This window comes from Echiichthys vipera, assembly GCF_963691815.1.
Source record: "Echiichthys vipera genome assembly, chromosome: 7".
Classification (NCBI taxonomy): domain Eukaryota; kingdom Metazoa; phylum Chordata; class Actinopteri; order Perciformes; family Trachinidae; genus Echiichthys; species Echiichthys vipera.
Window position 1 is genome coordinate 32,957,102 of NC_139832.1, and position 72,089 is coordinate 33,029,190.

The following is a 72,089-nucleotide window of genomic DNA, read 5'->3' on the forward strand; positions in this document are numbered from 1 at the left end:
CTTTTTCCACTAGAGTTTTAGAGTCTATGGCATTAGGGCTTGCCATCATTGCTGTGTTAAATTTGGCCTAAACGGGGTGGTGATCGATTTTTTTTTTTGAGATATTGATGGCATGTCTGATGCCTTCAATTTTATCAGTATAAAATAATGCAAACTCATTGCATTTCTGTGTGGAATGGAGTTCGGCTGGTATTTGTGTTGGGCGGTCGGTCAGTCTGCCGACAGATGCAAAAGGGTTTTGGCCTTATTAGTGTTGCTGTTTATGATATTGGAGAAGAATGTTTCTCTAGCACTTTTTAAGGCTAAATTGTAGGCCTGGAGCCTCTCTTTATAGATGTCATGGTGAATATGAGGTTTTGTATTTCGCCAGATTCGTTCAGCCTTCCTGCACTCTCTTCTCTGGGCTGTTACAACAGCAGCTTTTCACTAGGGTGCCTTTTGCTTACCAGAAATCGTTTAAACTGTAAAAGGTGCAATTACATCTATGATATTCACAATTTTGGAATTAAAGTTGTTTACAAGATCATCAGCATGGCATGGGTTTAGAGGTGGTAGCGAGGAGATGGCATTTTTAAAGAGTATATTAGCATGTTCATTGATGTAGCGCTTTTTGACATTCTTTGATTCTGTTTGTGTCTCAGGAATTAAAGAAATATTAAAGAAAACACAGAAGTGATCAGACAATGAAAGATCAGTCACAAGAACATCAGAAAAATTGAGACCTTTTGTGATAATCAGGTCCAGGGTGTGTCCTTTACAATGAGTAGCCTCTTTCACATGTTGAGACAGTTCAAATGTATCTAAATAGTAAAAAGTTCCTTTGCACCCTTGTCATTCAAATTGCCTATATGAAAATTAAAGTCTCCAGTTATAACTAGGCAGTCAAAGTCAGTGGAGATGCTAGACAATAATTCGGTAAAATCATCGAAATAATTTGCTGAGTATTTCCCAGATCTGCATACATCAATAAAGTTATAGTTGGGGGGTGCTGTCTCGATCAGAATGCTTGCACTGTTATTTTGCTCCAGCCATGTTTCCGTTAAAAACATAGAATCAAGTTTGGAAGTGGTAATAAAATCATTGACTAAAAATTATTTGTTATTCAGAGACCTAACATTGAGCAGACCCATCCTGATGGTGTTATTGACAGGCTTCCATGTTGACTTTGATTTGGAGAGAATAGGAATGAGATTCTTTAGGTTAGAAGGGTGTCTAAGTTTCCCAATGTTCACTCTCTTGGTAGTCACAACAGGAATGTAGAAGGTGCCAAGCTTTGACGTAGGCAGCCTTGGGCCCAGCTGATAATGTGGTCTACTGCTGAACCCTTTTCTGTATCAGTAATATTCAGGATTGCTGTCAGGGCGGGGCGGGGGTGGCAATGAGGGGGAGGAGGAGTGAGCAGAGTCAGAGCTGGAACAAACTACTGAAGGTGGACGTTGAGGGCGTAGAGGGGGTTGACGTGAGAGGGGCGAAGTAGGGCTGAGGGTTTGTGAAGCACGCCTTCGTGGAGGGCTCAGAAGGGGTCACCACTGAGATGAAGCTGAGGGGGGGATAGCTGAGGTTGGTCAAGGGGGTTAAAAATAGAAGTAGCGCGGGGAGTGAATGGGGGTAGCTCCCGGAACTCCAAGGGGGAGAAAGGCTTACTTGAGGAAGGGATAAGGATGGAGACCTGGATAGGCTGTGGGGGAGGGATCTTCACGCGCATTCGAAATGAGGGGGGCGGTAGAGGGGGATGGACACCTCTCCTCTTTGCTCTGGTGTCTCTCATGGTCAGCGCTCTCCTTTTGCAATGGCGGTCCTCCTTCGACGTTCATGATAAACTGTGTTGTGCCTTCCTTTTTCGCTGGTTCCTCTTGTCTCTTGTCCTTGGCAGTGATGATAGATGGATGACGCAGAAAGTAAGACATGTTGGTCATGAAAAGCTTTGTTCCCAGCTTATTTAGACAAAGTCCGTCTGCCTTAAAAAGATAAAGAATTTCTAAATAAATAAATAAAGAATTTCTTTATTTTATTTCAGAATTTTGTTTCATTCGGTTTCAGTTGTTTTTTGTAGGAGTGAATCGTCTTCTCAAACTAAATAATAAAGGATCTCTGATTTGTGGTTTGGGTTTTGTTTTTTCCATTAGTAGTTGAGCCTCTTCCTAAACAATTTAACAAACGATCTCTAAACATGTGAATCTCCAATGCTTTCTGAGAGTTGTAAACAGGCAACTATGTAGAGACAGAATTTACATGCCGTCGTGCAAATGAAATTAATAACATGCTGGCTGTTTAGTTTGTTTACTAAAAGGACAAGGTATAGAAATGCTCTAAAGGAAAGGGCTCCTTAAATTACCTCTGTTGGGATCTGACACTAATCAGAAAATACAATTAACTTGACTTTCAAGGGAAGGGGGCGGGGAGCCCCCTTAATATAATGGTAGGGGAAACACTGTTGCAGAAATTGACAATAAACTTGACTTGAAATACTCAGTGGCTGACTCAGTAACAGACTAGTGTTTATAGGGTTGCCCTCGCATTGCCGGAGCCCAGACAAAAATAAGACTTAGCAGCCAAAACAGAAATTACTGTAAGGTTGGTGTGGTTGGTACATCATTTTTTACTTTTCGTAACTTATATATAAATTATTCACTACATTAATATGGATATTTATCTCTGCCCACCTATGGCTTTATTCACTATGCCCTGTCTGTAAGCCAGTGATAGCACATGGACGCTTCATAACCCCCACATTTTCTCGAATTCCTCTGCTACTGCTGCTCTCCTGATGTTCAGATAGCTGTTCTCCTGATGTTCAGATTGGGCAGCTCTTATCTGCTCAGCAGTTGGCTGGCTGGTTGCCTGGTAATCAGCAAGTGGGGATTTCAGGACTCGTTTTGTCTGGAGATTTATTTAAGCTGAGAAAGTTCTGAGGGGAGAGAGAGGCTTTGTCTCTTTCACTCGGTTTGATCCTGGTGAAGTGTTTTAAGATGATCACTAATACCCCTACTGTGAACAGTTGCTCCACCTTGCTGAGAATTCAACTGTTGTACTGTATTTTTCAAGGTACTGCATGTGGGTGGGAAGGCATTGTGCCGAGCACTGTTAGAAATGGCTTTGGGACTGAGAATGGAACACCAAAAATCAATCGAAGCATTAATTTTGATTCAATTCAATTCTATTCAATTTTATTCATAGTGCCAAATCATAACAAAAGTTATCTCAGGATACTTTGCAGAGTAGGTAAAGACCACACTATGACTTATTTATGATTTACATAGACACAACAATTCCTCCATAGAGTGGGTGGCAACAAAAACCTTCCCTATAACAGGCATGAACGTCGGACAGACCCAGCTTTATGGAGGGCGGACATCTGTCTTGACAAAATCAGCTTAAAATAACAACATATTTCAGGGCTCATAAGCCCTAGCTAGGAAAATTTTGAGTATACTCTCAAATATGGGGACAGTGTCTGCCTCCTGAATAACACTTGGGAGTCGGTTCCATAGGAGAGGAGCTTGGTAGCTGAAGGCTCAGCCTACCATTCTACTTATGGAGACTCTATAGGAACGACAAGTAGCCCTGCAATTTCAGAGCACAGCGATCTAGTCGGGTAATACGGTACTTTGAGCTCTTTAAGATACAACGGAGCCTGACCAATAAGAGCTTTGTAGGTAAGGAGAAGGATTTTAAATTCTGTTCTAGATTTTACAGCTAGCCAGTGCAAAGAGGCTAATACAGGAGAAAGACGTTCTCTTCGATTTGTTTTAGTTAGTACACGAGTTGCAGCATTTTGGACCAACTGGAGACTTCTTAACAGACTTATTAGAGCAGCCTGATAATAAGGAGTTGCAATAGTCCAGCCTAGAAGTAACAAATGCATGGACTAGTTTTCTGCATCTTACTGAAACACAATGTTCCTAGTTTTCCCAATATTATGCAGGTGAAAATAAGCAGTTCTTGTCCTTAGTTTTATGTGAGAATCGAAGGACATATCATGATAAAAAATAACACCCAGATTCCTTACTGTGGTGCTGGAGGACAACATAACATCATCCAGAGTAACAATGTCTTTAGCTATTGAGTTTCAGAGGCCTTTTGGGCCAAGTACAATAACTTCAGTTTAATCTGAGTTTAACTTCAGAAAATTGCAGGTCATCCAGCTTTTTATTTCCTTAATGCACACTTGAAGTTTATCTAACTGATCCGTTTCTTCTGGTTTGATAGACAAATATATTTGTATATCATCAGCATAACAATGAAAATGTATGAAGTGCGTCCTTATAATATTTCCTAAGGGAAGCATATATAAGGTGAATAGAATCGGTCCAAGGACAGAACCCTGTCGGTCTCTGTGACTGACTTTAGTGTATATGGTATGTGTATGATGCTTTTGTAACCTGGACGTCTGTCCCTCTCTCTTATAAAAGAGATCTATACTGCTAATCCTAAGTACAATATCTACAATATCTGGTTCGAGGCTTGTATCAAAAAATCTTAGACCTAGGTCTATTCAGTTCAGGATTATCACAGGTTTACTCAGATTCACACTCACTGATCTACTAGGTTTGGGAAGGAGATTGGCAGTAGCAGGCTTTAAGAGAGATTAAGGGCGCACTCACACTGTCCTTCCGCACCGCGCCCCGGGTTTTAGGGTACTTGTCCCCCCTCCCTCTCCCCCCGCGCCCCAGCCCCGTTTGTACTCACACTGCCTGGGCCTCGCGCAAATGCTTCTCGCTGTCCATACGTCATCATGCCGTAACACGTCACACGCATTGACTGACGTCATCGCGATGCGTCTCTTTGTTTACAAATCTTTCCATAGACCTCAGAGTTTTTGTGCGTCTTGTCCGACTGTTTTTGAATATTTTCATCCGACCAAATCTGCAGTAAACACTCCACCTCCGCATCACACCAACGTGAACCTTTCGCCGCCATTGTTGTTGTTGTTGTTAAATGTCCGCGCATGGTCCCTCCTTCTAATTTCTATGTCCGAACAGGCGCACATAAATGAAGTCAGAACCGCCGTAGGCATCGTGCTCGTACATGTGCAAACGGGCTCTACAAAAGCCCACCCCTCTCAGGCGGGCCGTGGACGGCCCGCTGTCCGCAGTTATGCGCGGAGCGGGTGCACTCACACTGCTCAAACGCACTAGGCTTTAGCTGAAAAAACGGTTTTGGCCCGGTGCGGAAGGACAGTGTGAGTGCGCCCTTATAAGACCTCCAACCCACACAACACAACGGACCACAGGTTTATGAAACAAAAGAATATATTTCAAGTGAATAACTGTTCAGTTCCATTTACCTCATTTTACCTCCTTTAATGTAGGAATACCTTTAAGGAAAAAAATAAACAACTCAAACATACCAAAAAAATAATTGAAACAACCAAAAGGGATGTAAAAGAAATAAATAAAATTAAATAAAATATTTCAATAACTAAAAAATTAGGAAAGAAAAAAGAAAAGGAATGTGGTACCACTTAGTGTTTACTAGTTGTCAACCTTCATTTCTTTATGTCCGTTCAGTTATTGTGTATCCTCGGCCCAAGAACAAAAAACAACCTGAGTCTCAGGTGGAGAAAAGTAGCAAAATAATTAAGGTGGCTCTCAGTTAGATTTCCTTTTGGTTTTTTGTTCCTACCGCCCTCCTGGTACGGCAAACATCCACATGTCGGCGTCCTGACATGCAGAAGGCATCCACGAATAGCAACGAAGTCCTGGTTCACGATGGAGCAGTTCCTTACACGGCAAAGACAGAATCGTCCCTCAAAAAAAAAACAGTCTGCACACAAGTATGCAGAACAATTAGACTTTCACACTTCTTAAATATATATTTCCCTACTGTCCTTGATTTTAAAATAAATAAATAAATTTGTGTTTTAACTAGTTAGCCCATAAATTAATTAAATAATTCCCCCTTCATTTTACAGAATGGAATGAAAATATGTAATGAATTGAATTAACATTTTAGCTTTAATTATAAACTTCAAACATAAGAAATATATAGCATATAGCACTGTGGCAAAGAATTAAATGCGTTCAGGGCAAGCTCCAAAAATTCTATTACAAGACGAAAAACAACAACACGTGAAAACTATGATGCTTTCAAGGAAACCGGTATTTCTGAGTGCTGTAAATCTAACCAGGGTTACACTTTTGTTCATCTGGTATTCTCTGATCTGTAAGAGGTAAGCATATAAAACATATATCCGAAAATCCCTTATAGCCACAAATGAATTGTATTGAAACTACTCTTTAACACTCATATTCTTATCTTAACACTGTGTTATGAATTGTATTGTGTGTGTGTGTGTGTGTGTGTGTGTGTGTGTGTGTGTGTGTGTGTGTGTGTGTGTGTGTGTGTGTGTGTGTGTGTGTGTGTGTGTGTGTGTGTGTGTGTGTAAACATAACATTACAGGTGCTGCTGTAGCAGATTGCACCACTGATCATGTATTGTAAATCTATTTTCGGTTGAAGTGATAATTCAGGATTTGTGAAGTGGGGTTGTATGAGGGACTACGCACAGAAAATGGAGGTCAACACACTCACAATACAGAGAAGCAGAGAGGCTACCAGCACATGATTTAGGCTTTACATTGTTGTGGACGGGGTAAGCAGCTAAACCTATTTGAGCCACTTAAAGACTTAATAAAATCGATGTCAGTTTAAGTGTAAGCCATATCAAGAGTATTTTCATTACTTTACCTTGCCACCAAGGCAACCCATTCTGTCGAGAAACTGAGTTATATTGCTTGTTAATTAGCGATCTCCAGCCTACCAAAATTTTTACTTTGCAGCACGTGGACCAGCAACTCCTGTCACTTGCTGTTTTTGTCAACACACTGTGTTTTGCTGGAGAATGAGATAAACGAGCAGTACAACTTTATGAATGAGTCCTTACCCCAAGTGAAGGAGTTCAAGTAACTCGGGATCATATTCACGAGTGAGGGGACGATGGAGTGTGAGTTTGGCCGGAGAATCGGAGCAGCGGGGGCGGAGTTGCATTCGCTCTACCGCACCGGTGTGACGAAAAGAGAGCTGAGGAAGGCAAAGCTCTCGATCTACTGGTCAATCTGCGTTCCTACCCTCACCTATGGTCATGAAAGCTGGGTCATGACCGAAAGAACAAGGTCGCAGGTACAAGCGGCCAAAATGGGTTTTCTCAGGAGGGTGGCTGGAGTCTCCCTTAGAGATAGGGTAGAAGTTCAGCCATCCGTGAGGAACTCGGAGTAGAGCCGCTGCTCCTTAGCGTTGAAAGGAGCCAGTTGAGGTGGTTCGGGCATCTAGTAAGGATGCCCCCTGGGCGCCTCCCTAGGGAGGTGTTCCAGGCACGTCCAGCAGGGAGGAGGCCTCAGGACCCAGGACTAGGCGGAGAGATTATATCTCCACACTGGCCTGGGAATGCCTCGGGATCCCCCAGTTAGAGCTGGTTAATGTGGCCCAGGAAAGGGAAGTTTGGGGTCCCCTGCTAAAGCTGCTTCCCCCGCGACCCGACCCCGGATAAGCGGATGAAGATGAGATGAGATGAGATAAGATGGAAAAGTCAGCCTGACAGCAAGCTAAAATGGTACAAATATTCTTAATATAGTGTACATTTAAACCGACCTTGACTTTATTAGGTTTGTCTTTTTGTAGGTGGCTAAAATACGTGTTGCTGACCACCATCTACTGTGTGTGATACATTGACTAACGTTATGTATAAGTACCTCAGAAACCCTGTTTAAAACTATGAATAAGGGAGCAAATTCATGTTTGCAACATTAACACTGAGTTTACAGCAGCATTGATTTAACTACACAGCACAGAAAAGCTAGTTAGCCAATACACGTTAGCTTAAATTCAAAACTTACCGTTCTTTGTGCGTAGTGTTGCTTTCGTCAACAAGAATTATGACAAAATTTTGTCGTCAACGAACCTTTATCACGTGAGGAAAACTAGACGAGACGCAACGTAAATGTTGGTCATGCGACGATATCTATAATTAAATATATAAAGCAATGTTGTTGACGAATAAAAACGAGACTTAATGTGGTTTTCAAAATAAAAACTATGCTAAAATTTCTCTTCATTATCGTTGACCAAAACAAGGCAAAATAACGTTGTTTTGTCTCGTTTAGTCACTTTATTATTATTATTATTTTGCAGTTTTTCTGTTTCCTGTTTCTCGCGTCTGGGTGATGTCACTTCCTCAATCAACCACACGCGGCATTATTTAGATTTAGAAGATGCAGCTGCTGTTAACGACAACTAAGAAAGAATAATGAGAACAAAGTCTGACACTGATTAAGGGACAGATTGACGGCCAGCCGGGGGTCGTTTTTGGGACAAATAGAAGAAACGACATTTGGACCCACTTTCATTACATAGACATAGAAAAGAAAACGGAATGTGTTGTGGAAAAAGATGGATAGATGCATGCCAACTCATGAGGCTACGGTTAATGTGTCGGATTTTAACGCTAGCTTTAGACGTTAGCCACTGGAGCTAAGAACAAATGTGTGTGACTACCGTGTTTAAGCTATGTATATTTGTTTGTGAAGGAATGTAACGTGGGTTAACGTGTGTGAGAGTGGAAAGTGGGTTTTTAGTTCCTACCTGACTGACTCACTCTATAAGTGCACTAAGCATCCCTTGTTGGCCAAAAACTTTCACTAGTTTTGTTGTTCAACTGAACTGAATTTGGCATCAACATGACTTTGAATAACTTATGCTAACCCGTATATGCATGTAAACAAAAGATATTTGCTTGGGTTTGGCTAAAAGAAAATGTTGGTTTCGTCAATACTACTAGGTAATTGTATTATATTGATTAAATATAATTGCATTACTAAAAAGAGACTAATATACAATTTTCTTTGACTAAAACTAGACTAAAATGTCATGGACAATTCTAACTAAAATAAGACTAAAATGCTCAGACTTTTAGTCGACTGAAACTTGACTAGACTAAAAAGAATATTACCGTGACTAAAACTAATAAAAACTAAAATGACAGCTTGACACAAAGACTAGAATAAAACTAAAAGTAAAACAGGCCGTCAAACGAAGTGTGAAGTTGTTGCATCTCCGTCTGTAATCTTCGACCCGCATGTTTTGCATACTGCAGTTTGTTTTTTGTTGACCACTTCGTAATTTTTATACCTGAACGAAACCATCTTTGGTATAATTTTTTCCACCTGGCACGTTTCTTGACAGTTCCACTTCAGTGGTTATCCTGCAATTTGATTGGATGGGTACTGTCAGATCAAAACAACATGGGTCTAATTTGATTGGATGTTGTGCCAACAGCACGTACATGCACAGACAGACACACACACATACAAACAATGAAAGATACAGAGTGGCCCATAATAAATTACTTTAATCTTTGGGTTTTGGGGAAAGTAGCAAGTCTTGTCAAGTCAAAAGTCTAAGTGAAGTCACGAGTCATTCATGTTAATGTCTAAGTCGAGTTGTAAGTCTCTTTCTATTTTGTCGAGTCTAAAGTCATAAAATTCATGACTCGAGTCTGACTCGAGTCCAAGTCATGTGACTCGAGTCCACACCTCTGGTATGTAGTATGTCCAGATGCCAGTAATTTTACTTGCTTGCAATGGCCTAATGTTTAATAGTGTTTTCCTGTCATAAAATATGTTAGTAGGACGTTTCACACTCAAACACTCAAGAGGGGCCACTGCGTCTGTGCGCACCACCAATGCTTCTTGTTACTACTGTATACAGTATATACCCAGTTGCCCATAAAGTTGGAATAATTTCGTTTTTAGTCACATTCCTCTTTTATTTTATTTATACGTGGTTTATTTTTCACTGTGATATGTTTTGAAGAGATTGATCAATAAAGTTTTGAGAATATATACACTTAAACAAGTCACATTTTTGCAATCATTCCATGAGAAGAGGTAATCAATATTTTATGTGCAATAATCTATTCTCAATATTTTCTTCAATTATAGCCCGTCTCCTGCAGCTCATCACTAAAGTCTCACTGTTCTGACTGCTCCTTCTTGTTCCACTACTCCCTGTAATCAGCAGATGAAAATGCTGGAAATTACCTTTGTCATATTTGTCAGGGGGCAACATGGTGGTGTGGTGGTTAGCACTGTCGCCTCGCAAGGGTTCCTTCTGTGTGGAGTTTGCATGTCCGCGTGGGTTTTCTCCGGGTTCTCCGGTTTCCTCCCACAGTCCAAAGACGTGCAGGTGTTCGGTTAATTGATGACTCTAAAATTGCCCGTAGGTGTGTCTCTGTTTGTCTCTATGTGCCCTGCGATAGAGTGGCGTCCTGTCCAGGGTGTTCCCCGCCTTGCGTCCGTTGTCAGCTGGGATAGGCTCCAGCCCTCCGCGACCCCGACAGGGACAAGCGGTTGAAGATGAATGAATATTTGTCAGGCTTTATCCCAGCACTGTACGGCTAGTATAACGATACTAGATAAAGCAGAAGTAACAGCACTCAAAGCAATAAGTAACATTCCAAACAGGGTATGACTGTCTATCAGCAAACGTGTTTTATTGAAGTCAAAATACTGAAAGAAAACCACTGTACTGCACTTGCATGCTAGGAAATCACAGCCAATCACCAGAGCGCATTGCATATTATTTATAACAATAAAACATCATCTTGCTGCATCACTACAGATAAAGCCACTTTAAAAGTCTGAACATCTTTGATCAACATTTAAAACTCAATAAACCAGCAGCTCTCCAGGGCTAAATAAGAACGGAATCACAAACACACACACACACACACACACACACACACACACACACACACACACACTGTCCAAGGGAATTGTAGACCGCTACTATCCACACATTGTGATAATCCAAAATTGAAAACAAAGTATAATATCCAAAGACATGTATTTTCATGCACACAGTGCAGAAATGACAAATGAGCACTATGTTTATGGAGAACTGAACCTGCTAAAATTAAAAATAAATAAATGCCTTGATAAATAAATGAATATGTCATTAAATGTACCAGAAATAATTCAAAATATTATTATTTATAGCCAACCAACACTTGTATGTGTTAATACAGGGTGTATATAAAATGGAAATAAGCTTAATTGGATTATATTCACATAGGAAGTATAAAACATGTTATCAGTGTCCCTTATGAAGTATATCTCTGTGCTAGCTTAGCACAGACCATTGCTAGCTCTTCTGTCAGCTCGTTCTGGGCTGTTTGATGACATTTACCATGAATGTCAGTATGTGGATGCACTATAGTTTTAACGTCATCTGATTTGACCATAGAGATGCAAGTGTCAGCTGGCTACACCATTGTGCTAAGCACCTCAGTGCCCTAGTGATCTCCTGACAGGAGGTAGCATGTAGTTAGACTGTCATGTGGAAGCAGTGTAGTAGTCAATATGATGTCAATCAACTAAGAGGTGAGAGGCTGTTGACCCCATAGCACACAATGACAGCACCCTCATTTGCATAAGAAGAAATGCAATATATAAGCTAAATATTAAACTAAGTGTATGAAGCAAAGTATGAAGAAAATAATACATGAATAGATAAATACATAAATCAATTAAACCAAATACATTTAAAAAATAATAAAATACATGCTAAATAAATAAGTAATTTAAAATAAATAAAATGAAAAATGCAATATTATTTTTAACATTTTACAAGTAAATACAGGCCTTCCACTGTTGTTCATTTTTGTTTCTGTTAGACTTCATACACCGTAAAGGAAATTTTACTTTTACCCGGCAGTACTTGAATTGCATTTCCCTTTCCGTATGTACTCTCCCTGCAAGCGATGTATGCACATGCCCACACATCCAGACATGTAGAAACTTCGTAAATACACAATTCATTACCAAGTTAGTTAAATACCATTAATCTTTTGGAATTAAGTTATTTCAGTCTAAAAATAACAAAATATTCTTTACGCACCACAGATTTATCCATATAAAGAAGCAAACAAACAGACGTCTCCATGTCTAACAGCCAACAAGAGATCATCAGGTTAAATCAGTAGACAATCCTTTGACTGTTATGAGACTATGTACAGGAATGTGGATACATGATTGTGTAATGCTGTAGTACTGAATGATGATTCGTATTCCTACTGTTTCAACTACTTAGAATATTATCAGCCGATTGAATGGGCTTGTCACTACTTCCATATGAGGCTGTATGGCCCTACTCTACTTCCTAGTCTGTTCAGTTATTAAACGGTTATCATTTATTGGTAGGCTGGATCACCCATCCACAGCTTAGACTGCTAGATTACTTTTAGATGGTGTAGTATGAAGAGTGACAATTATAGCAAGTAGTATTTACATGGGAGATCAATGTTCGTTCTTTACGTAACATTCTAACTAACCACAAACGTTAGTTTTTTAACCCAAACCACAATCTTTTCCTGAACCTAACCAAGTAGCTTTGTTGCCTAACTATATAACTGGTAATATAACGGGTAATGTTATTTTTGTTTGAATTTATAATAGGACTCCCAAAGCCTTAAAAATGAGTTACTCCAAGGTTGCTTACGTCAACCGGTACCATGTGAATAGATGAACAGCCTGAGGTGTAGCAGGCTCCTTCTAACCCTTTGGTACAGGCCGTTTGGTGCGGTGTCAGCAGTGATGCAGGTGTTGTACTGGACTGTTGTGGTGAAAAGAGAGCTGCACAAAGGCAAAGCTCTGGATTTATCACTCCATCTACGTCCCACCCCTCACCTTTGGTCATGAGCTTTGGGTAGTGATAGAAAGAACAACACTGCAGACACGAAAGGGACCAGTTGAGGTAGTTGGGGCATCTGACTTGGATGCCTCATGGGCTCCGTAGAGGTTTTTCGGGCATGTCCAATTAGACAAAGGCCCAGGAGGATCCAGAACCAAGGAGAGATTATATATTTCTGTGGCGTCCCCCAGGAGGAGCTTGAAAGCATCACTCAGAAGCGTCACTCAGAAGAAGAGCTCTTCCGACCCAGCCTCTGATAAGCAGACGAAATTGGATGGATAGATGGATGGATAATGGATGTATTGATTACCTGATATACTTTTTTAAATAAAATTAATTCAGCAGATCTGTATTGTAGAATTTGAAGTCCCACTGTCAGATTTGTTATAAGTTATCGTGCATATTACATCCCCTAAGGTGAGCTAGGGGTGAGGAGGAGGAAGAAGTCCCCAGAAGATCCTGTCATGTCCCTCTCAATGGATTCAAACTTCACCTACTTAGGTGCTTGGTAAGTAATTTGTAAGAAAAAAGCAGATATTCATCATCAAAGATCAAATGTGCTAATTTGGCAATGAAAACTATTGACAGGATTACCAAAAATAAGCAGTGTCTGGTTTGGGATTTTTAGCATAGTCCCACGCAGTCATGGTTGATATGTCATGCTCCTGCTTTAATTAGTGATGGCAATGTTAAACAGATCATCACGCAGGCCTTTTTTTTCATACACAAAGGTGTGTCATGTCAATTTTTTCTGTACAAGGTATTGGGTAGGGCAAATTTTTTAAATTGCAGTATATGCAGTTGAAAAAGCAAAATTAATCGTAAAGCTTAGATCACTAGGTGAAATCGATTGTAGGAATTAATTATGGTTTTGGTTCATGATGTATTTTTGGCTGGCAAAAACTGCTTTAAATGAACCATATGAACCTCTCTTCTACAAACTCCAAATTATTTAGGAGCATAGTTTTGACATGCCATTTTGAACAGATTTTGTGGCCCAAGTAATAATTTTATTTACTTTACATGTGACTTCAGTAGTCAAGGCAAAATAAAAACTTTTAAATCCCGGGTTTCTCTCTGTTTTGTCTTTACCTAAAATGGATCCTGTTCAGGAGTAATCCAGGGCTCTCTTGTCACTGGATGTGCACATCGACACTGAATTCTCAACTGAATACTTTTGCCGTTTCAATTCTTTTTGAATTTAAGTGGTACTTACAAATTCATATACTGTATTTCTTACAACATAGTGATGTGAACAGTTGCAAGCTTTCCTGCTGATTGTTTGTTGTATGTGTGTCTGCTAAATTAACTATAGTATTATTCATTGAAGGCTAAACCAACTAATCATCACCAGATGGCATTGTCTCAACTAGACTCACATCAGAGCTAAAAGTAGCTAGTCTGCTGTTGATGGGACCATCCGTTTTCTTGCCAGTGACTGTTGCGGTCTCCTGATAACCGCTTCCATTCTGCTTTGTAGTGACATCAGTGGCAGTATTCAGGAGGTCTTTCTTGGCCTTTTCATTGGTTTTATTGTCATTGGCCTGGGAGGCTCGGGGGTCTCTGACAGTGCCGAAGCCGGTCTGGATCATCAACAGTGTCCTCTGATTTTCCTCTTGCCGCTGGCACCGGTAAAGCCCTCGAAATGCTGAGCGAAACTTCTTTGACATGGCATTGTATATCACAGGGTTAATAGCGCTGTTGGCATAGATGCATGTCCGACAAAACAAGAGGAACCAGGCATCCAGATAGGGTGTGGACACAAAAGAGTTGATCAAAACTAAAGTCCGGTAGGGCATCCACAGCAGAGCAAATAGGATCACTACTACTGCCAGCATCTTTGTAACCTGTAGGGAAGAAGAGAAACAGTTAATTACAGTAAGACACAAATAAGCAGTTGTGATTGGAATTTTCAGTTGATAAAGCCTCAATAAGTCAAAAAGCCTGTGGGACAAATCTACCTATCCAGCAAAAAGTTTGGTATCTAATGAAAGCTGAAATCTTCACCTTCATAGTTTACATCAGAACTTTTACATGATTTCTCCTAAGTCTTGTAAATCCTAATAAACATGACCTTGTAACTAATTCTAATACTGACACCATATGAAGAGAGACATCCTTGTTTTTCACCAGATTATTGGAACACAAAGGAAAAACACGAAGAGAACTGATACAAACTGATACGATGAATGGACACAAGAGGACAGGTACACAGGGAGACATCAGGGTATGTTAAGGGTATGATCTGGCACCGAGTGAGAATCAGGACCGGCTTAATATACAGAGTGGCAGGTGATCAATGCTAACAAGGATCACCTGCCAGGAAAACAAACTCAAAACGAGAGAAACGAAAGAGAGCACATACAGAAAAACACTGACAGAGGGAGACAACGATTAGAAAGGAGCGAGAGAGACTATCCAGAACCAATCATGACAGTATTACTGTTAAACTTCTTAAGAATTGTGTAAATTACATAAAAATACTGTAATATTTATAAGAGCCAAAACGGGGTTTTTGCGGGGGGTTTTTGTAAATAAAAATCCATTTTATTAGTGTTAATTACTGTTAATTATTAAATATTGTGTTAATTACGTAAAAATACCGCAATATTTATTAGAGCAAAAACTGTAATTAACGTGTAAATGTTTTGCAAGAAATATTAAATAAGAGGACATTTAAGAACTGTATTAGTAGAATTTAAGAAATGTAAGAAATGTGTCACTCTTAAACTTATTAACCAATCAGGTGATGCTCCACACTGGTGTCTTCTATGTGGCAGAGGACCCCCCCATCTCCTTCAGATTATATGATCCAGCATCTATCTGGGCTCACCTGGACCCCATCCTCAAGTACCCAGTACCCTGCAGTGCACCACTTTCACTGATGGACTTACCTCGCAATATAAACAGAAGGGAAACTTTAACATGGTTGGCATCTAGCCCTACAAGAAGGGCTTCCGGAGCACTACGTGGAACCTTTTTAGGCTACACATGGTAAGGGCACTCTAGATGGTGTAGGGGGCTCGCTTAGGGGGTCAGCTGCCCTTTTGGTCCATCACAGGAGAGACATAACAGATGCGTCTTTCAACAAGGAGTTGAAGAACTCTGGTAGTCCAATACAGTTGCATTATGGCAGCGAGGACAGGCGGAAAGAAAGGCACAGGATATGTCTGAGGTACCTCTGGTAACTTATAAAGGACCAGGTATTAAGCACCACACCTGGCATCCTTAAATACAGACACATAAGTTGTGTCTGTCAAAGAGCTTAAAGGACTGCCATCTCACCTTCCATCAACCAGATGTTACCAACCCGGATAGTTCAACTCCACTTCGACCAGATGTAGTTTAGTCTCAGCACAGTGGACAGTGAGCTACGACAAATAAACATACCCTGACATTATACTAGATGACTTTACTATACTGTTGTGTAAAATAAATAAATAAAAAATACTAAAAACACATACGAATATTCACACACTACAAATGTTCTATTTTATATGTTCACTTTTGTGGGTGTATCATCATTGGGTGCGACCCATGTTCCAACATTTTGTTTAATTTAATTATTTGTTCAGTCAGTCATCTATTTCATACTCATTCCCAAGCTCCTAAGTTCATGACTGAATTTATTTTATATTTCCATATTCTGTTATAAAATACATATTTTTAGGCTACATCACAGCATATTTTAATAAAACAATTAATTAAATGTGAAATTATTTTGGGCTAAATACTAATACATTGATAACATTGGTTTGAAACCTCTTCCTTTGTGCCAAAAATATTAAAATACATGCTGTAATTTATGTTAATTTATAATGGTAAGTGGTTAATGTTAACTGTAATGTGACCATGTTTTAGTTGTTTAAAAAGAATACAAATGAAACATGAAATTGCTGTTCAAAAAGCATTATACAATGACCCTACTGTACTTTCCACAGTTAAATACCACGTTAAATACTGAAAGCACAACAAATAACGTTAACGCACTGCATTGTGGGAAGTCACGCAACGTCTAACCGTCAACGGACAGATGCCCCCATTCGGCACGAAGTGAAGACAGTGGAGGAAGAAGTTTCACTGATAAGATAAGTCTCTCTCAGTTTTAACATTAATAAGTGGTTCATCTTAAACTCAGACGGTGAAATGTTTTTGCAACAAGTCTGAAAATACATTTTCCATGATTTTAATGTTTTAATAAAAACGGTGTCTAAAGCCTAAAATATGGTATTATTACAAATATTGTTGACTTGATGTACTGTTGATTTTGTCTGTAAATAAACCAACATTCATTTGGATGACGTCGTTATTTTAGCTCGATTTGCTTGGATTAATAATGTCACATTGGTTGGCTAACGTTAGTTTGCTAACGTCCTCAGCTTTCCCACCCACCAAGGAGCATAAGTCTGCTATACTATTGCATCCACCTGCCAGACCTCAGTGTTGTCTGTCATTCTGGCCAAAATACAACAAAGATAAATGTTACTGACTGCAAGTCATCAGCCGAATACATATAGTTGCAGTGTAAAATGCACAACTGTTGCATTTGTGGGGTATCTATTCAGACTCTGAAGGCGTATGTTGTGCACTGCAAGCTGCATTGCAATGAAACACGTTGTATTTTCAAGTGCGTTGAAATTGATTGCGAGGAGGTTTTTTCTCAGTATGCTACATTTATGTCTCATTTCTATCGTCACCATAATGGTGCGTCATCGTCGATGCAGGATGTAACTTTAACAACATTAAAATGCACAGTTTCACCATGTGAAACCCAGTGTGATGGGGTCAAAGAGTTGGTTTATCACTTGAAGGAACACATGGTAGAGGGATGTCCTGTGAGAGGATGCAAAACTGTGTTCACTGTAAAGTCTTCCTTTACTTCCCATATGTTCAGAAAACACAGACAATGTTCTGTAAAGATGATTTGGGGCCCATTGCAAGATACAAATATGAAGTGTCCTACAAGTGTCCTACAAGTAAGCAAAGCATCACTTACTCACTTACATCAAATTTCAATGACTTGTGTCTCAAAAATGTGTGTATGTTTTACATAAAATTACAAGGACAAAATCTACCCGCATCTACTATTCAGAACATTGTTGAAGAGATTCAAAATATATACGAGTTGGGACAGACATATACTTTGAACAAGAGAGGTCACGATACCAAAAATTCAGTAGTCACTGCCAGTACCAGTAAAATTACACAACTCTCGATGCTAATTTGATACCACGGTAAAAAAAAGAAGAAGAATTTTCTAAGATCCCATTCACTTAAACATGAACTTCTTTATTAGCAAATTTGCAAAAAAATTAAATGACTATAATGTTCTATGACAGACATACAGAATATAACAGAATTAAGATTCATACACAGAAGATACATACATTGTCACCCAACCCCCCCCCCCCCCCCCACACACACACACACACACACACACACACACACACACACACTACCAACAGTAGATGATGCAGTCAGCCTGTGAATGTTCTCATTTTTCCAGGTCATTGTTATCCCCAAAGCAATTTCAGTTAAAAGCAACTGGACTTGGTTATTTGTCTAGGAAGACGTTTCACCTCTCATCCAAGAGGCTTCATCAGTTAATTTACGCATCTGACCAGGCTGGGACTGGTCCATATATCTGGTGTGGAGATCCAGGTATTTCACCTTTCACATGGCTGATGATGTCACTGGAACCCTTTGTGCTCCAAGTGCCAACGACCGCCGTTGGAGTGACAGTTGTTGGTGGGAAGTTGGTTTCGACTTTATTAGTGCTCTACTGGATTATAACGACAAGTCGTTGGAGTCACAGGAGGCCATTTGTGAACAGTTGTTCTTTGAGGTTAGATTGTTGAATCTCCTGGGAAGGGATAAAAAGGGCAGTATTTTGAATTGGAGGTAAGTGGTGTCTTAAATCCCCACCTCTGTTTAGTGATGGTTTCTCCACTTTTACATTGATGGCTTCTTTTACTCCTCTTTCAAACCATCTGTCCTCTCTGTCCAGGATGTGGACATTGTTGTCATCAAAGGAGTGGGCTTTCTCGTTGAGATGTAAATGGACAGCAGAGTCCAGGCCTGAGGAGTTAGCTCTCCTGTGTTGGGCCATGTATTTATGCAGTGGTTGTTTTGTTTCTAGAATCTAGAGATCTTTGCATTCCTCGTTGCATTGAACAGCATAAACCAGATTGCTTTTGTGGGTGTGTGGTGTTCTGTCCTTGGGATGTACTAGTCTCTGTCTGAGTGTGTTACAAGGTTTGAAATACACAGGGATGCAGTGAGTGTTGAAGATCCTCCTGAGTTTCTCTGATACCCCAGCCACATACGGAATGACTATGTTGTTTCTGTTGTTTTCTTTTTCTTTTTCAACCACTTTGGTTGTCTTTCTGGAAGCAGCTGCCATTTTCACAAAGGTCCAGCTGGGGTAACCCAGGATGTGGACATTTTTGTCATCAAAGGAGTGGGCTTTCTCCTTTAGATGTAAGTGGACAGCAGATTCTAGGCCTGAGGAGTTAGCTCTCCTGTGTTGGGCCATGTGTTTATGTAGTGGTTGTTTTGTTTCTCCAATGTAGAGATCTTTGCATTCCTTGTTGCAGTGGACAGCTCTTCCCCTTGGGCCTTTGATTTGGTGGGTATGTCATCAGCTCTGTGTTTCAGGGCTCTGTTAACTCCAAGCTTGTGTTCCAGGGGGTGGTGGGAGTCAAACAGTAGATATTGATCTGTGTGAGTGGGTTCTCTGCATACCCCAATGTGGACGCTCTTTTGTTTGCACCTCTGTGGATTTGATTTTAACCCATGTGTCATTCACATATCCGAACCAATAGATCAGTGTTATTCCTTTGAAGGAGTTCAAAGCCTTGTCCTCTACCTCCTCCATGTATAGATTTGCCCAAATAGGGGATACTGGTGAACCCATGGCACAGCAGTGTTTTTGTCTGTATAAAGTGCCATTACACTAGAAATATGTGGTGTTCAGGCAGAAATCCAGAAGTTGGCAAATGTGGTCTGGTTTGAGATTTGTTTGCCTTTGTAAGGAGTTGTCCTGTGTGAGCGTACTATCTTACTGTGGCCAGAGCCTCCATGGTTGGAATACAGGTGAACAAGGAAGTCACATCGTAGGATCTGGGGTGAGTTGAAAATGTTTAATGACCTAACACACCAAAGATATTATAACGCAAAGCAGTATCAGATGAATATGACACAGAAGAAATTCCTGCTGAGAAAAAAAAACAAGTGTTCAAGACACATATGACTGTGTAAACTGGGAGCCAAAATACTTGCCGCTCCCTGACACTGTGGAGAGTGAACAAGAAAAAAAAAAAGATGAAGAAGATGTTTGAAGAGATGAGCTACAATAGAGACGATGTGAAAAAGTTAGTTCAGTTCACCGATTATACCCAAGGTAAAGATATCAACAGAGGGAAATACGAAATACTCAGTCAAGAGTGGCCCTTTTTGTTCCAAGAAGCTGGTATGACAGCGCACTTCCAGGAGCTCACTGGTGTAGGTCTTATAGAGTCCTTTGCTGCCACTATGGACAAAAAGGGGGGGCGCCTTCTAAACTTCCTCAAAACGGATGCAAAAAAAACCAAACAAACCCAGACTGAGAGATCAGGCTCACTTTGGTGGGAAGGAAGAAAACCTGTTCCATTACGTTGAGGAGACATGCCTGGCCCAAGAGGTTCAGACAGGGAGCTTGCCGGCAACACCCTGCATTATCAGAAAAGAATAATTAAAGAATTTACCCTTGGGGATGAATAAAGTATAATTGATTGATTGATTGATTATTGTATGTGGTAAGTGTAACCAAATCATCTGCCTAAATCTACAAATGTAATGACATTGGGTTTTATAATTGGCTTATGTTTTGATTGTTGTAGGTTATGTTGCAGTTAAGTCAACTGCTGACACAGAAGCCCTTGTTATTAAACAAAAAAAAAATGTTTAGCATTGACCAACAGATTGTCAACTTCCTTCATGTTTGCCCTCTGCCTGTTGTTTGTGTTTACTACTGCTTTAACATACACTACCCAGTGGAACTACGGTCAACACTAGATTTTCTCCAAAGGTGCAATTTCTTGTTACAATATCACTTATTAATGCAAGTGCTTTGATTTTGTCCCTCAATTGTTGTTCAGTTATTATTACAATTTTTTTCTTTCTTTGTTAAGGTGTTTCTACTCAATAAATCCGGAGCGTGGCACCGAAGTCGAGTTGAAGAACAAAGTCCTTTCAGTTAATCCAAGAGTTCTAACTCTCATTGCAGATCACGAGTGGATATAGACCTACACCACTAACACTAACCCTTAAGGAATGGGGGTTTGGGACAATGTGTTTTGCAGTTATTTTGTTAAAATTATCCCAAAAAGTTTGTTGAAAGCCAATGTTAAGTTCTCATCACTGGAGGAGTCTTTACAAAGAAAGTAATCATTTTATTCCACCCTGTAAAAGTAGGTAAAGTAAAACACTGTTTTATTTCTACAATATTCTGAGAGAATTTATACAAAATAAAGTAGTATTTTATATTAGACTGTTTATTTCACAGTAATATACCGTTTTATGGAATAGCAAGACTTTTATTTCTATGATATTTTGAGAGAAATTATGCAGAAAAGGGCAGTATTTTATATTCATACAGACTGTTTATTAAACAGTAAAATACAGTTTTATTTCATGGCAAAAACCTTTAGTTATACTAAGTCTGTGAATGTTCTCTTTTGTCCAGGTCATCGTTATCCCAAAAGCAATTTCAGTCAAAAGCAACTGGACTAGGTTATTTTTCTAGGAAGACATTTCACCTCTCATCAAAGAGGCTTCATCAGTTCATGTACGCATCTGACCAGGCTGGGACTGGTGTGGAGAACCAGGTATTTGGGGATGAAAGGGCAGCATTGTAAATTGGAGATAAGTGGTGTCTCAGACCTCCTTTTCTGTTTAGCGATGGTTTCTCTACTTTTGCATAGTTGGCTTCTTTTACTCCTCTTTCAAACCATCTGTCCTCTCTGTCCAGGATGTGGACATTGTTGTCATCAAAGGTGTGGGCTTTCTCCTTGAGATGTAAGTGAACAGCAGAGTCCAGGCCTGAGGAGTTAGCTCTCCTGCGTTGGGCCATGCGTTTATGCGGTGGTTGTTTTGTTTCTCCAATGTAGAGATCTTTGCATTCCTCGTTGCATTTGACAGCATAAACCAGATTGCTTTTGTGGGTGTGTGGTGGTCTGTCCTTGGGATGTAATTGTCTCTGTCTGAGTGTTTTGCTGGGTTTGAAATACACAGGGATGCAGTGTTTGTTGAAAATCCTACTGAGTGTCTCTGATACCCCATTTCACGGGTCCAAGGGGAAGATCGCAAGCACCTGAGAGGTGCCCTCACAACTTGTGGTTACGCCAGCTGGACCTTTGTGAAAACGGCAGCTGCTTCCAGGAAGAAAACCAAAGTGGGTGAAAAAGAAAAAGAAAACAAGAAAACAACATAATCATCCCGTATGTGGCTGCCAGTGAAAATCATTCTGACCAATGGACTAGTTAGCTAATTCTTGTTTGTTGTGGAGTGATAAACAAATTAATCAAATTCAGTTCCTCCTATCAGTTAGGTGCTGTAACAACTCGATTTTCAGCCAGTGCATGACCCAGCAACAGGGGTTACAGTCAGCTGGTGGCCATCTTCCTGTGTAGCCTGTTCTGGCGGGGAGTCAGGTAGTCCGGGATCAGACCCACATCTTCTTCTTGTCATGTTTCTACAGTGTAAGAATGTTGTGCAACAATAATAATCATCTCTGTGAAACAGTGTGTTGTATACTTATATGGATTCAACAAATTTTCATTGATAATTTTAATAATTGAGTTATTCAAGTTTCTTGAGGAATCGCTTTAGCCGTAGACACAACGCAAACAATGGCAACCAACCAACAGAACTAAATGGACAACAAGGTATTCAAGCTCAAATGGCAAAGCACTTTAGTGTCCCAGAGAGGTGTGCCCACATGTTTTTCTTTGTGTGTACTACAACACCCTCAGCATGCCTTGACCCTTTTCCTCACCTCACCACTGGCTAGTGACCATGGAAACGGATCAGACATTTCTGAACCCCTGAGAGACAGAGAAGGGGCACTGAGCCAGTCAGCCTGTAGACCCGAGTGATTAGTCTTATCAGTCGCCAATAACACACCTACCACCTGCCTCACCATGTATTCAAGTCCTCAACCGCCTTCAGTGTGCCAGGTTGATACCAAATATCCTGGATCCAGTTACAGCCACCTCAGCAGGTAGTTAAAAAGGTAAAACAACAACAAAGCGTTTAATTGAACACGAAGGAGAAGGTTCTAGTTATCTATCTGCTGCCATAATGATACAGAAAGCACCTGGGTGTCATAAATATGAATTAAATATAACTTTAGTTATGTGGTTGCAACTCCGGTATTACACACAAATCAGATTTTCTTTTAACAACAGCATCCTCTCAGACTTAATCCAGAATCCAGTAAATGCGCAGTTCAGCCCATTGAACCACAGAATTTGTATGTAGCCGCAGATGCTATCGGCTCACCCAGGGCAACAATGACCAAGCTTCCCCATCTCTTCCTCTCAACATGCACTTGAGGAGATCACAGACATGAAGAAACTCTCAGAGATTAAAACTATACTATCTCACACCACACTGTATTAATCTCCAATCATAAAAGTGCCATTATTTGGTACACACTATCAGATTGAGTTGGTCTATCAAATGATGAATGGAAGAGCTTCAAGTGCCTACTGAAGAACTTAGCGTAAAAGCATCTGCGGTATTAAGCATACTTCGATGTAAATCCCAAATCACATTATGCAAATCCTCTGAGCCTCTTGAACACATGAGATTAGGATCATCTCTCTGCTCTTACATGAGAGTTCAGTCTCACCGAAGCCTGTGTTCATGCAGAGAAAGGATACACTGACACAGAACCAGATGCAAAAAGGCATACTTCACGGGTGGAAATATTAATCTGTATTGAGAGTGGGCCATAGTATATGTAACATACATTTCTAATTTGGTGCCTTCTTGACCGAGTAAAAAACAGAAAGTGACTATATGGCACTTGTGGCTTGAAATCAGCAACTCCCACAATGCACCCCGTCCTCAGGTATTGTTCTGCCTCGGGTCGACAGTAGCAGCCGCAGTAGACGCCTCCTGTTCCCCCCATGAGCTTCAGCTGCCTGACGCTTTATTGCAGCTCTTACGGGTATACATGAAATATCTGATTAAAAACAGCAGATCTTCGAAATCCCCTTCTTTCATATCAAACTGAGTACGTTCCGCCATTGTCCTTACTTCACCATCTTTCTCCACGGCTGCGACTGGCTCCAACATCCAGGTGGTCCAAATCTCAATAGGGTCCAACGAAAAAAACCTGACCTACAATAAGTAGGATCAGAGCATTCATTTTAATTTTCTCAGCTGTCAATGAATTATAGAACATAAATCATATTAAATCTAGACAAACTATTTCCATCGAGAATAACTATTTTTTACTGAATTACTGTTGTAATATCACATCACAATTCTCAGTAATAAAATAAACAGCATTCAAATAATCATATTTTATTGAAATAACTTCTCAAAATCAACAGTATCAAAATATTCTGTGCTCTTAATATAGTAATAAGCACACAAACAACATCAGCCAGCAGCTTCAGAGGAAGTGAACCCGGTCCGATCAGGTCAATGGGCGGGAGCTTCTCTCCGATTGGATGAAGGAACATCTCCAAACCAGCTCTTACAAATTAAAACTCTAAATAGCTTATTTTATTACAGTTCTAGTTCTCTTTTTTTAAGCGAACATCTGTTTTTCTATCATAAACAAAACATATTTCATGAAATGATTTTTCCACTATGAAATCTTAGTGTTTTTATTTCAAACATCTTGGTTTTTAATATGCAATAATTATTATTAATAGAGATTTTTAAGCTGGATTACACCTATGCCATATAAGTCTGATTTCCTGTGCCAGTAGATGGTGATGTGTCTCATTTTGAGGCCTTGACTCTTACCATCTCTGGGAAATGATTGAGTGAAACGCATGATTATTCAAAACTGGGCTAAGGACCAAAGCCCTTTGCAAGCCGTATTGCTTCCTGAACTGGACCGAAAAATTTAATGGCATTAACGATAACCGGATTAGATGAGACCTTGTGGGCAGTTATGGGGAGCTGTGAGCAAATCGTAGAGTGCAAAGAGCAGGAGGAAGATGCTATCTCAGTATGAGCACAGGGCCGATAGACGTCTGCAACTTCACAGCGGAGCCAATATAAAAGTTTATTAATGTTGCAAGGCCAGAAGTAGTGGCGTAAATTAGGGAGTGCTAGTCCACCTTCAGGTTTAGGGAGTTGAAGAGTATGTTTTTTGATACAGGCTGGTTTATTTTCCCAGATAAAGGCATTAAGTTGTTGGTCTAGCTTAGTGAAGAACGATTCGTTAAGACAAATTGGGAGGTGTTGAAAAAGATACAAAAACTTTGGTAAAATGACCATCTGCATAAGATTAACCTGGCCTGCAAGGGACAGGGGGAGGCCTGCCCATCTAGACAAGTCTGATTTGCATTTATCCAATAGAGGCTGGAAGTTCTTTTGAAAAAGGTCCCTGAAGGAGCTGGTGACAAACACCCTCAAATACTTGAACCCCTCATCTGCTGTTTTAAAGGGAAATATGGATTGTGGGAGTGATCTTGCCAAGTTGAAGAATAACTCACTTTTCTGAATATTCAATTTATACCCCAATAGGTGTCCAAACTGATTCAGGATTGATAAAAACCTGTCTTTCTTCAGGAGCAATGAAATAGATGTCTCATACAAGGTCGCTGGCAGTCTGCCTTCAGTAAAGGAGTCGTTAAACATTCTCACAAGAATGGGAGCTAATAGCATCGAGTACGCCTTAAAGAACTCCACTGTAAAATCATCGGGACCAGGTGATTTCCTGTTCTGCATAGACTTGATCGCTTCGTGCACCTCCAACAGAGAGATGGGTCTACCGAGCTCCCTAGCGATGTTTATATCAATCTGAGGGTACGTTAAGCAGTCTAAGGGGTTGGGGGTCGCTGCAGTAATTCAGAAGTATATAATGCGGTATAAAAATCAGAAAAAGACTTGTTGATCATCACTGGGTCAGAAGTGTGGCTACCGTCTGGTAGTTGAATTTTAGAGATTAGTCTGGAAGCACTAGCTGCATGGGCCTGCTGTTTCAGGAGCCCTCTGCCTTATCTCCCTGATCAAAAAAGTTAAACTATCCGACAATAAGTGTGAGCTGAACCTCCACAGTGAACGTGGAATTGTATCTTGTGGAGAACTAATGTCAACTGTGGTAGGGGCTTGGTCAGAAGTGACTATTGGGTGATGTTCACATGCATTCACGCAGTCGAGGAGGTTGTTATTGATTAAGAAGCAATCAATTCGGGAGAATGAATGGTATACATGGGGAAAAAAGGAGAAAGCTTTCCCATGGGGGTTTCTTAACCTCCAGGGATCAGAAATTCCCAACTGTGATGCATATGTTTTTACTTTGTGTGCTGATTTGGATAGCGTAACCTGTGTAGGAGAAGATCTGTGAAGAGTCACATCCTGCACCAGGTTGAATGCAATGACTGTCAGCGTTTGGGATTTTGGAGAATAGCCTTGTAAAAAACTGTTCATCGTCCCAGGTGGGTGCATAAACCGAAACTAAGACCACTGGTGTGTTCTGGAGTGTGCCCGAGACTATGACATAGCGGCCGTCAGTATCTAGGATTACATTTGTTGGCTAAAACAGGACCCTTTTCTAAATGATGATGCTGCCCCTCTAACTCTATCTGTAAATTTCGAGTGGAATAGGTGGCTCATCCACGCCCTCTTAGCTGTGAAATAAATATATAATAACAAACTGAAATCCACATGCACACAAGCTTCCAGTGCTAGGCACGAAGGCCGACCAAAGACAAACTGAATTCACATAACAATGTGAGCAGGCACAAAAACAGGATGAAGAAACGGGAATTAAAAAAGCATCAGAAAACACACATGTCCACAGTGCGTTAAAGTGACCACTTATCGATTTCTGTTCAAAAGTTTAACAGACAGAAAGTCGGCAGTCCGTCAGGACTTTCACTGTTAACGAGGCGGCCTAAAATAATATAAAATATATAATCTCCAGTCAGTCCGGTGCTGTTATAGCACAGCGACACAGTCAGCACCACTCACGGTTATCCAGACAACATGACAGCGGCTCATCTGCAGTGAAATCAACAGCTCTCCCACGGTCATCAGGGCTCCTCTGTGCGGGCGAATGTTATGAAGGCTTTCGCCTCAGTGACCGTGGAGAGCCTTTTCCTGGCTCCGTCCTTCATCGTGATGACCACCCTCGCGGGGAACAGCAGCGTGGGTCTGAAGCCCAGACATCACCTCTCTTTTTTTTGGCACTGCTACACCACCTCTGGAGCGTAGTCCTCCTAGATGGCGATGGGATACCCTCTGTATTGTAGCTGGCCTCTCCTGGCATATGATTTTCTCCTTCACCTGGTACCTGTGCAGCCTGATGACAACTGGCTGTGGTCTCTGCCCCTGCTTCGGTTTCTCAACTAGTGTGCGGTGAGCCCTGTCACACTCCGGCGGTGATTTCAGGAGGCCTTCCCCGAAAACCTCCATGAGCAGCTCTGTGAAGAAGACTGTGGGCTGCGGACAGATTCTGGTAATCCAATCACTCTGATGTTATTGCGTCGGCTCCGGTACTCCAGGTTGATGACTTTAGCCAGCAGCTTAGCGTTGCTCTCCGTTAGCGCGGCACAGGAGGCCTCCATTGTTAGCAGACCCTCGCCCTGTAAATTTGCATTTACCTCGAGGGAGCCTATCTTCAGAGCGTGGTCGACACTGTGGCGTGGACGTGGTCCAGCTTTGCTTCGAGCATTGAAATGGAGGCTTTGAACTCCGCAGAGAGGGCTGCACGGTGATGCTCCAAGAGGTTAGTAATGGCCGCCATGATAATCTCGCCACCTACCTCCTCTGCGGGGCTTGCCTTCACCCCCTGGTCTTTTACAGTCTGTCTGGTCGAATGTTTCGGTTTATTGTTGTGACCTTCGGGGTCCTGAAACGTATAAATTAACAAAAGTTGCGGGAGAAAGACTTGACCCGTGTCTACTCCATCTCAGCCAAACCAGAAGTCAAAAATGAGGAGGATTTAAGAGGAGGAAAAATTATAATAATAATAATAATAATAATAATAATAATAATAATAATCATTCCAATTACAATAGGGTCTTCGACCGACTTAGTCAGTGCTCGGGCCCTAATAATAATAATAATGGTACTCTGTCACTAACGTTACCTGAATGTTTACGGTAGCTATGGCAACAACAACAACAATAGGCCATAAAGATAGATAAAGGACTTTTGAACAAAACCAGTCCCAACTCCCAACAGTCAAAACCCTCAGGACCTTAAACAGGTGTTGTCACAAGTTCAAATATCAAAGAAGAAGCAGAAATCCCTCTCTGACACAGCAGCGTCCTCGCAGCTGCTTTACTGGGGAAATGGAAACTAACTTATTTTTTGGTTTTTTAATATCCGATTGTGAATTGAAAATCCAATCATATCGTATAACGTACAACACACTTGAGAATAAATAGCATGAGACCCATTGTTTGATAACTAGCAGTTAGAGCACCTTCACAGTTTGGATGGGCGTAAAACCCTACAACTTAAAGTACATATATAGTAAATACATAGTAAACATGGTCAACTGTGTTCGAATTTTTTTTATTTGTTGTCTTTTAAGTCAGAAGTTCAAGCCTGTGTACATAAAACCCTAAACTGACATAAACTACTACTTTTGTTGACATACATCCAGGTAAGGATGGGAACCCTGTAGAAACCCCTGTAACTTATGCCATTTTTTCCCCTGCATGGTACCTACTCGACCCGACCCAACTCGACCCGACTAGGCGAACCAGCCCAGCATGGCACAGATGTGCTTTTCCACTTCAGCAGCTTCCACTTTTAAGGTGTGTCTTCAGTGGTGTGGCTTTTCGGGGCTACAGCTCTATGGTAGCTCTGTGTATTTTGGCCATTTCTTTGTATTTTTAAACATCGTAAAAATATTCCTCATGTCAGAGTGATCTTATGTTATGGATATTACATTCATATTACACTGTAAACCCAAACAGCACTACTAACTCATAATCAATAATAATACAGCAATCAAAGCTTATAACCCAACAATAAACTTGAGTTCTTCTAATGAGAGATGGTGTTTTTAATTTTACTTGGTTCAGTGTTTCTGAGTGAGTGTCCATTATTAAATGATAACTTCTGAGTTTATATAGGGACCAAGCATCTGAAGTCTCTGTTCACCACGTTCAGGCTCACTCTCTCCAAAATTTTCAGATGCCTACCCTTCCCCTCGCAAGGCGAGACGAGTTTGAAAGTAACAGGTTTAAAATTATAAAGTTGAGGATTAAGTGATAATATTCCATAGAACCCAGATTTATTCATAGTGCAGTGAACGAAATACTTGTTTGTGTTCATTATTTTACAACCATGGACTTGGGTGACTGTATCAGAATGTTGAAGCAGGTTGGTGCATTAAAATTAAGCTAGCAAAAGTAACGTAACCTTTTGCCAGAAACTGTCGGTCGGTATCGGCCATTATATTAAGACTGTTGCTGCTCCTTGTTGTAAGCCCTCTGGTTTGGTGAGTACAATATTATTTTCAAAACACAGGCTGTTATTAAAAGAAAGGCTAAGATTAATGTTAGCTTGAGCATGATATAATGTAGTAACTTTGCACTGTTAGGACACATTTTTTCCAGTATGAAGCTAACGGAATTATCAAAATAAAACTGAGTTTGCTTTTAGATATAAAACATCATATTCAACATCAGCCCCCAAAACAATCACACAATTGAATAAAATTAATTAATTTCAACAAAAACGTTTCATTACAATGAAGGTATGAATTATTGCAGGGACTTTGGATAAGACTGAATTGTAGTTTAAACCAGGTGTACCTAATAAAGTGGTTTTTAAGTGTATTCTGGTGACTAGATATAAGCAGATTTTTCACACTATTAAGCTCATTTTATATCACATTTTTGCAAGCTGTTTTTACATAGCTATTATTTTGTTACCGAATCGTAAGCTTGTGTGCCCATTAAGGAATATAGAGAGTGATGCTAAAGGTATTTCACCATAACCATGCTCACCTGACACACAAGATAGCTGCTATTGTATTGGTAAGTTAGATAAATTGTAAAATGTTGTATTAAAAAAATCTTCATTTGATTATTACAGTCTTGTTGACTAGAATAACATGAATGATTTCATATTGTTTGTTTGAATCTGTTCCTGCGGGATTAAACGGAGAATTGAGTGACACATAACAATCCAAGGTATGTTTTGAATCTTCAAATTTCTTTCGTTGAGTAAGTATTGTGGTGCATCTGATCGAGCACACGGTGCACTGTTCATGAATGTCACTCCATGTGTTCAGTGATGGATTACTGCTGTATGTTGTTATGAAGTTGAGCGGCCACTAAAAGAGCATGTTACAGCCTCGCCTCCATATGTGTTATTTATCATAGAGAACCACAATGCACACTATAATAGTCACGCAAGAACATAATACACACTACAACATGGTGTCAGAATCCGGAGTTGCGGAGTGTGCCGAGGTACTGTATGCATGTTAAAAGAGTTAGCATTCTACTAACACCTAACAGCTACAGTGTGAGGATGGAGCAGTTCAAGCCGCTGCCACATCTAATACTCAATGTTGCTGAAAAACTGACGGGAACAACACTGTCGTACATGATTGCTTCAGGTGCGTCAGAGAAAGAGGAGGAGGTTAAAATGGCTATCCTGCTTCATACTATAGGCGAATAAGCATTAGAAGTGTATAACACTCTATTTTGTTCCTTCTGAAGATGATGACATGTTGATCGAGGACGTTCTCATGGCATTCAAAGAGTACAACATTGTGTTTGAACAGCATCAGTTCTAGTCCCATGCGATGTCATCAGGAATGGCAGTGGACAGATATATCACAGAACTGTGTTAGAAAAGAAAAGACTGTGAGTTTGGCCGAAGTGATGATGATATGCTGAGGGATAAGCTAGTGTTCAGCATTAATGATCCCCGTCTAAAAGAAAGACTGCTCCGGGAAGATGGACTTACACTTCAAAGGGCCATTCGCCAAGTCACTAATACAGGCGATGCAGATGACCCCTGTCATGTGATGCTCCAATTGATGCGCTGTGGTGAAAACAAAAGGACAAAAACGAACAAGCAACAGGTTCAACAAGACCAAAAAGCAGACCACAACGAACTGTCAAAAAAGTGAAAGACAGCATGAGCCCCGCCAATGCTCAGGTTACAGAGCGGTTGTGTCACAAGTGCGGAAAAAAGAATCACTTCTCCAAAGTATGTCGCACAGTTGGTGAGAAACGTGGCAACTTCATGGCTAAGACTTTCAATAACATCGAGAATGAAATGTATGTATGTATGTATATTGGCATGATAGACAGTAATGGACAAAAAACTGTGAGCCTCACAAAGGACAGCAAATGGTTTGAAACAGCCAGCATCAGAGGTGTAGCAGTAAAATGCAAACTGGATAATGTCTCTGATGCCAGTGTGCTACCCTTGTCCATTTTTAAGCAGCTGCCAAGTCTCCTTCAGCTGCGTCCCGCAAAGACTGTTAATAGCTTTTGGTGGAGCCCACCTGCCTTCATGTGGTGTTCCTGCAGTGTAAAACCGCCAGACACACAGTCACTGTGGAGTTCCATGTAACCGGACAGGCAGACAAAGCAATTCTGGGAGGTGAAGCATGTACAGAATTGGGGCTGGTAAAGAGGGTGTAAACACTCACAATAACGCCCCCACAGTCGTCAAAGCCTCCATCGACAAAAAAGGAGCTGATTGAGAAGTATGCTGTGGTCTTCACAGGACTGCGTGACTTTCCTGGTCTACATCATGTACACACTGACCCATCTGCCCCCCCCCCCCCCCCCCCCCTGTGATTCATGGTTGTAGAAACATTTCTCTTTCGATCATGGACTCACTGAAAGTCACACTTCAAGATCTGGAGAGGAGAGCGGTGATAAGACTCGTCAATGAGCTAAATGGGTGAATTGTCTTGTTGCCACAAAGAAGAAAAATGGTTCACTAAGGGTATGCTTGGACCCTTGTAACGTAAATATAGCTGTCAAACGACAGCACTACTCCATTCCTACTTCTGAAAATGTGTGGTGCAGAATTGCAGGAAAACCCATCTTCACCACCCTGGATGAAAAAGATGGATACTGGCAGATTAAGCTGGATGAGCCATCTTCAAAATGATGCACCTTTATTACAACATTGGGTCAATACTGCTTCCTTACGATTCCTTTTGGGATTAAATCAGAAAGTGAAGTGTTCCAGCAAAAGAACTGCGAAGACCTTTGGTGCCATCCCTGGTGTGCACATTGTTGCAGAAGTCATGTAATTTGCAGGTATCGGTGATAAAGTTGCTAAAGTATTTTGACCTGACAATAGCACTAGATGAAAAGTCAGAGGATCACCATAGGTAAACATACATACAATCTGCTCTGGGGAATATATACAGTATGTCTGTTATACATTTCATGACATTCCATTGGTGGATTGTACGTTTGTTAGTTGTTTCCAAGCAAGTGGTTGAGATTGTCTGTGTTATCCAAAAGAGTGAACTGGTTGACGGCCCAAGACAACCTGCAAGTAGTTGCAAATGATGGTTGTGAGAAATTGGCAAATGTGGAAATAAATTCATAAAGTTAAGAGTAATTTACAAACCTGCTAAAGCTTCGATAAAATGACTGATAAATACACAATAAGATTTGCAAAAATATCATAGAATCTTAGCCTTTGAAGAATGTAGCACAGTGGAATCCTTAAAAAGAAATCCTGTGGACACAAATTCAAAAAAGAGCTATGGGGAATGTATTGCACAACTTTCATAACCTACTCATTAATAGGCTGTCAAACAAAGTTATTATAAAATCAGACATTTTCGAAAATTTTGATTTTAAAGGTCAAGGGAATCAATCAACGGGCAGACACGACACTGTCACCAGGATAGAGGGATACAGGAAAAACAGTAATACATACTTGCATATCAAATGTTTTTTTTAAATATATTTTCTGCCCTACAGAATGCAGTATTGAGTGTTTTAAAACAAGTCAACTAATTCATGATTTAAAAAAGGTAAGTCATTACTTTCTTGTGTTGTTCAAATAGGAGAATATGTGTTTTATACAAATATGCTAATGGATCTCAGACATTCAAAGACAGAAAATTCTATTGCTTTTGTAGAGAAACAAAGTCCCTCTGATATGGCTTTTCAATTACTATACAACTTTTCAAAGAATAAAATGTCGACACAAGACAAACTTTGTTGTAACCCTTCTGAATGAATAAAGGCTTATAAAGGGAGATGCTTATAAGACCAAAAAGCCGGAGAGAATTTATTCAACAATCCAAGTGCATAGAGCAGCACTGCAGCAATACCATGCTACCTGGGAGGGAGAGGGCTTTCTCAGTAAGAAGGCTCTTTGATTGCTCAAAAAACTTATTACCGCCACGATTGCCTTTAGGGCCTCGTAACAGCCAGGACAGAGAGCCAACAAGCGGGCACTTTTCTGAGACAATGGATAGCAGGGACATCATCACCATGCTGTTAAGAGGGAATCATGGCCTCTATATTCCCAGCAGATACCACACACAGCTAAAGATGAAACCAAGGTCAAATGTGACTAAAGCTATCGCATAGCAATTACTTGATAGATAAGACAAGATGTAACACAACAAAGGAGAGCACAGAAGGGTTAATGGGAAAGGGAGTAAATGTAGGATGAGGCAGAAACCTGTTTCCTGGAGGAGAGAGTCCCCTTTGGACGGCCCTGGCGGCCCCCCTTCTCTTCCTCAGAGGCTTCTCGGCAGCTCCGACGCAGTGTGGTGCCACTGGTGTCAGGTTGGTTGGGCAGAGGGCTGGAAGGACAGCAGCATGTTAGATTTGTTGGTTGGTTTGGTTTCTTGATTCAATTAAAGTGCTGTAGGGTTTCTTTAAATATTTTGATCTTGCAAAAAAGGCTAAACTGATCATCAAACAAAACATCAAAGCAAAGCAATACTTTACACTACATCAGTTGTGTCTTTTTTTCATCAGTATTTGATTTGCAGTCTAATAAGAAGAGTCCCTACTCGCAGCTTCATTACTTTATGATTAAAAAAGTTTTTTTCTTCTGGGCACAGCAGAAACCAGCTGCAAACACAACATTGACATATTACAATAAAAAGTTGTTATGTTTTATGAGTTAGCAAGCAATTGCCTATTTACACCTGCAGCACACACAAAACAACATTAGAAGTTATTCAGAGTTGTGTTTTTGCCGTCTGATAACTAAGTCCAATATGTTTTCTCTTTTTTTGGATGTGCCCCTAAAACCTAAAGGGTTGCATCCTGATCAGATGCTCAGACCATCTCAGCTGACTCCTTTCGACACAAAAGAGCAGCGACTCATCTGTGATCCCTCAGGATGTGTGAGCTCCTCACCTTAAGGAGGAAAATAATTTCGCCCTCTTGTATCAGTGATCTCATTCTTTGGGTCATTACCCAAAGCTCATGACCACATGTGAGGGTTGGAACATAGATCGACTGGTATATCGAGAGCTTAATGCAACAACTCACTCCCAACCCAATGGAAGCCACCTGTTTTTTTTTTCAGCAGAGAACCACAGTCTCAGACTTTGAAGTATTGACTGTCAGTCCTACTGCTTTATACTCAGCTGCAAATCATCCCAGTGTGTGCTGAAGGTCTTGGTCTGATGAGGCCAACAGAACAAAACAATAAAAAAAGGAGACACTCTCCTCCCCCTGGCTGAGCCTTGAGATGCTGTCCGTGGAAATAATAAACAGAGTGATGACAAGGGATAACAATGGCAGAGGCCATACACTTGGTGCCAGGTATATGGACACAGCTCTCACTTCGGTTATATAAGGACTGGGTGGCTTGTAGAAACAGCCCTGATATCCCATCCCTTAGTACCTGCCACAGGATTACCTGGTAGACAATATAATAAGCCTAAATCCACAAAACACTAAACTGGAACAGTAAACTCCCATGATAATGAAGAGGCTTGTTAACCAAGACAGCCCAACAATGTTTGCTGCTCCTGGAGGTTTTCGGGGAAGGCTTCCTGGAATCACCGCCGGAGTGTGACAGGGCTCACCAAACACTTGCTGAGAAACCTAGAAACCAGCCATCATCAGGCTGCACAGGTACCAGGTGAAAAGAGAAAATCATACATGAAGCCCGCGCCAGGAGAGGCCAGCTACAATACAGAGCTGTATGTCGGAGCTTTACAACCTGGGCTTCAGATCCACGCTGCTGTTCCCCCCCAGACTGGTCGTCACAATGAAGGACGGAGGCAGGAAAAGGCTCTCTACGGTCACCAAGGTGAAAGCCTTCATAACATCCACCTGCACAGATGAGCCCTGATGACCGTGGGAGGGCTCTTGATTTCACCGCAGATGAGCAGATGTCATGTTGTGATGTCATGTTGGATAACCTTGAGTTGGTGTGTAGCTGTGCTATAACAGCCCCAGACCGGAGTTTATATATTTTATATTATTTTTAGACTGCCTCGTTAACAGTTAAAGTCCTGTAAGGTTTTGAACAGGAATCCTGAATCAGTTTGGGCACCTATCGAGGTATAAATTGAATATTCAGAAAAGTGAGTTATTTTTTGCCAACAACTTGGTGAGATCACTCCCACAATTCATAGTCCCCTTTAAAACAGCTGACGAGGGGTTCAAATATTTGGGGGTGTTTGTCATCAGCTCCTTCAGGGACCTTTTTCAAAAGAACTTCCAGCCGCTATTGGATAAATGTGTCAAGAGTCGGTTCTGTCAGTCCCTCCTCTCTCCCTCTTGTGTGAGTTTGTCTTCCTCTGTCTGTTTTTCCCTACATGTGTCTCCCCTCTGTGTTTGTTTGTCCAGGTACGGGTAGGCGTGTTCCTTCCCAGCTGCAGCTTGTTACGCTAATCACCTGATGGAGTATAAGAAGCCAGAAGTGACAGGCATGCAGCGCCAGACCGTTGTTATCCTTTACTTGGTAAACTCTTCGTCTAATCGGCTCCCGTTTCTCGTTTGTTCAGGTTTTGTGCTCCTCGTTGATTGTTTGTGTTAATCATTGTTGTCTTTTTTCTTCCCATAGTTTCCCACGTCCCTGTTTTCCTCGTTCCTGTTTCCTGACCGTCCGTCGTTTCGTCGTTCCTGTTACCCTTGACCGTCTCGTCTTCAGTGTCTCTGTTTCCCCTGTATTGTTCCCGTTTCTGTTGTGTTTATTAAATATTTGTTTATACTTTTACCCCGTGTCCGTGTCTGCATTTGGGTCCAGTCCCTTTGTTGTTATTTCCCCGCACCGTTAATGACAAAATGCTACTGACACAGGAGGGTTTGTTAGCCTGTCAAAAGTAGAAAACAAGGCACATACAGTAACATCACGTTACCCCTCACAGCCCACTCATCTACCACTTAATCACTTCCTCATCACAGATGGCCAGGACCTCCTGGCTCCTGCACCTCAAAGTCAGTCGTTCACCTCCACTGTAACTGAAAATATTCCAGCTCAGTTTTATGGCCGGTGGCGTTTATGTGCATTGATGTTACCTTAAAAAAGGCGTGGATGCATGATGGTTTCCTGTGAGTGACAACTCGGTTACACCTGTGCGCCCCCATTTGCAACCAATGACAAAATTAGTCCCGTTCCGGGTCATCTCTCCTTCCTGTACAGGTAGAATGTGATTCAGTACTAGCAGATGTACTGGCTGTTGCCCCTGTGCTGCAGTTGGGATCTGGATGCAGTGTAGGGTGCAAGATAGCCTGCAGTAAATAGTGGAGGCTTAGCCTTCTCTAGCCTACATTACATGCCGCCCCTGCTGAGTAGTGATCCTCATGATGAATAAACTGCTTACATATGTAAAAAAATATGTAAAATGAATGAATTAATCAATTAAGAAATATGGTTTGAAAGATGTTTTAAGTACCTGAGGTAAAGGATGCGTGCTATTAAACCATATAGCACGATGGCAAGAAGCAGGGGGATGACGTAGAAAATGGCAAAGTCAATGAGGTAGATGGGCAGGTAGAGCTCCCGTTTCACTTTGTAGCCACACTGCACATGTCCATCCTGGCCCACCTGAATGTCACACAGTAATCATAGATATGCAAGCAGCTAGAGGCTCTGGGCTGAGATGCATAATAACCTTTCAAATCTAAACACAAAAAATAATCAGAAGCGGTACAGAGCACAATTTGCGTGCATATTAACAAAAAAGGCTTGGTAATCACAAATCATTATTATATTCTTAATTTAAATGCAGCCCACAGGTGTCATAAAAAAATAAAGTCAATTTAGTATAAATACAATTAATTTAGCCAGAAATATATAGTATATATATGCACTAATGTTACTAGCAGAGGTCAATGTGGTTTGATAGAGACTTATTGGGGTGGGGTATATTATGGCTGTCAAAGTTAAGGCGGAAATTACAGGTTTGCATAAAGCAAGCATATTTGTCCACTCCCATGTTAATAAAGAGTATTAAACACATATCCCCTTAAGGCCCATTTAAAACAGATAATAAATGTGCCATTAATTATTAATGGTCGTAAGATATACAAATATATATATAAAATTAGTAGTAGTAGTATTAAGTTTATGTAAACTTATATTTTTACCCTTCACTTCTAAAATTATTGTGGCCACAGTACATAAACAACTATTACCATAAGCCTTATTTTTTAATAAATAATCGAGGGTGACTCTGCTGTGGCCCCCAGCCAGTTAATCCAGTAACACAAAAAATGTAATGCAGAATGCAGTATATTCATCTAACCTGAATGTCCAGCAGGAAAAACCACAGCATGCAGTAGACACAGGTGAAGATCCAAACCCCTGCAATGATCCGCTTGGCCCGGGACACTGTGCACATTGTATGAGCCTTCATTGGATGGCAGATAGCTATATACCTGTGTGCAAAGAGAAAATGGGAGGTTTAAATACAACCATGGCTGTCATTTCATGTTAATATTTTAACCGCCAACAATCTGCTGGTAAGTAAATACCACTGTGTTGTTTAGGCAATGTTTTTCTCGTTTTTAGTTCTGCACAGGTAATAATGCTTCATCTTGAGCTTAACACTAAGCTAGGATTCTTGTTTTATGAATGCTAGAGTTTTGCTGAATATTCATTGATTCGTCCATGGTATAAAAAAAAAATATATATATAGGCAACAACTGTCAAATGATTTGTTTAGTTTTTTTAACATCTCTTTTGCCCCAGTCACATCAAGAGAATGAAAAAAGATTGAACTGATATGTGAATAATCCCCTTGACAACTTAAAATAGTCTCTTTCAGTGTTTATTAAACTGATTGTTTTTCTTTGTTCATGATAGATTCTCATCAAGATATTCAATTCAATTCTTTCTCTCTCTGTGCAAGTTTTATTCTGTAGTGCGGCAGTCTTTACGTTAGTTTTTCTCATTTGTGTAAAGTGACGTTTTCAACAGTACACACACTAAACTGAAAGTTTCTAACACTCTCAAAACATCTAACACGTGCAGCAAAAGCAAATATTTCCATTTAACAATGCAACTTGTGGGCAGATGAATATATTCGCTCAGTTAATCATTCTACAATGGACAACAAAATATAAAACAAAATAAAGGTGAAAGATTCAGAACTTCACATTTAGTCCATTTGCTCCTGACTGTTTGCTGACTGAAAAAGGAATTTCACACAGGTGAATTAATTATTCATATTTATGCAAGTGATTTCCATCAGTTGTAAATGTTTTCCTTTTGTTTAACACAGTTTGTGTCTTTCTATGAGATCTCTGTTAATCTCTGTTTGGAAAAAGTTGAGAAAAATATGAGAAACCAATGAAAGAGTGTGAATATATTTGTAAGAGAAGACTTCTGCTGTGCTGAGGAAGTGATGATGAAGAGCTCAATTTCAGCGTGTCTTAGCTATTGGGAAAAACTGTAATCTAACAGTTTGTGTCATGTTGAAAGTGATCAGAAATGTAACTAGTCTTAGTCTGACCTACTAAGACTGCTGCCATGACTGGTAACTCAAGTGCTTATTTAGACATGAAACAGACATGTTAAATCGCCATCAGATTAACATGAAGGTGTGCCAAAATGACCAGTTAGTTTAAATAGAATCATAAAAGTTTCTAAAACAAGGTAGATTATGTGGAAGAATGTAGAGGGTCATACAAATGTTTTTGCATGTTGTTGCACTTACACAACTATCATTTCACAATTTTCAAGTTGTATCATACTGTTTAACTGTGTTATATCATATACTTTTTTGTCAGATTTTTCTTCCTTTCACCCAGCAATTGTTTCCATTGATTTCCATACAACATGAAATGTACAGTCTTATGACTTGCTTTTGTTTTATTCCATCTAGTACAGACTCTTCAAATTAATACACACATTAAACACAATATTAAGACACAATGGTACAATTTGGACTATAAAGATATAATGGAATGTAATGTTACAGTCTCAGGCATTCTGTATTGCTTCCAAATATTTAATGTTGTCCTCGCTGAATCAACACACATGTATGACGTGATTTACCCTCACTCATCTTTTGTTTTGGCAGGTAACCTCTTTAAATACGCATGTGACACCTGTTCATGTCAATGATACATTAATTAATTTTTAATTAATTAATAAACCCCTTAATTTTAATAACTCATATGTCTTTAAGCAAGATTTCTGTTCATGTTCAAAACATTCTGCACATTCACAATATATCCCACATGTCTGTGTTCTCTGAAATGTGAAAATGTATTTTTTTTAAATTAAATAAATAAAGCTGTGTTTTAACGAGAATAAAGTCACGGTAAATAAACCACCTGCCCTATAGTCTGCTGTGCATGACGTTACTGCTCTGCTATTATGGTAGTTTCCCCTGCAGACCATCTGACATTCGCAGAACCCCATTTAGGACTGTCTGCATTAGACAAGGTTTGGAGCTTGGAAAGGTGGAAACCAAAACTGAAAACAATTCTGATCAGGCAAAACTCTTATCAAAATATTATTGTCCACATAAATGTTAAACATAAACTCGACAAATAAAAAGTTGACGACATACTGAATACTGATACATCTGATGTCTGACTCACACTGACTGACTCACACTGACTGTTGAGTGCCTGTGCATGCTTATGTGCGTAATTTTGTGTGTGGACGTTCTTCAGGAAACCAGGAGGGAGCACTAATCTACTGAGCAGATATTTTGATTCAGGGCAGGACATGGGCAGGCTGTGCACAAACAGGAACTTCTTTTCCCCCACAAAGAGGGTGGTGCTCAAACCTCCTTTGAGGTCTATCTGTGCACGTGCCAGCTCTATACAGCCACTAGAATGCTTGACACCTGAACATGTCAGTTTGGGGCACTTGTTCTTCTTGGAAGGATAGTTTCCTGAGGTCACAGGAAAGACTTCTATCTGCAAATCACCAAATTGTGCAAATAAGCATTCAAATACACAGGCATAGTTCTTGAACATCAATGTCATCAATGTATTGGCAGTGGTTTCTATAGAAATCTCTTTTTTAAAATCAAAATAAGCCGAAATGTGACTCCCACTCATTGTATTGACTTTGTTTACATGTAGAGCATTAGGTTAGGTATGCAAAGCAAACGGAATGCCAATAACAACTCAAAACATTACAATCCCGTAAAAGCTGTACTAAGAACAGTTGTAAAGCAGGTGGTTGTTTTCCATCCTCACCTCTCCACGGTGAAGGCGGTGATGGAGCAGGAGGACACGTTGATGCCCAGGTACTGAAGGTAGGTGATCCCCAGGCAGCCAGTGTGGCCAAAAACCCATGTGCCTGTCAGGCTGTCAGATACATTGGGCAGCCCCGCGGCCACTAACACCGTCAGGTCAGCTACAGCCAGGCTGACTAGGTAAATGTTGGTGGGTGTTCTCATGTGGCGTGTGGTGAGGACCACAAGGACCACCATGATGTTCCCCACAATGCCCACACCACATACCAGCAGGACTAGGAACACTGACACCGTCTTGTACTCCAGCGTCTCAGAGACAGTGTGGGTGGAACTCAGAGAGATGTTGGTTGGGGTGTCGATTCTGGAGCTCACGTTGTCGGCCATATCTGCTAGTGGCTTGCCTTTGTATACCCCAAGTGTTTGTTAATCACAGGTCACAGGTTATGTACACTTGATTAAATTGATGAGGGGCATGACTCTGAAATGTTGCCATGTTCTCTTTCATTTAAAGCATTGACTCTCATTCAAAGCCAGTCCAGTTAAAAGTAGCATATGATATTGACAGCTGTGAAAGTTAAGCACCTCAATGGTTTGACTGAGTTACTACAGATGAAACAGCTGTGAATTTGTAGGGGAATGTGCACTGCTTGTTTTCTTGTCTTTGATATCTATCTATCTATCTTCCTTTGAAGTAATGATCAAGAGTGAAACAGACTAACATGCTCAATATGATCCCAGGACTTCCACTCAGGCCCCCATTGAGTCACCTAGAAATAGAAAAATGAGTTCAATTAATTGGACAAACAGGAAATTCAATTGGACCTTCATATGTCAATGTCGGACACACAATAAGAGATACATAGAATTTCTATGTGATTTCCTCAACTTTCTGTAATTCTAGCAGAACCAGTTGATAAATGCTGCTTGGAAGCAAAAGTGTTTCAAAGCATTAAAACAGAAGGGAGTGAATGAAAGAACAAAGCAAGCTGGTGGTTTTGAATGACATGTTGCAAGTGCAGAAAAATATATGGAAAAGATCAGAAGTAAAACAAAATTATCTGGAGTATTTTCTACATTATGAGATATCTTGCATACAAAGTTGACACTTTGTCCTGAGCGTGGTGATAGACAAATGCCTTTACAAAATGGGGGTGTAACAAATAAACATGAAAATGTGAAATGTTTACCTGCTACACATTCTAGGGCTTTTATTGCGAAAGGTAACAGAATCAGTGGGTCTGTTATGTGCTGCCTTTGTTGTGGTAAAAGAGTAAAGGTTGAGTCTTGAACTTTGGACTATGAAGCCTCTGTGCTGGTGTTGTTTTATAATCCTCTGACCAGTATTTCATGCTGTGAAAGCTCTGAAAATTGACCACGTTACGAAAAAAAAGCCCCTGTCCCTTTATTGGCATGTAATACAGTATTCAGGTTCTATGTGAAATCACTCAAACAACAGGTCAAAAGAATATACGATGCAAATCAATCTAGGAAAAAAACGCCCCCTGTCTGTAAAGGCCTTTAGCCTGGAACCTCTATTCAATTCAATTCAATTCAATTCAATTCAATTCAATTTTATTTATAGTGTCAAATCATAACAAAAGTTATCTCAGGACACTTTACAGAGTAGGTAAAGACCACACTCAATGACTTATTTATGATTTACATAGACCCAACAATTCCTCTGTAGAGTACAGTGGCAACGAAAACCTTCCCTATAACAGGCAGGAACGTCAGACAGACCCAGCTCTGTGGAGGACAGCCACCTGTCTTGACCGGTTGGGGAGGAAGAAAAGGAGAGAGAAAGAGAGAAAAGACACACAGATGGACAGAGAGAGACAGACACACTTCCAGAGATGCAAGCAAAGCCTAACAGTAACTATAATATTTATAGTAATGTGAATATAACGTATATATTAAGGCAGTTAATACAACAGAATAGTAGAAACAAGCACAGCTAAGGTGACAGAATATGAAAATGATAATAATTATGGTGGCAAACATGATCAATGATGAGTAGTGGCAATAGCAGCTACGATACAGCTACAAATTTTATAGTTTATTAAACTAGTGATAGTATAACTCTCAGTTCATTTTCAATTTCCAAGGAGCGTTATCAACGGTGCAGAGCAACATGTCTCTGGAGGCAATAAGATAGACAACAAATCAGAGCAACAAAACGGACGTGCTCTCTCAGTGGAAAACAATGGCGGTCAGGTCACAATACTTCTAATATTGCAGTAACTACAATGTGTTTCTGAAAGAAAATTAGGTGAGAAATAGATACAGTAACAGAATATTGGGTCATATTTGAACAGTCTGCCTAGTTTGACAGTTTAATCAGAGTTTCATGAGCCTGATAAACAGCTCTAAACAGCCTACAGTGTCATGAATGGTTCAGGGAATAACACAGTGGAACTGGACCCAAATGCAGACAAGGAAACAGAGAACAGTTTAAACAAATATTTAATAAACAAAGAAAAGAAGGGAATCCAAAAACAGGGGTAAAGGTACAAAACAAAACATGACGAGACGGTCGAGGGGAGGCAGGAACCGGACCTCGGGAAACTAAAACGAAAAGGAACAAAGAATAATAATTAACAAACAAATCAACTGGGAGCGACAGACAGATCGTATTCTCGTATTCTCGGCAAAGCAGAAAATACAAGCGCTTTCATTAGTGGGTTATATGTTCAATTACCATTATTTAAACTCACTCTTTGATAGAAAGCAACTTAACAGACAAGTAATTACAGTAGATGAAAATATTAGGAACTGCAACTTTAAATAATGCAAACGTAATAAACTGAAAACCCCTAATCCTCCTCTGAAGGTTGGCAGACCTGAGAGCCAGAGCTGTAGTTTTCTTGCTGAAGCTTTAATAAGATCCGATGTGGATAGGCATCAATAGGCAATATTCAAATGAGCCATTGTGGTGCTGCTGAGTATGCAGTGTAAAAAATAACCCACTAAAAACACACTTAAGGAGTAAACACACTCAGTGAGAGCATTGAGATCATTTTAACATAATATTCTGGCGAAACAAAAATAACTTACAACCATACTTCTGAAATCCTGTAGAGCAGACCACTTTATGATTAAAGCCATTTCCTAAACTAAAACTACATACACACATTGGGCCTCATTTATCAAACTTGCGCGAAAACGGGCGCAGATCTGAGCGCAGAATTGGTCGTAGGAAAGGACCCACGTGTGATTTATGAAACATTCGCATCTGACCAATCTCAGCGTACGAATGAGCGGGCCTTGATAAATGCGGCGGCTGAATTCGATCGTCTTTAACATGTTACGCCCTTAAATATTCCTGGTTCGGAGGCCTCGCACACTGAGGTCAAACATGGAGAGGAAGAACGCTGGTTAGAAAAGAAACTTTTCCGACACACAGATCGGCATCCTGACATCCGAGATGGAGCAAAATAAAGCTGAGCTTTTCTTAAGAGTGGAATAAAAGGGGCCCATAAAAACGCTGTATAAGAATAACGGAGGAAGTCAAACCGAGGCAGCGGTGTTGTTTCCACCTATAGGAGTAGTTTATTTACTACTCTACCGCACAACACCGGCGCTACCGGCGGGTTATTAGGTATTCCGTAAGAGGATACCTTTGTCATCTAGAAGAACCATACCAAGATGTTAATCATTTGATTTAATGCAATTTATCGAGGGTAGCCACGAAGCGAGGAGATGACTTTGGCTCTGCACTGCGTCTTGCTGCAGCCACGCGCCAACACGTTCATTCATTCATTCATTCATTCAATTTCGGGGTTCGCGGGGGGCTGGAGCCGAGCTGTTTTGATATTTAAAAGAATCGTGTGTGTGTGTGTCCCCGGTCACCTGGCCACCACGTTTAAAAGCGACAGCTTGGCATCACAGATCACCTGTACATTTATCGAGTGGTAGTTTTGGCGATTGATGAATGCGTAATCGTTCATGGATGGTGCCTTCAGGCGCACGTGAGTACAATTGCTCCAACCAAAATTTTTTTTATTGGTTTTAAGAATCCGTTTTGATCTGTTCTTAATATGTGACTGCTTATGCTTAATGATAGCTGAGGTTTGTTAATTATTTTCAGCCAGGTTTTGCTGTGCTGCACCGCAAATACACAGGCTTAAATGTGCGTACACAACCTCAGACCAGACGTGAGATTTGATCGTAGCTCCCGCTCACGTCCAAATTGATAAATGCCGACGTTCGCCAGGAAATGGTCGTACGCACGTTTTTCTGCCGTACGTTCGTTTGATAAATGAGGCCCATTGTGAGGTTATCAAAGGCAAAGTGTGAACAAGTTTTTACATGTCAATAATACTGAGTTTTAGTTTGAGATTTCACATTCTCGTGGAAGCTAATTAACCAGCATGCAACACTGTGAAACACTACAAGGCATCTGTTGCTCTTTCACTCACCTCTCAGCCTGGTCACACACATACATATTGGACCTCACCTTCTAAGGGCTGCGTCTCATAAATTGAGGTGGACATGAAATGAAAAGTAATTTAGTTGCACTATTCTGCCATCCATCATTAAACCTATTTAAGACCAGGCTAGTTTTTATTTTATTGGAGGTTAAAGTTTAAGAATAATTAGGGGCGTGGTTTCTTGAGTGACAGCTAGCCTCTGGCCACGGAGGCTAGTTGTCCGGATTAGCATGCTAACTCTGTCATCTTTTTTATATTTAAGTGTTTTCTTGCCGGTGCTGCCTCCATCTGCTTCTAACACCGTTAAACCGGGAGAAATATTCGTTAGTTATTGTCAGCTAAAGGCAAGTTTACGTTACAGGTTTATTGTTGACCACATAAAGTTAATGTTTCTGCGTTATTAGCGTTAACCATTACATTGTGTTTGAGAGGCTGGAGGATTTTGTATTTATTTCACAGAAAGAGCTGCTGACATTAAACATCTCTTTTTTCAGAGTGCTCTGAGACAGACAGCAGCACGACTGACACCATTTCTGACAAACATAATGAGCAGCCAATATAAAATACATGACTATAATACAATAAAAATAACAAATAAAAAAGCAAATATACATCAAAATCGAGCATAATCATGAATATATAATGCAGAATATCTACAGCCACTTGTGTCTGCCTCCAAGTTATTGATTAGGACTTGCTGCATCCCTCAGAGACCTGAGACTTGACTCGGACGGCAAAAAGTGACTTATTACCATCTCTGCTGTCCATAAATTGTGTTATTGATTCTTTCAGTTTTTATTAATTCAATCCCAGTCAATGGAACACTCACAAGATGTCACCAAACTAACACTGTCCCTTTAAAATCTTTCAGAAAATGATGTAAGTGTATCGTATCGTATCAAATCGAATCGTATTGTTGGCTGAATATCGTGTATCGTATCGTATCATGAGATTAGTGTATCACTACAGCCCTACATGGTACTGTGTTGAATATCAGTTTAAATCATAGATCATAAATGCTGCCTGCCTGCACTTGACTCACGCAGGTGGTCTAATATCCGCTATAGACAAGGAGTGCTATGTCAGTCTCTGCCCTCTAAAAAAATCCTGTTCGGTTACAAAATTTAAAAAGAATTGTTCCCTCCCGCCCGGAAAATAATCTCAACACTGACTCCCACTCCCATTTATCTAGCAGCTAATGTGGCTAATTCAGTAAACGTCACCCACGACGTACGTACCCCCCCCCCCCCCCCAACGTCACATCAATGCCCGTTTTTGGTAAGAGGAAATGAGGAGGAGTCAAAGTCTGACAAGATTGCGACTCCCATAGGTGAATATGATTGGATCAAGTTGAGAAAACGGACCTGACGGAGACGCTACGTCCATTTATTTATACAGTCTATGATTCAGATGGATAAATGCATCGTTTTTGACAACCTAGCTCGCAATTCTCCTGTTCCTCCCATCAACCTCAGGTATGTTCAGTTCTGGTATATTATGCTGCCAGAGCCCAAGCAGAGTTAATTAAATTATAGTAATAACTGTGTCAGTGTAATAATGTAATAATATGTGATGCCCATATTGTTGTGAGTGGTCCTCCATGACGCTTCCTGCTGCCTTTATTACTATTACTCATATATACTATCATTAGTCTTGTAAATTATAACATTTGTAGCCATAAAAACATCATCAGTAATATATCTCACTGTATCACAGCTGTTATTACGTTTGCATTATTTAAAGTTACGGACTGCAACTTTAAATAATGCAAACGTAATAAACTGAAAACCCCTAATCCTCCCCTGAAGGTTGGCAGACCTGAGAGCCAGAGCTGTAGTTTTCTTGCTGAAGCTTTAATAAGATCCGATGTGGATAGGCATCAATAGGCAATATTCAAATGAGCCATTGTGGTGCTGCTGAGTATGCAGTGTAAAAAATAACCCACTAAAAACACACTTAAGGAGTAAACACACTCAGTGAGAGCATTAAGATCATTTTAACATAATATTCTGGCAAAACACACAAATAACTTACTTACACACTCCTAAAACACACACACAAACACACACAGGTAAGCACACTCCCACCAGCGGAGAGAGCATCTGTCGTGTCACAATCTGAAAGCAGACAAAAATACAGTTGTAGTCGATTCTGTGGTCTGGCCAGGGACCATGATCTCTGATTAATATTAATATTGATTATGAAGATCCGTGTGGTCAGGACCAGTGGTCTCAACCACCAGAACACTGGTCGCGACCATTGTCACAGTGGTCATGAGCAGCTTCTTACTGGCACAAAGGGCACTAAAATGACTGGTCCTGACCACCTCCTCTGTAACCTGTTCTATTGTTTGGGCCAGTTGAGAGATCTGTGGAGTGTGTGTTTGTTTGTATTCATTTTTAATACATACTTTTCCCATTTATCAATCTTAGCAGATTGGCCTAAATGTGAGAAGCCATAATCTATTCAATGTTATCGATCACTATTATTAATAGAAAGGTTGAAATGCGAGAATGTTTTGATGACGGCCACTGTCTCTCCTTTTGCAGGTATCCTAACCCAGGCTCCCTGAGAGCTGTCCAGTGGCTCTGCCCCCAAAGTGTCAAAATCTTTCTCCCTGGGCATAGAAAGCACTCCACGAGCGAGCGGAAGCTGCCCCTCCCGTGAGTGAGAGCAAATCCTGTTGAGCTCAAGGGATAACCACGCAGTGGTTAATATCTGTGTGTGTGAAATCAAATACATTGCTCTTGAGTCATTGTTTTGTGTGCTGGAATATTGACAAAAATGAAGCTCCATAGAAATCATAATCATGGCTCTCAGCAGGAAACCGGTGGATTTGCTTACTCCAGGTAGGGAATGAGCCCTTACCCCAAGTGAAGGAGTTTAAGTACCTCGAGATCATGTTCACGAGTGAGGGGACGATGGAGCGTGAGTTTGGCCTGGAGAATCGGAGCAGCGGTGGTGGTGTTGCAGTCGCTCTACCGCACCATTGTGGCGAAAAGAGAGCTGAGCCGGAAGGCAAAGCTCCCGATCTACCGGTCAATCTTCGTTCCTACCCTAACCTATGGTCATAAAAGCTGGGTCATGACCGAAAGAACGAGGTCGCGGGTGCCGAAATGGGTTTTCTCAGGAGGGTGGCTGGAGTCTCCCTTAGAGATAGGGTGAGAAGTTCAGCCATCCGTGAGGAACTCGGAGTAGAGCCGCTGCTCCTTTGCGTTGAAAGGAGCTAGTTGAGGTGGTCCGGGCATCTAGTAAGGATGCCCCCTGGGCGCCTCCCTAGGGGAGGTGTTCCAGGCACGTCCAGCTGGGAGGAGGTCTCGGGGAAGATCCAGGACTAGGTGGAGAGATTATATCTCCACGCTGGCCTGGGAACGCCTTGGGATCCCCCAGTTAGAGCTGATTAATGTGGCCCGGGAAAGGGAAGTTTGGGGTCCCCTGCTAAAGCTGCTGCCCCCGCGACCCGACCCCGGATAAGCGGATGAAGATGAGATGTAGATGAGATGAGAAATCATAATAACAATGATTAAATTATTATTATTAGTCGTAGTTGTATGAGTAGTACTATCGGTTATGCTGGTCAGTGTGTTTGTGATCTGACACACAGTCCTGACCAGCTCTTACCAGACACAGAGCAGTGGTCACTACCACTAGGGGCGCTGAAGACACTGGTCCTCTGGGTCTTGTCACCGGCCTGTTGTCTTGACCAGTTACTGATACCCCTTCTCAACCAACCCAGACCTGGTTCTAGTGCTGGGCTGGTGCTGGACTGGTGCTGGTTCACTGTCGGTTCAACTTGGGAACCTTCTCAGAACCTGTTTTCACCCAGTTTTCCACTGGCTAGAGAGCCACAGCTTTAAGTCACTGTATCAGTCTGAGGTTTCCCCAGAAATGCTAATGCCCACTTCAAGCAGAACAGCAACACACTTGACAAAAAAACAACAATGTTATACAAAAATTCAAAAATCACAACATTTTTTAAAGTATGCAAGAAGTGGTGCCGGTTCTAGACCAGCAAAGAGTTGCTGCTAGTCTGGAACCAGTTTTCCTGACAGAGCCGGTTCTTTGGCTGTGGAAACAGGAAGAACTGGTTCAAGATTGGGCTCCGGCTCTGAACCTACCCTTGAAGAGTCTTGGTCAAAAAGGGGCAGGAGAGGTCTTTGGAGTATAGTTATTGTACATATAATACTGTACACCTTCTCCCAGCAGCAACACACCCCGCTCACACTAAAACACAAATTCCACTGCTTGTCTGATACCCTTTGATTTTCTCATACATCACAACTCATATATTTTCTCCATTTTCTTTATCATTCATTCATTCATCTTCAACCACTTGTCCCTGTCGGGTTCGCGGGGGGCTGGAGCCGATCCCAGCTGACATTCGGCGTGAGGCGGGGTACACCCTGGAAAGGACGCCAGTCTATCGCAGGGCACACATAGAGACAAACAACCATTCACACCTACAATTTCAGTCATCAGTTAACCTAACACATGCATGTCTTTTGGATTGTGGGAGGAAACCGGAGTCACGGGGAGAACATGCAAACTCCACACAGAAAGGCCCCAGCCGGCTAAGTTGTCTGCTAAGTAAGTCTGCATTTCTTTGTCAGTTGAAAAAAAAAAAAAAATTTCAGCAGGTGAATTTTATAAATGTCTTTGACTGGTAACTGGGAATACATATGAGGAGGACATTATACAGTTGCATATACATTCTACAAAATTAATCTCCGGTGTTTACTGAACATCAGTCTCACTGTGTCAATCTGTGCAGTGGAAGTTGAGGGACCCTCCTGCTGCTGCCCAGCCATGCCCTGCTAAAAAGGACTGTGACTGTGTTAATACTTCAGTGTAGGCTAAATGTCACTCTATATTCCACCAGAATGTTAAGAAATGTAAATGGAAAGAGAACTATCAGTAACATATCAAGATGTTACCTCTGCAGGCCTTTCTGGACCCCCCCCCCCCCCCCCCCCCCCAAAAAAAAAAAGCCATATAAAAAAAACAAATATATATATATAGTTCTAGGCATTTACATTTTATAAAAACCCTTGTGTCTTGGGGGGTGAGCTCAGAGGATGAGCTCCCTCCAGGGATTCCCTCAGCCACTGGCCCTCCTAAATTCTGGCTTAGGGCCAGCTCCTCTGCCTCTCCTAAATTCTGGCTTAGGGCCAGCTCCTCTGCCTCTCCTAAATTCTGGCTTAGGGCCAGCTCCTCTGCCTCTCCTAAATTCTGGCTTAGGGCCAGCTCCTCTGCCTTCCTTAGAGGTGGTGGTAACCACCCGTTTTAAGGGAATCTGCTTACTTTCTGTTGGCTGAGTAGAAGTCTGTCTTAGTTTAATTAGGCTTAGTTAATTAACAGAACAGGACATATATGAGAAGACATTTAGGTGTGTGAACACAGCATTATGTTTGGGATAAAACAACTGTACAGTCAAACAGCCACTTACGGTAATATTTACTTTACAATGTAAAACATGCTCAAAATGACGTACCCCCATGAGATTGTGCTGAGGTTTTACCTGTTTGAACACTGTTTTTTTGTTTCATCTTAAGCTGCTGACAACTGCACTTCTCCCCTGCGGGAATGCACCTAAATGAAATAAATAAATAGGCTACCACTCAAGCAGTTCCCCCTGTGATATTATTGTGATTGCAAAGGACTACATTTAAAGTTATGCACTGACCCGAGCAGCAATGTTCTCCCACGCCGTCTCCCTCTGTTTTGCTGCTGCAGCGGTGTTACACTTTAGTTGAAAAACGTGCTCAAAAGCATTAATATTTCCAATTCCAGTGTTAGCGTAGCCCTCCTCTTCCCTGTTGCCACGGTGACTTGTCAAATCGGGGCTCCATTGATGCTGTCTTTTTATACTTGTGGTGCACGCGCTTAACTCCAGGTCAAACTACTCTGAGTTGATCAAACTAACTCAAATCAGCTGTTCTGGAACCGAAAACTCAGAGTTCAGGGTTAGACTCAGAGTTTGTTGAACCTGCTTTGTGAAATAGACCCCTGCAGCAGCACCACCACAGCTCTCTGTTAAAATCAAGTCCCCTGTAAAGAAAATACTGAAATGTTAAAATAGCGTTAAAATCTTGTTGCGTCTCGTTCTCATGGACTCAATATCGTGTACCGTCTCATCACACCCCCTATTCTGAATGCATGGATATTTTTTAATATTGTACTGTCATGACAGCGATTGTGCTGTCAGTTTACCTTCTTTGTTGCATCTTCAAAAGAGCACAATAAAAATGTGTCACTGAAATAGCAAATATTAATTTCTGCTTCTATTATTGATTTACTAAAATTTCTGATTGTGCCCCTAAAATTTTCAGTTGGGGGCCACAGTGCTCCTATTGAAAAAAGTTAGTCTGGAGCCCTGTGGACAGATAGAAGAATAGAATAGAATATTTTTAGCTTTTTACCTTGTTGTCTGACAGCACTGTCCACAGTTCGTCCAGATTCTACAGAAGTTACATAAATCATATACATTTCTATGTGTAGAATGGAGCAATGACATTAACCGTGATTATGACTGATTTAGTGATTCATGGTTGATTTAGGCCTATACTGATTTGGATTCTTGGTAGACATGGTTTCTCAGTACATTTTTGTAAATCCTACATCTTACAGTCCACACTATTAAATTTGGGCTCACAGTCCTCCTTAACATAAAGAAAACCCTGATCGTCATTAAATGGCGGAACAATTTCCCCTGTCCCTGCATTAAGAAGGGCACCACACTTGCTCCACTGTTAAGGGCCAGAGGTGTAACTCGTGAAGCACTTATACATGTTGGAGAATCAAACAGGAGGTACCCAGCTGACTTTCATGTTAGACTGTACAACTGTCTGTCAATGACACTCATAGCTTGATGTTGCTCATTGGATGTATTCATTTCAAAAACTGACCTTTTGAGTGTTCGAGGAAATCTCTTTGGTAGGAATTGGGTGAAGTGGATATGGAATAGTTTATGTGTATAAAACAAGATGTGGAACAAGTGACTGAAATGTTACAATATAAAGAAGAGTGCAATGAGAATGGACATGTGTGAGATCCCCCTAATTGTTCTATGTTGTGTTGTGTTTGTGATACTGTCACGTTTACAAAGCCAGCCTAAATGAATGGATGGCTGTCAGTAGGCTATGGCATGGTTGGAGCATTGGCAACAGATGACAGCAACATGGATTTAGAGACACACTTAACTGACTGTGGACTTCTAATTCCTTTCTCACTCATTAACATAAGGGAATACAATGACTTACCTTTTAAGTCCTTGCATTATGTCAGCTTATCCAGAATCTTCTTCAGGCTGCATCTCTCTTCACCAAACCAAATGCCTTGTTATTTCTCTCCCCTGAGTGTGTGCCGTGTCAGGCGCTGTGCACTGCTACTACTTGCTGAGCTCCGTCACTCACCCACAGACTCACAAGGGAAGCAGCACTCTCGCCTTCAAAATAAAAGCGATATACCGAGTTTGGAGTTTTTTCCTTCACAAAGACACTAATCATTTCTCAGAGGCTTATATGTCATTATATCATTCACAATAGCCTACTATTGGTATAGGTGGATGTTTGCCTCATCTTTTATCATAATTGATTGGCTGCCTGTGAGATGTTAGAGGTCAAGCCTCAGTGTAAGAGGAAAAAAATGTGATTCCCCTGCTTAATAATAATAATATTCATCATAATAATCTTATTATGATGATTATTATTATTATTTTTATTATTATTGTATGTAGATGGATATTTGCCATATGCTCATGGTAATTTATCTAGACTACCCATCTAGGACGGAATCCGCATTGTTGCTCTTCGATCTGAAGTTCGACTATAGGACGAACCCTCCTTTCCAGCACCTTGGAGTAGACTTTACCAGGGAGGCTGAGTAGTGTGATACCCCTGTAATTGGCACACACCCTCTGGTCCCCTTTTTTAAATAGGGGAACCACCACCCCGGTCTGCCACTCCCTTGGCACTGTCCCAGACTTCCACGCAATGTTGAAGAGACGTGTCAACCAAAACAGCTTCTCCCAACCCAAAGCTTTCCGCCTTTCAGGGTGAATCTCATCAATATCTGGGGCTTTGCCACTGTGGAGTTGTTTGACTACCTCAGTGACTTCCGCCAGAGATATTGACAATGATTCCCCATCAGCCTCCAGCTCTGCCTCTACAAAAGAGGGCGTGTTAGTTGGATTAAGGAGTTCCTCAAAGTGCTCCTTTCACCGCCCAATTACCTCTTCGGCCGAGGTCACCAGCATCCCGTCCTTACTGTAAACAGCTTGGACGGTTCCCTGTTTCCCCCTCCTGAGATGTCGAAGGATTTTCCAGAAACACCTTAATGCCACCCGAAAGTCATTCAGCATGACTTCTCCAAACTTCTCCCACACCCGCTGCTTTGCCTCTGACACAGCAGAGGCTGCTGCCCTACTGGCCCTTCAGTACCTTGCAACTGCCTCCGGAGTCTTTTGGGGATAACATATCCTGGAAAGACTCTTTCTTCAGTTGGACGCCTTCCCTAACCACCGGTGTCCACCACGGCGTTCGAGGGTTACCACCCCTTAAGCCACCTCAGACCTTGAGGCCACACCTTACCTTTGCAGCTTCAGCAATGGAAGCTTTGAACATTGCCCACTCCAGTTCATTACCTGGGCTGTCCAGAATCTTCCCCCATCCTCTGACCCAACTCATCACCAGATGGTGATCAGTTGACAGCTCTGCCCCTCTCTATATCCTGTTCTGTTAATTAACTAAGCCTATTTAAACTAAGACAGACTTAGTAACTTACTCAGCAAACAGAAAGTAAGCAGATTTCCTTAAAACGGGTTGTGGCCCAGCACCACCACCTCTAATGAACGCAGAGGAGCTGGCCCTAAGCCAGAATTTAGGAAGGCCAGTGGCTGAGGGAATCCCTGAGGGAGCTCATTTATCTGAGCTCACCCCCCAAGACAAAAGTGCTTTTATAAAATGTAATATGCCTAGACATACATATATATATATATATATATATATATATATATATATATATATATATATATATATATATTTATATATTATGGCATGCCATTCAGGAAATTAACATTTTAATACTTTTAATGAACCTTGAATATATTGAATCAAACATATTGAATGAAACTCTGAATATATTGAATGGAACTCTGAATATATAGAATGAACCTTGAATATATGGAATGAAACTTGACTGACGTCATCAAGGCACTGTCACCATCTTGTATTTTGACCCATGCAGATGTGGTCAGCGCGTGCTTTGGTTGCAGCTATTTTAAATAATGAAGAGGTCATAAACAAACTTGCAAGTGCTTATGCAGGCCAAAATCCCAAACCTGTCACCCGTGCACACTTCAATTCTCCAGGCGAAGAAGTCCGGACACTTTTTAATTGGGGCAGAGCTGCTGCAACAGGGCAGGCAGCTGTTCATAATGCAAACTTTAGCATGGCTTCAAACACGGCCCGGTGTACAATCTCTGCATATAAGACATATAAGACAGGGCTCAAGACCGAGGAGAAACCAAAATAAATCACCTAAGCTGACCATTCTTCCCTCCTCTGTCTATTATATCCACAGGTGAAGTGCTGCAGTGTGGTGCTCCAGCACGGCTCTCAGGCATTTTTTTCTCCAAATGAGACAAACAGAATAGTTGCAGTTTGAATAACTGGTTGGCATTCATACACTTTTGAGCACATCAAGACCCGATCATTATTAATGTGCATGTCCTTCAAGAAAGATGACTCAAATAAATGTTGTTTTTTTTAAACTGTGAAAAACTGAATGATAGCGGATAAAGGCGGTATGATTGCAGCACTATTCACACCGGCAGCAAATTTGTAATATAAAGCTTTGAATAGTCACAGCAGTTCAGGAGACGTTGTTTCTGCTGCTGAGTGCGGTGGCAGAAGTTAGCTCCAGAGACTCCGGCAGGAGATAAAAAACAAGTGTCTCCTCCTGTGATTTCTGACCACTGCCAGGAAGCTGACGAGTTAACTATGTAGTGTGTGTCTAGAGCTTTTATTGTGAAAGGTAAGAACGGAAGAGTGGAGCTATCTGCCTGCCTTTGTTGAGTATAGCTATACTGATCCTCACACAGCTTTTTGCTTTCTGGAGGTCCAATATACTGTATGTAGGAGGGGAACACCTGACAGGGTAATACTCAGGTGGGTTAATGATGGCCGCGGGGAATCATTTTGTTTTTTGTTCTTTCAATTCTTTCTTTGGTCTGAAATTACTGGAAGTGTTTCAGAGAAGATTCAAAACAGTTTAGTTTAGTTTAGTATATTAGGATCCCCATGAGCTGCAGCAAATGCTGCCGCTATTCTTCCTGCGGTCCGACACATGCATACAATTATAATAATGCATCATTATAACACGGCATGCTCCCCCTACAAGCATCAATCTGATGCATATTGAGAGAAAAATTAGAAGATTTATAAATTATATTATTAATAATTAATGGATATTGTAAAACAATGCAGCGACATAGGAGTGCATATATTGTCTTTATTTTATCAATGTAAATAGAAGTCATGACCTCAAAGTGCAACAAGCTTGCCAAAAACAATCCTTGTTAAATGAACAAACCTGTGAAACAGAGGTTTTCACTCAATTGTTGGACTAAAGTAAAGTTTGAGGCTCTTCTCCTTTACTTAAGTATTTTATTTACATGCTACTTTATACTTCTGCTCCTCTACAAATCAGTGGAAATACTCTACTTTTTACTGCACTACATTTATCTGATTACTTCAGTAACTAGTTACTTTACCAGGCTGACAACCACATGTGAAACATTAGTTTATTAATAAAAAACTGTAAAGACAAATGCCTTATTAACTTCCCTGTTTACACTTTACACTCAGACATGGCTGCAGAGTAAACTCAGGCTTCACAGTGACAGAAACTAAAACTTCTCTGTCCATTCTCTGGTGAACTGGCGGTTTTCTGTGCCAACTTTTTTTTTTCAGAGTAGAAAGAGACATTGATGTGGTGATTTAACCACCGATTTGACCAGACAGAAACGGACAAACAGAGCGGAGCTTAGCGAGCTGTTGCCAAGAGGATTCAAAAAACCCACGTAGAAGAGCGTAGCAGGAACGTGCGTAGCGGGAGCGTGCGGACCGTTGTGGCCGCGCGCCTACAGGGAGCGCGTGGAGCAAGTCTCCCAGCGCGCCGGGATTTGACGCGCAGTCAGAGAGGACAGCAGTCAACGTCGGCCAACACCAACAGGCTGGAACGTCTGACAGACCCAGCTCTATGGAGGACGGACATCTGTCTGCACCGGTTGGAGAGGAAGAAAAGGAGAGAGACAGAAAGAAAAGACAGACAGATGAACAGAGAGAGACAAAGCAAGCAACCACAAAAGTAACAGTAACTATAATAATATCTATAGTAATGTGAATATGACTTATATGTTATGGCAGTTAATGCAGTAGAATAGTAGAAACAAGCACAGCTAAGGTGATAGAATATGACAGTGATAATAATTATGGTGGCAGACATGATCGCTGAAAATCTCTGGTATACCTCCATGTCCCGTCCATACCCCTCCCCACACCCCCTCAAAAATATTTTCTCATCGGATCTACACGATTCACGTAGGTCACCTGGCTTCAAAACGGCAAATATCGCCGAAAGGTGAGTGATTTTCACGCCTGTAAGAGGCTGAAGGTCCTCGAGGCAGCGGCCGCGAGTTCGACTCCGACCAGCGGCCCTTTCCTGCATACCCCCCTCCCTCTCACCCCATTTCCTGTCTGTCCTATATAATTAAGGCTTAAAAACTGCCAAAAGAAACCAACATACAAAAACAAAACAACACTAAAAACATCACTGTAAATCAAAACATACTTCACAGACAGTACAGTTATTTTCGCCATACATTAATATCAATATCACACAATTATACTATATAATATTATTATCGATATCACAATCATAATCTATTCCATAGCCAGGGCGGCTGTGGCTTGGTGGCAGAGTGGGTCGTCTTCTGTTCGAGAGATTGGTGGTTCGATCCCCATCTCCCCCCGGTCCACATGTCGAAGTGTCCTTGGGCAAGACACTGAACCCTGAATTGCTCCCTGTGCTGCGCATGGGTGTGTAAATGTGGTGTGAATGGTTAGATCAGATTAGATGGTATGTAGATGTCCACTGACATCAGTGTGAATGTCTGTGTGAATGGGTGATTGTGACAGACACTGTGAAGCGCCTTGAGTAGTCAGATGACTAGAAAGGCGCTATATAAGTACAAGTCCATTTACCATTTACCATATGATGTCAGTATCACACAGTCATACTATATATCATATCTATATCAATATCACACAATTATACTATAATGTACAGGTATATCAATTCAATACAATTCAAAAAACTTTATTTGTCCCCGGGGGGCAATTCAGGGCACACAGAGCAGCAAATAACGACAGTGCAACTATACAAAACATTTAAACCTAACACAAGAATAAAGTGTAAAGAAGAGTAAGTGTCAGGATGTTAGTGTGTTAGTACAGGTAGAATAATAAGTGTCAGGATGTTAGTGTGTTAGTACAGGTTAGATACGGAGAACAGACATGCGTGTATCAGATGTAAGCAGACATGTGAACGGGTGTATATGATGTAAACAATGTAAACATGCAGTAGACTGTTGAAACAGGTATGCACAGAACTGTAGTGCAGAAAAGATATAAGTGGACAGTGATCGGATTCAGATGCGGTCAGATACATGTGTGTAATGAGCAGACGTAAACAGAACTATAGTGCAGTAATAGAGTATAAATATAATATATAACTATAAGCTAAATAATAAAGTGATAGTGGTGCATGGCAGGAAAACAGCAGTCTAAGTATATGTGATATTGATATCACATCAATATCAATATCAATATCACACAATTATACTATATATCATATCCGTACCACAATTATACTATATATCATATCTATATCAATATCACACAATCATACTATATATCAAAGATGGGAATCGTGGCTTCACCAAGTCATCTCCATGCCATGTATTTCTTCTGCTCAGTCACTGAACCAGATGCCTTTACTAATTGGCTCATCTCCCTGGCTGTAGAGTTGTGCTGGTTGATTCCGTGATTAGATTCTTTAGCATGAGTAAAATGACCTGCAGTAGACTGACTAGTTATGTAGTAATGTTGGTCGTACTGAAAGATAAGCTCTGATACAAAATTACCAGATTTTTGGTGACAGAGACATTTCTAATGAATACTAACAGTGAGTAGAGCAATCTGTCCAGTTTGGCCTCCACGCTGGTCCTGCAGGCCGGTACCAACGATTAAAAAAAACACCAGTCGGAGGTCCTCAAGCAGGTCTTAAGGTCCATGATGGACCGTCTGCTAGACACGGGGAAGCATCTAATTACTTCCCCTGCCATGCTTTGGTGACATCATGATTAGCCGCCTGTGGCTTAAAGGATACTGCCTGGGGAAAAGTATTCCATTTGTGGACAACTTTACGGCTTTCTTAAACAGACCCATGCATTTTAAACACGATGGCCTGCACCCTAACCAGGGGCCTCATGTATCAATGTTATCAAAAGCGTGTGGGACGCCATTTTCCACGCCAACGTTCAGATGTATCCAAAGTGAAATGACCATGGAAATGTGCGGTGCGCCCCGCAAGCTTCATGGCTGGCATACGCACGTTTCTACAGCTATTGTTTCTTTGGCGACACTTGGAGGTGATGCTGGGAAACCGTTTATTATGTGAAAACAATTTATCCTCAGTGTAATGTGAACATCAGAGACACATTAATGGACAATTAACACACACGTGTTTGCAATCATATGGATGGATATAAAAGCATGCGCAAAGTGATGAAAAATGGCATTAACAATGGCAGCCTTGGCCTTGTTAGAAGACATCGCAAATGGTTAAATCAGACGTGAGAGGGTGTTTAGAGAACAGGAAGATCTGTTGGAAAATGACGACAACTGGCTCATGAGTCGTTTAAGGTTGCCGAGGCCAGTGTTACCGGAGCTGGGCGCAGAGTCGCGGCCAGCCCTAGAACGACACACAGCCAGGAGCCAGGGGTTGTCCGTTCGCACACAGGTGCAATTTGCAGCAAGAGCCGGTTTCGGAGCTATTGGCTGCACACATGTTGCTATAAAAGCGCCATCACAGTATGAATTTGTTTTTGTGAACATGAAACATTTTCATCCAATAAATGTTGAAATAATGTGATGCGCAAATGCAGCTCACCAACATCGTGGCAAGGTGGCCTGGTTCAACGCATGACTCGTTCAATCTAAACAATAGCATGGTTGGTAACAGGTTGGAGGCTGGCACGGTGCGCGATGGGTGGCTTCTCGGTGAGTAAATAATTTATCCGTTTAATTGAGCCCCGAATTTAAACCAGCAGAATGCCCGTTTGGGCACGTGCATTCATATATGTGTATATGTTTTTTCCCTGGTGAAAATAGAGTGGCAGAGCTATCTAGTAAGACTTTTTTTGTCTCCTTGTGTTCAGTATTTATATATATATATATATATATATATATATATATATATATATATATATGGGCCAGCGCCCCCTTCAATTATTTATTCATATATATGAATAAATAATTATAGCGGGCGCTGGCGCTGTCTAGACCGGTCGGGCAGGGTGCTGCTGTACACACCTGAGAAGGTGTGCCGCATCGTGCTGGCCTGTGGTGTTCTGCACAACTTGGCACACCGCCATGGCATACCACGGCCAGAGCACATCCCCAAAAGAACCGGATGCTGGACCCTTCAACCTCGACCCACCCCGCGAAGCGACACGGGCCCGGCAGCAACTGATTTCATCGATGTAAAGAGGCAAGGACACAATTTACTTTTTAAGTGCATTTATTGCGTGACAAATATCTCCCAGTGCATTGACCATTTGATCTAGACGATCACTGACGCCACGGATTGCTCTAACTATTTCCTCCTGTGATTCCAGCACAGCTTGTGAAAGGACACGGCCAGTCGGGCGGACGTCAGCTGGCGTGGAGTCGCCGGGGCGCGTGGTGCTGGAGGTGCCGGTGGAGTCACCGGGGCGCGTGGTGCTGGAGGTGCCGGTGGAGACGCCAGGGCGCACGGTGCAGAGGGAGGAGCCCTCTACTGGTTCATCCTCTATTGAGAAATAATAATAAAAAATGAAGTAATTAAACATGAGTCAATGTGTTTATATCCTGGCAACTTAACACACGAGCATGTGTAATGGGAGCAGCCTATTGTGCGACCAGTATAATGACATTTCTGAGTTTAACAGATTTACCTTGAGGATGATCTGTGTCGCCTTCATGGCCCCCCACAACTCCGCTTAGAGCGGTGTCCTCCACAATAGCCGCCGCTCTCTGATCAAAGGGGGTCAGTTCCTCCCCTCCTGTCCCCCGCCCGTTGCGGTGAAACTTCGGCAGTGGGCTGAAATCCTCCGCTTCACCTCCACCTTCACGTCTGACTATTTTTTTTAATTATTTCAGTGGATGTGCGCTGCTCCGACCCCACAGCGTTCACTGCCTCACACACACACTCACTCAAATGTCTTTTTCTTTGTGTTTATCCCTGAAGAGAGGCTACCAAATAACACAGCTCTTCGGTCTCCACTTCATTTAATAATATTTCGAGCTTAGACTCGTTGAAGTTGTGCTTCTTACCTTTACTCATCGTTTAAATCTGATGGTGCAGAGAGGGAATCCCCGGTGCAGGCCCTATTTGAATATACTTGCATATTTAAATGGGGGCGTGGACAGGGAGGAGTTTAGCACTTCTACATGTGCGCTCAATTCCACGTTGATTGGGATGTACAAAGGAAAAGTGCTTGGATCCATGCGTACGCACACTTTGATACATCCTGATTTTTATTTGTGAGTATGACAGTTTCTGGATTCTAGCGTAAGCCATGTTTCAGTAAGAAATCCACGCAAGTCTTAGTACATGAGGCCCCTGGTCCAGCATCATGTAAACAAACAGAGCTGTAAACTCATTTACAGTCTGTTTATGATACAAACCTGCACTCAGGAGGACGGTCAAATGTTTTACTGATGCTGTTTGTTTATTTCAATGTTAAATCCTGAATAAATTGTTGAAATTCCGATGGTGTTGGTTTTGTGTGGTTTTGTTAACAATGGTTGTGTTTCTCGATTGTGAGCTGCCCGGTTCATAGATTTCACGAGCCATTAACAGTAGTCAGCTCGTGAGGAACGGTTGTTGGTGACTGCGGTTGGATCCCAGGCTACCGATAGCACCTCTTCTTCTTCTGCTAGTGCTGCTCCTGCAGCTGCTGCTTCTTCTTCTTCTTCTTCTTTGCGGTTTTACGGCATCCAAAAGTTGCATTGCTGCCACCTATGGTACTAGCACCTTAGTGCTCTATACTCTTCTATACAGCCCAGTGTCTTTTAAGAATCTGAAAAAACAGCTTTTCCCCTCCTGCTTGATCCCACTTCCAAAATACTTTTAAGAGATACTTCTTTTAATCCAATTTTTCGCAATTCTCTAAGAAGGTCTTGTCTTTGGCGGTCATATTTTCTGCGAGACATCAAAACATGTTGTACTGTCTCAGGTTCCAGACAGGAACACAAGCCACTCCGGTATTTCCCTAGAAAAACAAAGTGCTGTTCAGATACGTGTGACCAATTCTCAATCTAGAAATAATAACCTCTTCCCTACGTCTTAACCCCCCTCTTTTGCAGATGTTAACTGAATCAGTTACCCTACTAGATAATGCGAATAGGTGCCTTCCGTTGTTTTCTTGCTCCCAGAGCTGCTGCCATTTTAAAAGGGTGTCCTGCCACACTATACTTAACCCTCAGCCTTTGATAGATTTATGTTGACATCTACAGTTTCCTTTAGAGCAGCTTCCTTGGCCAACTTATCAACCTTTTCATTTGTTGCAATACCGACATGAGCTGGGACCCACAGAAATGATATTTCTACCCCTCTCCTTTTCACATCTCTTATTGCCAGAAGAATGTCATATACAAGGTCTTGACGACTCTTTGATGATCCTTTCCCAACACTATTGATAGCTGACACAGAGTCACTACATATCAAAACTTTATGGTTCTGGATCTGCTCTGTCCATTGCACTGGCATCAGGATTGCGTATAATTCCACTGTGAACATGCTTAGGAAATTTGAGGTTCTCTTAAAAGATTGGGCATTCCATCCCTGCACAACGAAAGCTGCTCCTGTAACGCCTGTTTCTGGATCCTTTGAACCATCAGTGAAAAATAATATGTGATCTTAATATTGTTCTATTATATGTCACTGGAAGTGATGCACCAAATTTGATTCAGGATTATCTGATTTAATCTCAAGTACCTCTAAGTCGATCTTTGTTACCTCCAGTTCCCATAAATGAACTGATGACCACAGTACTCCTGTACAAAAGTTCCTGTGCCACTGCCTTACCGGTCCATCCAAAACTTGGGAGTCTTGCCACCTCTCTCTCCCAGCTTTCCTGTATTGTTATTTTAACTGGGTGGTCATCCCTTTGACCCATCAAGCTGACCCAATAGTTAGCCTGAAGCTGCTTTCTTCTTCTTCTTCTTTCTTTTTTTCAGGCATTTCTCCTGTTTCTACCTGCAAAGAGCATACTGGAGAGGATCGCACAGCTCCTGTACATATTCTAAGTGCCATAGCTTGAGCTTTATCTAATCCAGCTAAAACTGATTTGGCTGCAGATCCATAAACCAAACACCCATATTCAATTCTTGCTCTGATTAAATATACATACATTTGTTTCAAAGAAGTTATATCTGCTGCCGAAACTGTTTAAGCAAGACATCTCATTAAATTCATTACTTTTTACCTTTTTACCTTTTTCCCTCCATGTAAGTCCTGAATCAAAAAACACACCAAGAAATGTAAAACTTTTAACCCTCTCCAAATTCCTACCATACAGCTCCAGTTTTATACTGTCATCTATTTTCTTTCAAGTAAAAAACACAACCTTAGTCTTCTCAATAGAGAATCTAAAGCCCCATTTCCTTCCCCACCCCTCCACTAGTGTTAGAGCTTCCTGTACCTACTTCAGGGTGTACTTTACATTTTTCCATAAGCTACCATCTTCTGCAAATAGTGATTTTCCAATACCTGGCTGAACGTTAGCAGGAAGACAAGGGAGAACAGCTCACCTGGCCCAGACAACATCAGCGGCCGCGTCCTGAAGCACTGTGCTGAGCAGCTAGGGGGCGTGTTTCAGACCCTGTTCCAAAGATCCATGGACAGCAGCATAGTCCCCCAGCAATGGAAACACTCAACAGTTATCCCCATCCCCAAGAAAAGCGCCGTCTGAGGGCGCGCTCACACTATCCTCCCGGACCGAGACCCGGACTTTAGGGTACTTGTCCCCCCTCCCTCTCCCCCCCCAGCCCCGTTTGTACTCACACTACCAGGGCCTCGGCCAATACTTCTTGCTGTCCATACGCCTTCAAGCCGTAACACGTCACACGCATTGATCGCGTGTGTGGCTTTGTTTACAAATCTTTCCATAGACCTCGGAGTTTTGTGCGTCTTGTCGACTGTTTTTGAATATTTTCATCCGACCAAATCTGCAGTAAACACTCCACCTCCGCATCACACCAACGTGAACCTTTCACCACCATTGTTGTTGTTGTTAAATGTCCGCGCATGGTCCGTCCTTCTATTTACATGTCCGAACAGGCGGAAATAACGCTACTGCCGTAGGGCTCGTGCGCGTGCACATGCGCACGCTCGTGCTCGTACATGTGCAAACGGCTCCGCTAAAGACCACCTCTTTCAAGCGGGCCGTGGCGGCCCAGCTGGCCCCAGTTGAGCGCGGAGCGGGTGCGCTCACACTACTTAAAGGTACTAGACTTTAGCTGAAAAACCGGTTTTGGCCGCGGCCAAAAGGATAGTGTGAGCACGCTCTGAATGACCTCCGGCCCGTGGCCCTCACCTCTCTTGTGATGAAGGCCATGGAGAGGATCATAAAACAACGCATCATCAGGGAAACCCACTCCCAGATGGACCCGCTCCAATTCGCCTATCGAGCTGGCAGGGGCGTCGATGATGCAAAAACATTCATAATAGACACTGTTCACAAACACCTGGAGCGCCCCAACACCGCAGCCAGACTCCTGTTTGCAGACTTTTCCTCTGCATTTAACACCATGCAGCCCCACATCCTGGCTGACAAACTCTCAGCCCTCTTTCATCTGGACCAACTGCTAATCCTGTGGATACTGGACTTCCTGACCAACCGTTCACAGAGAGTCCTTGTCAACAGCACCTTCTCCGACCTCCAACACACCTCAACCGGCTCCCCTCAGGGCTGTGTGCTCTCACCTCTGCTCTTCATCCTCTACACCGATGACTGCAGAACCACACAGCCTAACTGTCATCTGGTGAAGTACGCTGACGACACCGTCCTCCTGTCTCTGCTGTCAGGCCCATCTCTGCACCACGGACCAGCTCTTCAGGAGTTTGTGGAGTGGTGTGACAGCTCCTGTCCTGTTTGTGTCCAGCTCCTCAACTCCTGACCCCTCTGACCATCCCCCCCCCCACTCCAGACACCCTCCCTGGACACCGCACCCCCCTCTCTCCCCCGGACACCCCTCCCTTCACCCCTCCTCCTCCCCTCTCCAGACATCCTCCCTGGACACCATCACCATCACCCCCCCTCCCCACCCCTGACACCTTCCCTGGACACCTTCACCCCCTGGACACCCCCCCCCCCCCCCCCGGACACTCACCGGACACGTGAACTGGCTATCTACCTCCACTCCTGTCCTCAAAGCTGTGAACTACTGGTTGATTCACAATTCCACTTATTCTGTTCACTCTGTTTATAATGTTACTGGACTGTTGCACTACGCCACTTATTTACTCTGTTTATAATGTTACTCCGGTCTGTTGCACTACGCCACTTATTTACTCTGTTTATAATGTTACTCCGGTCTGTTGCACTACTCCACTTATTTATTCTGTTATTATGTTCACACCGGACTTACTCTGTTACTCTGTTCTTACTGGTCCACTTGATTCTGTTAGTTATGTTAATTTATGGTATTAATGCACTGCTCCACTTTATTCTGTCTATCAGGTCTTATATTGGATCCATCACAGCACTATGGTCACTTTATTTTTCAGTATTCATCTGTTACACAGAGCTAGCATATACTTAGACTGCTGTTTTCCTGCCATGCACCACCATCACTTTATTATTCACTTTATTATTTAGCTTATAGTTATATATTATATTTATACTCTATTACTGCACTATAGTTCTGTTACGTCTGCTCATTACACCATGTATCATGTCTGACCTCATCTGAATCCGATCACTGTCCACTTATATCTTCTCTGCACTACAGTTCTGTTTATACCTGTTTTAACAGTCTACTGCATGTTTACATTGTTTACATCATAAACACCCGTTCACGTGTCTGCTTACATCCGATACACACATGTCTTTCTACATCTCACGCCGACGATGTTCTCTGTATCTAACCTGTACTAACACACTAACATCCTGACACTTATTCTACCTGTACTAACACACTAACATCCTGACACTAACTCTTCTTTTACACTTTATTCTTGTATTAGGTTAAAATGTTTTTGTATAATTGCACTGTCGTTATTTGCTGCTCTGTGTGCCCTGAATTGCCCCCCGGGGACAAATAAAGTTTTTTGAATTGAATTGAATTGAATTGAAGAATATCATTAATCATGATGTTAAACAGTAATGGACTAATCACACTTCCTTGTGGTGTCCCATTTTCTACCAAGCACCTTCTAGATGTTTCTTTCCCTATTTTCACCTGAATACTTCTATTATTTAAAAAGTCCATCACCCAGTTAAACATATTTCCTCCAATTCCTAACATGTGCATTTTGATTAATAGGCCCTCTACCCATAGCATATCATATGCTTTTTCTACATCTAAAAATACTGCCACAACAGTCTCTTTCTTTACCTGTGCTTTTCTTATTTCATCCTCAGGACATGTGACTGAATCAATAGTACTTCTCCCCTTTCTAAAACCACTCTGACAACTAGTCATCACCCCCCTTTCTTCAATAAAGTGCATTATCCTTCCATTCACCAACCTTTCCATTAATTTACCTAAGTGAGAAGTTAGAGCTATTGGCCTATAATTAGCTGGATTACTAGCATCTTTTCCTGGTTTTCTCATTGGAATAATAACTGCCTCCTTCCATCCTGCAGGAATCTTTCCTTCTTCCCATACTTTATTAAATACATTTAAAACCTTCTGACCTCTTCCTCCTCCACCTCTTCCACCTCCACCTCCTCCTCCTCTGCCTCCTCCTCCTCCATCTCCTCGCCCCCCACTGAAGGCACCAGCAGCCTCCTCAGCATGACTGTGACTGCAGGCCAGGTTAGGAGACAGCTGGAGAGACTCCACTAGCATAAGGCTGCAGGCCCTGATGGTATCAGCCCCAGGATCCTGAAGACATGTGCCAGCCAGCTGTCTCCTGTCCTACAACACCTCTACAACCTGAGCCTTTGTCAGGAGAGAATACCAGTGCTTTGGAAGACCTCCTGCCTGATTCCTGTTCCAAAGAAGTCGTCACCATCAGACTTCAATGACTATCGACCAGTGGCCCTCACATCTTACGTCATGAAGGTGCTGGAGAGACTAGTTTTGGTCAACCCGAGGCCGCAGGTGAGAGCCCTGCTAGACCCTCTGCAATTTGCTTATCAGCCCCAAATTGGGAGTTGATGACGCTGTCATCTACCTGCTGCAACGAGCCCATTTTCACCTGGATGATGGAGGAGCTACTGTGAGAATCACGTTCTTTGATTTCTCTAGTGCTTTTAACACCATTCAGACACTGCTACTGGGGGAGAAGCTGCGGGTGATGGGAGTAGACGACACAATGATCTCCTGGATTACTGACTACCTGACAGGCAGGCCACAGTTTGTCCGTATGGGCAGTGTTCTGTCTGATGTGGTGGTTAGTGATACAGGAGCTCCACAGAGGACTGTACTGTCTCCTTTCCTGTTCACCTTATACACCACTGACTTTCAGTACAACACTGAGTCGTGTCACCTGCAAAAGTTTTCTGACGACTCGGCTGTTGTTGGGTGTATAAGTGAGGGACAGGAGGAGGAGTACAGGGCACTGGTAGACAACTTTGTGAAGTGGACTGGACAGAATTACCTGCGGCTGAACATCAGCAAGACCAGAGAGATGGTGATAGATTTCAGGAAGAAGAGGATGACGGATGACGGCTTTCCAACCTCTTTCTGAGAAAGGATGTGGAGGCAGTGGAGGATTACAAGGACCTGGCTGTTACCATCAACCACAGACTGGATTGGAGAGCTAACACTGAAGCTGTTTACAAGAAGGGGATGAGCAGACTTTACTTTCTGAGGAAGCTGAGATCCTTCAACGTGTGCAGCAAGATGTTGGAGATCTTTTATCAGTCTGTGGTGGCCAGTGTACTTTTCTTTGCTGTGGTTTGTTGGGGAAGCAGCATTGGAGCAAGCGGCACCAACAGACTTAACAAACTGATCAGGAAGGCTGGCTCTGTGATTGGCTGCAAACAGGACACTCTGGAGGCTGTGGTGGAGAGGAGGACACTGAAAAAACTGTTATCCATCATGTATAATCCTCTCCACCCTCTCCAACTCACACTGGTCAGACAGCGGAGCACTTTCTCCAAAAGGCTGCTTCAGCTTTGCTGTCGTAGCAACAGATACAGGAAATCTTTCCTGCCACAATCCATCACTTTTTATAATAACTCTCTCACCTCTGCCTGACAGAGAACTCTGCTCCCTCTACTTTTTTTTTTAATATATATTATTATTGTTATAGTATATTTTGCATATTTTGTTGTATATATTATTATTGTTTATTGTTTATAGCACACTGTGCACTGTATATATACACTATGTATATATTGGATTCTATTTTAAGTTTTTATTTGCTGACCCACTACTGCTGTTACAAAATAATTTCCCAGTCTGGGATCATTAAAGTAATTCTATTCTATTCTATTCTATTCTATTCCTGTATCACTTAAATGTCTAAACATGCAATAACAGATTTCATCTTTACCAGGAGCCGAGTTCTTACACTTATCCAAAGCATTTCTTAACTCTCTCAGTGTGAATGGAACATTATATTTATCCTCTATTTTGTCTTTCTTTTAAATAATCTCAGGATATAGACTCCTTGTTTCTTCCCTATCCCTTCTTTCTTCTTCTGATAAATTACTTGAACTGTACCTTACTCAGTGTGTTCACCATCATGTCTGCTTTCTCTAGGTTTGATATAGCCTACTGTTCTCCATCTGACAGGATTGGATAATTCCATTCTCTTCTATTACCTTCCATTTTCTTGATCATTCCCCATACATCATTCATATCAATAGTACTTCCAATTGAGGTACAATAATCTCTCCAGTATGTTCATTTTCTTTGCCTTATAGCCCTTCTCACTACTGCCTCTGCTTGTTTATAATCAATCACACGTTGACATTTTCTAAATGCTCTGTTCGTTTCCCGAACTGCCTCTTCACATTTAGCATTCCACCATGGAACCACTTTCCTTACTAGTTTTCCTGAACTTTTTGGTATTGAAGCCATTGCAGCCATATAAATACTGTGTCCTAATTCACTTTCATTTCTTTCAACATCATTTGTTTCTTGGTTTGAACTAATGTACAAATCACTTTCTTCCTTAAATCTCTTCCACTCTGCTTTTTTGAAAATCCACCTTCCATGGCTATCTTCTGAGCTCAACCTTACATCAACATCCAGTTTACATAGAATTGGATAGTGATCACTTCCAATAGTGCCTTTTCCGTGCACTTCCCATTCACATTTTGGAGCCATTCTACTGGACAGAATTGTGAGGTCTAAGACGGACTCTTTACCAGTTCTAATATCAATCCTAGTCCTTCTACCATCATTCAAACAAACTAAGTTCCTTTAATTCATTAATTCTTCAATTACCTGCCCATTGTTGTCTGTCTTTTCCCCTCCCCACAGTGTATTATGGGCATTAAAATCTCCACACCATACAACATTATCTCTATCCTGACCTTCTATTTCCTCTAGTTCATTTAATGCTAGCTGTTAACAAGGGTTATAATAATGTATCACTACTATTTTCTTTTTATCTGCCCATACTTCCACTACCAAATATTCTTGTTCTTTCCCTGTACCAACACCCTATAGGGAACACCAGTGACGTGCAGTCAGGGGAGGCAGGTGAGGCTGTGCCTCCCCTGTCATCATGAGAGGAAAAAGAAATAATGAAATAACACAAGTATTAATATTTGTCCTCTGGACTATGATTTTGGAGTGGTTCTTAATGTATTTTGGCCATTTTTATAGTAAAAATCGCAGAAAATTCTGTATTTCCTGCTAAAATAAACGGAGTCTCTTCGGAGACGAGAGGTGAGGCACGAACAGCCGAGCCTCCCTCCAGATTGCGCAATCACTCACAAACTGGATTGAGCGCGTGCAAATGGCACGTGCTTGTTCCCATTTCTGTGTATGTTTCCAATATGATGGTTGAGGACACTTTTATGTAATAAAAGCATACGTCTTCTTTTCCATGGTGTTCAGTAATGTATTTTACGTATGTGTGTAATATTTACATCTTATTGATAAGACATAAATCCACAGGGAAAATGCTCGCCTTGAGGCAGGCAGTACCTCTGCCTCAAGGAAGGCGGCGATAGTGAGCAGCCTGCCAGCAGCCAGGTCAAGGTGAACTCTGACCTGTGTGCAAAAAGTAAACACAAGAAGTGTGCTGTGAGACGCTGTAGAGCTTAGCGACAAGCTGTCATTTCTCCCCCTGAAAATGGAGGATTTGATTTCTAAACTAAGACATTTTTCAAAGCTGGACTTTCAGTCAAAGCAAGAAGTCATTAACAAGTAAAGGTAAGATATACTGCAATATACAGTGGCACTGATGTTTTAAAATGGTTTTCAGCATCCTATTCGCTCCTATTCTCTCATCCTATCCTATTGGCATCCTACTGTATGTTTGTAAATCTGAGTCAGTGCCTCCCCAACCCCAACCCCAACCCTCACTGCATGTCACTGTGGAACACCCTTCTTTACATAGGTAGCACATCCCCCACCACTTCCTTGTTCTCTGTCTTGTCTGATGACAGTATAGTCAGATACAACAAAATCAAATCTAGGTTTTAACCATGTTTCTTGAACACACATTATTTCTTTTTATACTCCTACTATCTATAAACTTTTAAAAATCTTGACCATTTGCCAACAGACTCCTTGCATTCCATTGTAAAATGAACATGTCATCCTTTCCCTACTTCCTTGTTTGAGTGCACAGCAAGACAGTCCCTTACTTCTTCCCATTTTAGGTCTACCGTGCCCAAATTTTGAGTTGCTGCCTTTGTAATGATTTGAAATCCTCTCAGTTTTAGATTTAACCTCAGCTGTTGCATTGATTACCCCAGCAATAAAGATAACCAAGTCCCTCTTTTCCTCCCTCTCCTTTTTCTCTCTGAAATGTTCTTGCCTCTGTATCCAGACATTTCTTGTTGGTATTTCCCCTCTAACATTTCCTTCATTATCCTTCTTTGTTTGTTCCACTCTTTTAACTGCTTCGGCATAAAGAACTCTTTTCACACTCTGAATCTCAGTCCCCTTTCTCATTACTTCGCACCCCCAGTAGGCCGCACTGTGTCCCCCTCCACAATTACAGCATTTAGGTCTTACCCCCTCTCCACATTCTCCATAGTCATGCTCCCCACCACATTTCGCACATCTTTTTGTCCCTTTACACAGTTTTGCTACATGACCAAACTTCTGGCACTTGTAGCATCTTATTGGCTTATGAGTGAACTCTCTAACCATGTAACTCATAAATCCAAAGTATAGCTCTGTCGTTCGTCCATTGGATCAAAACACTATACACCTCACCCAAAGCTACTGTGAGCACAAACGGGATCACATCACACAGCTTCACACTCCACCGGGGCACCAGACAAGGATGCCCACTCTCTCCATCTTTATTCGCTATCTTCATAGAACCACTTGCTGTCGCTATACGTCAAAACAATATAATCAAAGGATAACACCACAAACCACCACCACAAAATAAGCCTTTATGCAGATGATGTTTTATTGTACTTACAGGAGCCATTACCATCACTAACAGAAACCTTTGATCTTATCAACATATTTTCAAAAATCTCCTACTACAAAATAAACTGGAACAAATCAACTATATTACCACTATCAGAAGATGCTTGGGATTCTGCAGGACCAAACTTATCACTTCGTCTTCACACTGGGAATATTAGATATCTAGGTATTGACATTTCCCCCAGGCTGTCAGAGTTGTTTCATCTTAACTACAATCCATTATTAAAAACAATAGAAGATGGTCTCCAGCGTTGGATGAATCTACCACTATCTCTACTAGGACGAATAGCCACAGTCAAAATGAAAATCCTCCCCCACATGAATTACTTCTTCTCAATGCTACCCATCATACCAACAGACAAATGGTTCAAATCTATCGACTCTATCATCACTCATTTCTACTGGAAAAATAAAAAAGCAAAAATTAAACTATCCACTTTACAAAAAAAAACAATCCCAAGGCGGACTAGATGCACCAAACTTTTACTTATACTACCTCGCAAATCAAACACAATATATTGCAAAATGGATCCACCAAACCAACCACAACACCTCAAGGTCAGACCTAGAACAGCACTATTGCCAAAACATTGCACTCTCAGATCTGCCATTTCTAAATACAACCATCAAACGACACCCCTGCTTCAAAAACACAGTAATCTCCACAACTATGACAGCCTGGTTGAAAGTCATCAAGATCTTCAAATCCACTACAGCACCGTGTAAGTACACACCAATATGGCAACACCCTGATTTTCAACTCCTCAACAATCCTCTTCACTATCACACATGGGCACTAAAAGGTATCACACATCTCCGCCACCTTTTTAACAATAATAGGCTTATAGATTTCAAGGACCTCATAGAAAACTACGGGATTGACAGACATCAATTTTTAAATTACTCACAACTCAAATCCATACTCAAATCCAAAATTAATATAAATGACAACCAACTTGAACCCCCAGAAATAATTGACAACATACTTCTATTTAGGAATTTAAATAAACTAACCTCCAAA

The 72,089-nt window shown here is 41.5% G+C and overlaps 1 protein-coding gene across 1 annotated transcript; it reads right to left on the minus strand.

Moving 5' to 3' along the window:
* Positions 1 to 14,026: 14,026 nt before the first annotated feature.
* Positions 14,027 to 40,893, minus strand: trhr2 (thyrotropin releasing hormone receptor 2; the record flags this gene model as incomplete). The annotated part of the gene is made up of 5 exons (XM_083916967.1): positions 14,027 to 14,533; positions 33,561 to 33,684; positions 36,745 to 36,896; positions 37,597 to 37,729; positions 40,511 to 40,893. 5 exons carry the CDS (start codon positions 40,891 to 40,893, stop codon positions 14,027 to 14,029), a joined length of 1,299 nt encoding a protein of 432 aa, XP_083773093.1.
* Positions 40,894 to 72,089: the final 31,196 nt, after the last annotated feature.